The 60,948-nt window shown below is 37.5% G+C and overlaps 3 protein-coding genes across 7 annotated transcripts in view; 2 read left to right on the top strand and 1 right to left on the bottom strand.

Moving 5' to 3' along the window:
* The window catches only part of chst1 (carbohydrate (keratan sulfate Gal-6) sulfotransferase 1), a 14,949-nt gene extending 11,047 nt beyond the window's left edge, over nucleotides 1-3,902 (top strand). The window contains exons 1-2 of one of the 3 annotated variants that reach the window (XM_055193005.2): nucleotides 271-876; nucleotides 1,621-3,902. In XM_055193005.2, coding sequence (XP_055048980.1) covers nucleotides 1,678-2,940 — 1,263 coding nt within the window. In that variant the 5' untranslated portion in view covers nucleotides 271-876; nucleotides 1,621-1,677 and the 3' untranslated portion in view covers nucleotides 2,941-3,902. The other 2 variants (XM_055193006.2, XM_055193007.2) reach the window with 2 other exon arrangements.
* A 12,075-nt stretch (nucleotides 3,903-15,977) lies between these two features.
* LOC129433456 (transmembrane protein 263-B) lies at nucleotides 15,978-50,837 on the bottom strand. Its single transcript, XM_055192091.2, has 3 exons — nucleotides 50,685-50,837; nucleotides 50,209-50,308; nucleotides 15,978-17,067 (listed from the first exon to the last, which is right to left on the bottom strand). The coding sequence occupies exons 1-3, from the start codon at nucleotides 50,688-50,690 to the stop codon at nucleotides 16,787-16,789; spliced, it is 387 nt and encodes a 128-aa protein (XP_055048066.1). The 5' UTR covers nucleotides 50,691-50,837; the 3' UTR covers nucleotides 15,978-16,786.
* Nucleotides 50,838-51,055: 218 nt separating this feature from the next.
* guca1g (guanylate cyclase activator 1g) lies at nucleotides 51,056-60,444 on the top strand. Of its 3 annotated transcripts, none has more exons than XM_055192090.2 (5): nucleotides 51,056-51,806; nucleotides 53,499-53,711; nucleotides 53,857-54,006; nucleotides 54,683-54,773; nucleotides 57,926-60,444. In XM_055192090.2, exons 2-5 carry the CDS (start codon nucleotides 53,514-53,516, stop codon nucleotides 58,045-58,047), a joined length of 561 nt encoding a protein of 186 aa, XP_055048065.2. In that variant the 5' UTR covers nucleotides 51,056-51,806; nucleotides 53,499-53,513; the 3' UTR covers nucleotides 58,048-60,444. The 3 variants fall into 3 exon arrangements, with proteins under 3 accessions (XP_055048065.2, XP_055048064.2, XP_055048062.2); XM_055192089.2 differs by having other exon boundaries at nucleotides 51,057-51,806; nucleotides 53,465-53,711; XM_055192087.2 differs by lacking the exon at nucleotides 51,056-51,806 and having other exon boundaries at nucleotides 53,108-53,711.
* Nucleotides 60,445-60,948: the final 504 nt, after the last annotated feature.

Consider the following 60,948-nt stretch of genomic DNA (forward strand, 5'->3'; position numbering starts at 1 on the left):
ACTGATAAAATGTATAGCCTGAATGCAATGTAAGCCACTTTGGACTGACAAATGCATAACTGTAATGACAGGTTCATTCGAACTGAAAACAGAAGCCCTAATAGTTAAATGTGTACTAGTTGATCGTATGCGACAGTACATCATGAAATGTCTGAACACACTGTACCATTACATAAGTATTCTGCCTTTCAGTATTGAAATCCACTAGCCGGCCATGTCTGATGTATTTTTCCTCGCATACATTACCTGAACTACATTCCTTACATTCATCTCACGTTAAATATCATCAGCAAAATTCAAAACAAAACAAAAAACACGACATTTCTAGATCCGTTATTTTCCTCACCCAAACTAACTCCATGTTAAAGGCTTCATCATCGAGGACGCGCACACACATATATTCTCAATGTGAACCTAATCTGCCTCCCCCTCGTGCTGTTTTTTCCTCAGCCTTTGTCAGCTGTGGTTTTAAGGGAAGGGATGAATATTCGGGCAGGGTTTCGTCAGGGTATCTACGTTTTACTGAGCGGCACACCTCTCTTCAGTCTCCTCACGACAAAATATTCGTCCGGCGTTTCGCGTTTAGTCACACGGAGCTATCTGAGGATGCGCATCAATACCTTATTCATCCGTGTCTACCCACGAAGACTGACTTTCAGTGTTTTACCCCGAGCTTGAATGGAGCTGCTTGAGGATATACGACCTTTTTATCGCTGTTATTTATGGGAATGAGGCGCCTCGCGATGTTTGACGTAAACAAAAAAACGGTAAAGCGTCTATAACGGACACGGGACGAGTTACACAAAGCCATAGCGGCGCGTGATTTTTTTCCTTTTGTTATATTCTTTGGCATGTTCGCATACGGATAAATAAGAGGCAAGTACATCTAGCTGAAATGTTTTACAGTGTTTTATTACAGTATGCCTGGATGTCTGAGATTCACGCGCTGGAATATACGATACCAAGTTGCTCACCGTTTTTATGTAGGCAGATCGGATCTGGGTTTTTATTATTTCCAACTGAATATCGAGTTGTTGCACTGCGGTAAATCAGAAGTGGACGCGCTGTCGTCGACGGCTGCCGTTCAAATATATCATATGCATGCGTATAGCAAGCCAATTTGACTTTTAATCGTGCATGTGGTATAAGGAGAAAAAGCGATAAGTGCCGCTCTCTACAGGTGCTTGAAACGGTGCCAGTTTCTAAAAAGAACTGGTTTTGTTGCCCGTTTACATGCTAGAGGCTGGTTTGCTTTAAACCTATGCTGTTTTTTCGAAACAAAATACCCAAGGCTTGTATAAAAGGTTGCACTTTAGTTGGAAGAGTTTAAACGTATAGAGTAGCTAGTTCATCAAAGTGATGGATTTTAATATGACATGGATAAAGATTGCATTTTGGTGCATATTTTAAAATTTATGAGAACATGTTATGAGATATTGTATGCTTTTCAATGCTATAATATTAAAATCAGTTCATGAAGAACTTAAAGTATATTTTTAGATCATTTTAGATGTAAGTATAATAAGATACCGTAAATATTTTAAAAATATTTTTATTCATGTCTTACAGTTTTTATCTCTCACAAGACTCATTTTAAGCTCTATTATTTCTTTCCCCCAGCTGTGTCTGTCCATAGGATCAAATCAGACTGCATCTTCTAAATGAAGTTACCCAGCCATGCAATGTTCCTGGAAGGCTGTTGTTCTGCTTGCATTGGTGTCTGTAGCAATCCAATACACGGCAATCAGGACTTTTACAACCAAGCATTTTCATATTTGCCCGGTTCCCAACCCTTTGAACTGTGGTTTGGGACAGGACGTGGAGTCTTTTGATCGGATGTGCGATGAGTACCCGTATTTTAATTACAATTCCTCTAAGAGGACTCACATCCTTATCTTAGCGACCACACGTAGCGGCTCATCTTTCTTCGGCCAGTTGTTCAACCAGCACTCAGATGTGTTTTATCTTTACGAACCTCTCTTTCACGTTCAGAATACTTTAATTCCTCACGTTCCTCCTAGTAGATACAACACAGAGCGTAGAGTAACACTGGGAGCCAGCCGTGACCTTCTGCGAAGCTTGTACAACTGCGACTTGTATTTTTTGGAGAGCTACATTAAGCCGCAGCCGGCGAACCATACCACGGACAAAATTTTTCGACGTGGAGCTAGCAAAGCACTTTGCTCTGTGCCGGTCTGTGATGCTTTTAGCCCGAGCGAAGGCAATATAGAAGAGGGGGACTGCATTCGAAAGTGCGGCCCCCTCAACTTGACCCTAGCCACCGAATCATGCAGGGAAAGACACTACGTGGCCATCAAGACGGTACGTATACCAGAGGTCAACGATCTGAAGGCGCTAATCGAGGACCCCCGGCTTAACCTGAAAGTTATTCAGCTGGTAAGGGACCCACGTGGGATATTATCTTCCAGAATCGAAACCTTTTGGGAAACATACCGCCTGTGGCGCATCTGGAAAGCCACAGGCCGTAAACCTTACAACTTGGATTTGACCCTACTCACAACAGTGTGCGACGACTTTCTAAACTCGGTGTCCACGGGCTTGAGCAAACCGGCATGGCTTCGAGGACGATACATGCTGTTAAGGTACGAGGATTTGGCCAGGAACACCCTCGAAAAAACCAAAGAGGTTTATGAGTTCCTCGGTCTTACGATGGAAAAGAATGTGGTGGATTGGATAAATAACAACACGAGAGGCAATAATGACGCGTCAGCAAAGCATAAGTACAGCACGCTGAGAGACTCAGCGGCCAATGCGGAAAGCTGGAGGCTGAAATTGTCTTATGACATAGTTGATTACACACAAACTGTTTGTCAGCACTTTTTAGACGAGCTCGGGTACAAAGCTGTCAACTCCCCCGAGGAGCTGAAAAACATGTCAGTGTCTCTCGTTGAAGACAAAACCTTCATACCTTTTTTGTAACAAAGGTCAAAAATTCATGTGCACGCACAACTATTTTTCTACATTTATATCCTTGCCTTAATGTGATTGACATTTGCACTATGAACTTTTTTACATTTGGAGACTCCCTCATAATCACCCTATAATTTTTTCTGAACAGCACAAGAACCAAAATTTAACTGTAAAACGATCCAGACTTCACCTTGATTGCAGCGATTGCATCGAGATCATGTGATTAATGATCATGTTTATTATTTATATTTTAAAGCAGAGCACCACAATATTGACCAAGAAGTTTTGTATGCATTGCTTTGACAATGGTGAATGTGAATATCATGTCGGTCAAAGGACCCAAACTATTCTCCGGAAAAACAAACCATAATGTGGGACTAAAATGCTGTAATGTATACAAACAGCCGTGCAATAAAATTGTGAATGTCACCGTCAGACTCTTTCTCAGGTTGTTTCTCCGTGTAAATTTTCGTCCGCCAGTCTGGAGTGAGATTTAAGCTTGTGTATGGTTTGCATTTACAGAAATCGTTATGCATTGGTGCTGTATCTTGGTTAAAAGGGTCATTTTAAGAAATCTTATGCACTTATATCTGGTTGCTTTGGGTGGTTATGATTTATATTTACATTGTAATAATCAGTTACTGTTGTTACATCATCATTACTGCATATATGAGGTCTTTGTTTTTATCTTGCTAAATGTCATAATGCCACTGCAGAAAAACACAATGCAATCTGGTGTGTCAAGTTTTTAAGAGTGGAAAAATTGGTACAATGTAATTTCTATATAAAATGCATGAAAGTATTCTTTCTTTCATGGCTTTCATCCTCAAATCACTGAACTGTGTTTTCCATTAAATCAGTACATATTGTTTGTAGAGTTCATGGGAAAATGTTTGGCTTTGTGTATGTGAAAGAGATTTTTGCTATTTTTGAATTCCTAATAAACTTACAGAAGCAGAAACATCACACAATCACATGGGGAACTTTTTTAGTGAGCAGCATTTTCCACTTTTAAGGACAGTTTTGTACATGTTTTGTCTTAGTCGTCACTAGGAGTGTAAGAAAATATTGATACAAGTGCGTATCAGGATATTTTTTGTAGATACACTGCATCGATTCTCTTAACCCGCAATATCGATTTCTTTCATACAAGATTTATGGAAGTTGATTCGTTTTGAGTTTACATCCCGACCACTAGACAGCAGTCTTCTTATGTCTAAACTTAAGTCAAGAGTGACAGGAAGTATTTGCTAGGGTTTAATATGGTGGTGTGTTCTTGATGACAGCTTTCCTAAAATCATAGATATGTACACAAAATGTCGCCTTGGCTGCTGCAGTTCATTTTAATCGAATGCGTCAAATAGAGCCGCCATCTTGAAACAGGGGAATCCCGCATCAGCATCATTGTAGGCAATGGTGTTACGGAAATAAAATCACCATCGTCATGAATGCGATTGTATTTAGCACCGAGTCCAGAAAAAAATTAAAGTTTTGATATTTTGAAAATCTACTTTTTCTAACTACAATGCATAGTGCTATTAGCCCAACATTCATACGCAGCACAAAAGTCCGGCATCATCCATGAATTCGTAGTACAGGCGGAGATAGCAGCGTTAATTAGCTACTTCCAATGACAAGACTCCTGTTCCAAGATGGCGGCGGTTTTGACGCATGCTTAGAACCCCAAGGCGACATCTAGTGTATATATCTATGTCCTAAAATTATATCCTATTCTGTACCCAAAAGAAGAAATATCACAATATATCACCTTGCTTACAGTATCGCTGTAAGCAAGGTCCAACCACATGGATCGTGATACGTCGCGTATAGCCAGATTGTTGCCGATACCCTAGTTGTCACAATGGCCTTGATTTGTGTTAATCCTTCATGGATTTAAGATAATCCATATCATTTGCATTTATACATTTAGGTTAGTAAACCAGATACCAACATTTCTGATCCCATCATTGTTTCGGTTTGGTTTAAATGGGAGAAGGGATTTGTTTTCTAGTAATTTGTTTTATTATGTAATGCAAAAACAGAAAGTGACTCTATTTACATTTGATAAATAACAAGAGAATAATAATAATAAGCAAGCAACAAGCAAACACACATTTTCACTTCCCACGCTAATCCATTCTGACAACTTTTGTGTATTTGTGAAAGTGTGTGCGTGTGAAAAATGTGTTATTTAGTGTAATGCATACAGGTTTAGCAATGGATTATTCTATCACTAGTGACAACACTAATAGTGATAATAACAAAGTAAATTTATTATTAGGTTCGGAATTGAGTTGAAGGATGAGGGAGATAAAAAAGGTGGTTGTAATGGCAGAAAGAAAAAATAAGAGATACAATATTTTAATGCTGCCCCTTCATTGTGGGATGCAATGCATACGCCTGCCCCCAGCCCATGTCATAAAAGAGGTGTTAGGGACAGATGGGGCACTGCACCCAACCACCCCACAGGATAGTTCCCGCCCCAGACCGCCACTAGCACGCCAAACCAACCTTATTTGCCTTTTAGATGCTTAAGCGCACATGGTGTCAGTAGGAAAACAACTAGTGTGTGGTGCATTAAAAAAGCAGTAGAGAACCAGACCAGGGCAAAGACAAGGTCAACACACTTACCTTGTGTTATTTGAACTAATATAATGATATGGGTATGGAGAGTCTGCAGATATGGGTTATTGGTTATTCATATTTATTTGCCATATTTAACATTTTTCATGCATTCCTGTCATACAAACCTCATACCAGCGGCAGCCGGTTATTTCCTTTTCAAGGGCGCACGATGCCAAGCTCATCAAAACATGCATGTAACCCGTTGTGTGGCTCGTCATTTCAAAATTGTGTTCGCACGTCATGTAAACTTATGTGCACCACGCATGTTGTCAAAATGCGAGCCTGCTACAGGTTTTATGACAAAATAGACACTCGTGTTTGCCAGATACTCGCTTAATCTCATGTGTAATCAAGTTAAGTGTTAAGTTTGTGTCTTTTTCATGAACCTGAGCATCTCTTTTATGTTAAATCCTTTCAATGCGTGTGCAGCAGGCACGTATTTTGATAAGACGCATGACGCACATGGTTCACATGACGCAATGAACACATATTTTGACATGGCAAGCAACACACATGACACTCCAAACACATACTGTACAGTATTTTGAATTTGCGCCCCTCGGAAGAGAAGTCACCGGCCGCTACTGCCTCATATAAGGTTCTTTCTGGTCCTCTCATGATCTTGCAGGACATCCAGGAGAAATGACAGCCCCTTGTGGTCTGACAAATATATAATCATGTCTACTTTTGATTATTGGACTGAAATGGATCATATAGATGTATACAGCATGGGAACCACTGGAAATAATTTACAATGTTCCATTTACTTGTATTGTTATTGTGCTTTATTACACGGCTTGTTAGAATGCTTGATTCTGATTGGCCAGTCGCGACATTTGCAGGTTTGTTATTCCCAGATAACAACCCATTTAAAACTAATAACACACACACAGTAACCCCGATGCTGCCAATCATTTTGAGAGGTACAGCTTAATACTACATGAAAATTAAATATACATTTGTGTTTTAATAACACATGACATTATATTGAATGTTCATGACATTTGAACATCTTGTCTTATCTTAAAACTGAAAATAAACGGCTTTTCCGCAGAGGGTCTACATTCATCAAAATTGAGCTAATAAAATTTTTCAATATTTAATAAATAGCTGTGTAATAAGGGGTTGTTATATTAGAAATAAGCCCCGACAGGAGCCAACACGAAGCCGAACGTTAAATATTTATTTGAAATATTTTATTAGCTCAGTTTTAATGAATGCGAACCTTCTGCTACAAAAACTCACTTATTTTCAGTTTTAAGATAAAAGGAGACTTATTTCCTAAGGTGAAGCTATTTCAGTGAGTCAAAATTGTGCGTTAAGAGCATACTGTACACAAGTGCATACTGTACACTCTCAGAAAAAAAGGTACAAATGTTGTCACTAGGACAATACCTTTTAAAAGGTCCTAATATGTACCATTTTGGTACATAAAGTTGAAAGAAAAAGTATGTGAACCCTTTGGGCTTACTTAGATTTATTCATAAATTGGTCATAACATGTGTTCTGATCTTCATCTAAGTCACAACAATAGAGAAACACAGTCTGCTTAAACTAATACCGCACTAATACCGTTTTTATTGAACACAACATGTAAACATTCATAGTGCAGGGTGGAAAAAGTATGTGAACCTTTGGGTTTAATAACTGGGTCAACCACTTTGGCAGCAATAACCTCAACCAAACGTTTCCTATAGTTGCAGATCAGACCTGCACAATGGTCCGGAGAAATTTTGGACCATTCCTCCTAACAAAAGTGTTTCAGTTCAGCAATATTCTTGGGATGTCTGGTGTGAATCACTCTCTTGAGGTCATGCCACAGCATCTCAATCGGGTTGAGGTCAGGACTCTGACTGGGCCATTCCAGAAGGCGTATTTTCTTCTGTTGAAGCCATTCTGTTGTTGATTTACTTCTATGCTTTGGGTCGTTGTCCTGTTGCATCGTCCATCCTCTGTTATGCTTCAGTTTGCAAACAGATGGTCTTAAGTTTTCCTGCAAAATGTCTTGATAAACTTTGGAATTCATTTTTCCATCGATGACAGTAATCCGTGCAGGGCCTGAGGCAGCAAAGCAGCCCCAAACCATGATGCCCCCTCCACCATATTTCACAGTTGAGGTTTTGATGTTGGTGTGCTGTGCCTTTTGTTCTCCACACATAGCGTTGTGTGTTCTTTCCAAACAACTCAATTTTTGTTTCATCTGTCCACAGACTGTTTTGCCAGTAGTGCTGTGGAACATCCAGGTGCTCTTTTGCAAACTTCAAAAGTGCTGCAATGTTTTTTTTTGACAGCAGTGGCTTCCTCCGTGGTGTCCTCCCATGAAGTCCATTCTTGTTTAATGTTTTCCTTATTGTAGATTTGTCAACAAAAATGTTAGCATGTGCCAGAGATTTCTGTAAGTCTTTAGCTGACACTCTAGGATTCTTCTTCACCTCATTGAGCATTCTGCGCTGTGCTCTTGCAGTCATCTTTACAGGACGACCACGCCTAGGGAGTGTAGTAGCAACAGTGCTGAACTTTCTCCATTTGTAGACAATCTGTCTTACCGTGGACACATGGACATCAACGCTTTTAAATATGCTTTTGTAGCCCTTTCCAGCTTCATGTAAGTCAACAATTCTTGATCGTAGGTCTTCTGAGAGCTCTTTTGTGCGAGGCATAGTTCACATCAGAAAATGCTTCTTCAGAACAGCAAACTCAAAACTGGTGTGTGTTTTTTATTGGACAGGGCAGCTTTAATCAACACATCCAATCTCATCACATTGATTGGACCCCAGGTTGGCTGACTCCTGGCTCCAATTAGCTCTTGGAGAAGTCATTAGCGTAGGGTTTCACATACTTTTTCTACCCTGCACTATGAATGTTTACATGTTGTGTTCAATAAAAACATGAAAACAAATAATGTTTGTGCGGTATTAGTTTAAGCAGACTGTGTTTCTCTATTGTTGTGACTTAGATAAAGATCAGAACACATTTTATGACCAATTAATGAAGAAATCCAAGTAAGCCCAAAGGGTTCACATACTTTTTCTTTCAACTGTATATGTACCTGTGAGGTATTGGTATGTTCCTTTTAGGGACCAATGTGTACCTTTTAGGTACCAAAGTGTATATAAAGTGTATTTATAAACTTTTATACCTTCTTGAACCTTTTTTCTGAAAGTGTACCTTAAAAGGGTAGCAGTTCCAGTTGATTAACCTAATGGTGCCTTTCCATTACATAGTACCCCACGGTTTGGTTTGGGTCAGGTCAGGTTACGTTTGGGGTCTTTTCCTCTGGCACGAATGGCCACCCTAACTAGACGTGAAAACACTGTAGATCACTGATTGGTCTCAGAGAATCGTCACTACTAGCGTCATCGCTATAATGTAAAAGATTAGCTTTACCTTCATGCTAGCTTGCGCCATCTCGAGTAAACCTGTTGTCATTTGTGCTTTGCTGTAAGTTCTCAAACTCCCTTTTAGCAATGAAAAACATCCACCGGTTGAGAATCAGGAACACCATAATAGTTTTTTTCCAGATTTACAGTTTGTTGTGGCACATACACGTTGTGCACGTAGCATATATGCTGAAATGCAACTTAAATGAGGCTCAGCGGAGTGCGTCGACTGACGCCACGGGTGTTTGTAAAGTAACTGTCATGTGAGGCAGAGGTAGTGATAAACGCGATGTGCAAACATCTATTTGTGGTGGTCAATTTAACTTTGTGGTGGACTGAGCAATAAATAAATGTATGGGAATGTACAATGACCCTCTCACATGTATGAAGTCACAGCAGTAGGCAGCGCAAATATAACGACACGCCTATAAACCCTCCCACTCCGAAGTGTTACTAAACTTGATGGAAAAGCTAACCAAGCCAAAGTGAGATGAGCTGACCCGACCTGACCCAAACCGTGGGGTACTATGCAATGGAAAAGTGCCATAAATGTTTACTAAGCCCTTTAAAAGCGGGAAACATTCTTACCAGCTGTAATGCTTTTATCATGTGTGCAATCTTAATTTTTTTTATTAAACAATATGAAATCTAAATATTAATCATCCATGTTCACTGCACAATACATCGGCAAGAATACCTAGAAATATAGTCGAGGTACTAGTATGTTACCAGGTCTTTAAGTGATTTTTTACAGATTTGTGTTTAGTCGCTGTGTTTAGCTTATGCAACACTTTTAAAAATAAAGGTGGTAAAAGGGTTTTTTACAGCAGTGCCATTTCTTTTTTTTTAAGTCTAAAGAACCTTGTCTCAATACAAATGAGTTTTGTGCACCAAAACAAGATGTTAAAGGTTCTTTATGGAACCATAAAGCCAAAAATGGTTCTTCTATGGCATCATGTAGCACCTTTATTTTTAAGAACGAAGCCCAGAAACTGCTTTACTGATCTGAGAACGTAACATCTGATTTCTTAGATAGATAAAAAGACAGTTTGAGCATACAGGAATAAAAAAAAATCATGAATAGATTAGTAGGCAAAACACAATTTGAGTTTGACAATATTTTGGCCATTTCAAGGACGCTTGCAATATTATGTTTATAGAGCAAGATAGGGAATTAAATATTTTATATGAAATAATTCTGAATACGACTGCAGTGAATAAAGCTACACAAAACTGCAGTATGAAGGATATGCAGGCTTGTAAACAGAGACAGACTGCATATTCAGTGAGTTTGACATTTTTATGTCCTACCGCCTCTGCTCAGCCTGATCTCTTGGGTATTTGTGGCTTACACATGCGTAAGCAAGATGTTGATAACTGGTCTTGATAACCCTGTATCTTTCTGAAGGAGAATACACAGTGCCCTCCATAATTATTGGGACGATAAAGGCAAAACTGACTCTTGAATGTTAGGTATTTGTGAATTACAATATAAGCAAGATGTTTGCATTAAGTGAGAACTGCATGGCTTGATCTCTATCATGTATAAACGTAGGATTGATAGGAATGGCCAAAGAGGTTTTTTTGTGCATACATTCTTGGCAGGTGGCTGCACACAACAGGTATTTATCCACACTGATGGCATTCATTTGAGAACTTTAACTTTTTCTTCCATTAACCTCACAGGAGTGCATAAGTAATTGGGTCTTGGAGCCATCTCGCATATTCCTTTGCCAATAAAGGTACACACAATTTTTAATCACTCAAGCCTGCATAAAGATCAGACTGGTGTTTAAATCTGCTCTAAAGGTGCACAGCATATATTTTTGATGGAAACAGGATGGAAAAATGACCTCAGAGATGTCCAAAGGTCTGCTGTCCTCAGTTGTCTTAAGGAGTTTTATAAGGTTAGGTGTTTTGGGAATGTAGACATTAAATACGCCAAATGCCAAGTTTTGCTTCTACTGAACTTCCAGTGCTCTTTGGAGGATTGTGATTTATAATGCACCTCACTTCCCATCTCGACACGCTTGAGATCTTCTCAAAAGAGGTGTTGTTCATTTAAAGCACTTATTGTGATTAAGAAAACAATTTAAAGCACTTATTGTGATTAAGAGACTCCAGGATACAAACTATATTTGCAACATTGTGCATTTAATCACAGTCATTGCATTTTCTGTGCATCACCAGAAGGTCATTATGACTACAATGTGATCAATTTTGGGAGATCTGGGAAAATGCATTTTGCATTGTATTCTCCACACTGTCAGAAACAAAGGTACAAAAGTTGTCACTGGGACGTTACCTTTTCAAAAGGTTCTAATAGGTACATATTCAGGTAACACTTTACTTGAAGGGTTGTGCATGGACATGGCATGACACCTTCATAATCATGACGTGACACCTGTCATAAACATGAGGGCGATTTATGCACGTTTATGACAACTGTCATTAAGTATAATTCGTTCTATTATGACATTTTTAATGCAAAGATGACATTGTTTAAGATGTTGTTATGACAACTTGACATGAACCAGTACCTCATAACTTGTCATGACAACTTGGCATTACCATAACATAACGTGCATAATCTGTCATAAACAGATTTATTATCCAATTTAAGAAACGACCTAGCTTATGGGTTAACATTACATTAAACTGTCATGTGGTTGGTTTTGACATGAATACTGTGTCAAATATAGCCAAATATCAAAATAACTCCATGACTTACTCACCCTCAAGCAATTCGAGATGTCCGGCGTCGTGACTCATAACAGAGTTTTAGCGTAGTGCGCGTTTGTTGCCATGGGTACGTTGAGTCTCGTAAATTGCGTGAGTGACATCGTTACCAGATGCTAGTTATTATAGTTTATAAAGTTTGAAAATTTGATATTTTTACTACAAAATTGCATCGATTACCCACAGAAGACCTTTATAAACCCCTTGGAGCCGTTTGGATTAGGAGAGAACCGGGGCCAAAGTAACGCGAGACGAAAGTAACAAAGCGATTTTCTCCGAGCCCAGATTGCATTTGCATTCCAAACTATAGCTGGATTTTCATACAAACGTGAAGCGAATCTTTTCAAAATTCGCAAAAAAAAAAAAAGGAAAAAACTAAGAAATCCAAATTAGGTGCGTTTCCATCAAGTTGTTTGAGCACATAGATATATACACGGTTTGAGCGAATGACGGTGGTAACCTAGTAACCAGTAAACAATGCACGCTTCGAAAATTGAGACAGGACTGCATGGACTGAAATGTATGTTTTCCAAAGAAAAACACTTCTAAAACGATAGCTCCGAATTCTTGTTAATCTGTTAGTACAGTCTATCGAACAACAGGTTTTTCCCATTTCGACGCGTTTTCACCGTGTTTTCGCCGCTCTGTCTTTTGCCACTCAGTGGACGTAACCGCAGTCCCTCTCGCCGACGGTGACGTCATGTGCTGTGCATACACTCTACAGCATTTTTTCGTCACAGTTTTGCCGCGAAACGGTGACGAAATAATGTGATATTTGTCAGAAAAAAACACTTTTGCGCGTATAGGTCATTAAAGCTGTTTTTGACCATGATAAGTAAAAGTGCTTCTCGTTTCAAGGTCTACTGATCAAGCTACATGTTATTTAGTGCTCTAACTTGCTGAAGTTTGCATTTTAATTTTGTCCCAGCTGACAGGGTCAAAAGTAACATACTTATGTTCAAAGTGAAGTCATTTTACATTTGTTCAAAATTCGACCTGGTATTGATAGACCACACTTGTGAGTTATTGACCACAGCAAAAATATATCTCCTCCATTTATTTAAAATTAAGTTTTTATTAAAAAAAATGGTACTTTCGCCCCTGCTCTCCCCTACTTCTGTGAAGGACGCATACACTTTTTGGGGGTTTACAGTCAGAAGTTGTTCTGTGATCCCGGTTTTCTATCGTTATAAAGCTTGGAAATGCAAGTACATTTACTAAAATATCTCCAAATGTGTTCATATGTGGACATATATATCTCGGATTGCATGAGGGTGAGTAAATCATGGGGTAATTTTGATATTTGGGTGGCGGATCACTTTAAGGCAGCAAGAACACTTCTTTTTAAGTTGAAACAACTAATCATTTTTACCGTGTGTGGTGTAGAATAGTGCACTGTATTGTAATGAAGTGTTTTGTTTCTGTACTACTGTAAAAACTATTGTTTTACAGTAATGACTCATCCGCCAGAATAATGAAAAGGGCAAAAAATCTCAAATTTTGTGAAGCAAAATATGATGTCATCATGAGATTTAAGTTAGATGTGTACTGTACTCTGCATGCAAGTAATAAGTTATAGTGTCCTATCATTTACATCACCTTACAAGGGTAAAAAGCCACAAAATAACCTGCTCTTTCATGGCACGTTTACTGTACTCGACATTAAAATGTCTCAGGTTAATATTGTGGAACAGTGATGTTGTTGAGCCGTGCAATTGTTTTTGCAAATATAACACTCGACTGACTCCATAAATTTTTGTGCTGATTCAGTATGCCATGAAAAGAAAAAGTTTTATGAGCACCTGCCCATACTGGACAATGACCGTTCCACAGAGAGCTCCAAATGGCATAATAATGAACTCAGATGCTAATACAAATCCACTTTACCTTGTGAATCACTTTGTCAACCGCAGTGAATAATAAACCTTTCTCTCTCTCTCTTTTGCTTTCATTATTAAAAATAAATCTTATTCACTCTAAAAAAATGTAGGGTTATTTTCAACTCAGTGGTTGGGTTAAGTTAACCTAGATTAAAATATAATCGGGTTAAGTTTGTCCATTTTTGACCCAACATGTTGGGTTGAATACATCCCAGCATTTTTTGTTTAATGTGAAACATATCACTTGTTAAAAAGTGATTTTTGTTGCTTGCAAAAGAGTGAAGCATAAACAAATACCATGTGATCTAAGAGCACATTTACACCTAAGTAAGATGTGTTTTGGTCGATAGGATCACAAATGGATGAGAGAGACGCAATCCCATTCACACCTGGTGTTTTAAAGAGCACCTATTTAATTGCTAAAAACAATGTTATTTTGTATAATGCAATGTGTTTGTGTGGTTTATGGATCAAAAAACACATTATTTTCCACATACTGTACATTTTTGTAGCTCCAGATTTAAAAAGCTCTGTGTCCCTGATTGGCCAACTAATCTGTACGTTGTGATTGGCCTGAATACCTCTGACATCAGCAGGAAATGTGAAGCTCCTTACTATGTTTGAAAGATTTGTTTACAATGCAATGCTAACAGGAGTTAACTTACAGGCTGTGAGTCCAAGAGGGAGGATTATAATAATGTCGGTCTGGTCTACATCACTAATCCCAGGAAGTAAACGGTTGCCTACAATCCGTTTGTTTGTTGTAGTCCAAGAAAAGAGATTTACTTTGGAGACAATAACTCGTGTCATCGTTTACTTTGGGGTTTGTACCTTTTGCATATCATTAACATGTACTAACACACACTTACACACCAAAAGAAATTTAAAAACATGAATCAGACAATAGGTGCTCTTTAATCCCCCTCTTTTTTGTCCACTTTCGACCGATTTTGTCCCGATTATTTTGAGGGGATGGTCAAAGGGTGAGTAGTTAAAACCACCCTGATCTCATACGTATTTTACGAGTTGGCTAATTCGTATCAATGCATAGGAAGTTAATTGTGCAAAATCGTACGATACTCACGAAAAAACAACAACGAAACCGAACCCCTAACTCCAACTTCACAGGGGTCAAAACAAATCGTACTAAAACTTACGAATGTGGTCTTAAAATATGTAAGAATTCTCGTGAGATAGCGTTGTTAAAACACACTTGCAATATTAAACAAAAATATAAATTGGCGAAGAGCACCAAACACTGTGGGTTCATGCTAGACGTCAGGACTGATGTAGAAACATTGCGGTCGAACATTACACATTAGATCAATATGCGGAGGAAAGTGGTCTTTTGTGGCTATTCAAACACATTCGACCACATGAGCGTCTACACCACAAAAGTGTAGTTTAGTTTTTGACCACCTCTAAATGGGGTCGAAAAGTGGACGGGTACCAGACGTTTCACAACCCGTTTGTGATCTGATCGACCAAAATGTATCTTAAAACCAGGACAGGGCCTAAATATGTATCCACTCATTGATACTTTTTATAGACTGCTTATGTAATCCCGATCCAGTCTGCTAATGCATTCTACTGCATTTAATGTTACATAAATGATTAAAATGAAAAAATGAATAATGAATCAATGGCTTTGAAATATCTCCACCTGTATCGGTGCCAGATCACTGTGTGACATTCACATCTATTCTTGTCTTTGCTCATGTCGCTTTGAACGAAAACATGCGTTTCACATTAAACACTCCAACACCCGTTTAAAATACAGAATGCTTTATTTGTAGAATACAGCATCAATTTTGCAAAAATAGTTCTATTATAGACAAAATCTACTTGGTCTTTAAAGTCCAGTTTATAGTAACAGCATCTTCAAGACAAGAGTACCTACAAGAAAGTATGTAGACAGCAAAACAGGACAAAAAGAAAGGAAAAAAAACCCAGCGTGTTTTAAGTTACGCAGCATGTCGTACAGTGAAAGCTAGAGCTTTAAGCATGCATCGCAACAGTATAATAATATGCCATATGAGGTTTTTGCATAAATAAACACAAAGACTTGAAAAGCGGTGAAACCGGAAAGCGCATGAACAAATACTCAAGTTGCACGATTTCCAACTGTGATAGCTCTAATATGTAAACAGCAGTCAAAGTAAAGCAGAAAATACAACTGTGGTTATTTTGTACTGCTCTAAAACACTCAACGGTGACATCCAGGCACATATACGGCCAAAAAAACAACATCTCCAATGAGCTATACGTGATGATTTGAAGAGAATAAAGTACAGTTTTTAATAGCTGGATTTTATTGTCTGTCTGAAGCATACTTTTCAGACTCGAACCATTATTTTCCAAGCAGCACTTTTCCTGGATACAGTTTTAAACGTTGTCGTACAAAGTGTACCATACACACAGGAATGATGCATTTTGTTCAAGGTAACAATCTATACCATTTAAACGTTGTCTGAATCGCTGCCATTACAGTACATTGACCGTAATCTAAATGAGAGCGTGTGCTTTTCTGTGATTCAAATAATAGAAGCTGCACGGCTGCCCATACAAAGTGTTTTACACGGCCAAGAGCGAACATTATAAAAGTATGTAGTCTAAATCCCACATTATTAGATCAACCGGGTAACCTAGTTTCACATGTTTATTCAATTAAATAACAATAATACTTGCTCACATATTCCAGGAACTGTGAAGTGTGCTCGATCGATACTTCATATAGAAATATAATAACTGCGTGCACTTCACAAATAAGAGTGTTTGAAATTGTAACAAAGTATTGTGTTGATGATGGTGAATTTGGACTTAACATAGCAAATTAGCTTATAACAATTGATGGAGATGACATGAAACAAAATTATGGTTTTAAAGAATACGTCTGATATCACCATTTGATCCCTCTTCAACCTAAAAATAAATCATACTTATAATTCAGACAAAATATTAAATTACACAAAACACACACGCAAACAAACAAATACGCAAAGATCCATGTACCTGTACCCTAACATGGGATTTCTAATGTTGGTCAAAATGTGTTTGTGCTCATGTCGTCCAAACCTTTATAGTAACTAAAGAAGGATTTTTCAGAGACGGCATTTTTTCCCAGTGGGCTAAATGAATCTGCCATTGGCTTTCCAAACCTCTTGAACGTGAGAAGAACAAACCACTTAGACATCCATCGAATCAGACCGAGGGTGGGAGAGAGTAGACAATCTAATCCGACTTGTCTTTTTTCTTTGGTGTAACTTTACCGGCCACTGCAGACCCCACTGCCCCGACTCCTCCTGTTACCACGGAGACGCCGCCTTTGACCAATCCCACTCCAGCTGCGGGAACGCTCGTCACGGCCGTCTTGGTCAGCTCAAAGCTTTTGCAGCCTACCCAAGCCACTCCCCCGAGTGTGGCGCCCACCGCTCCTTTGGTAAAGTTGAACAGTCCGCCCGTAACTCTCCACACGACTCCGGCTTCGTTCTTGGGGTGATCCTTATCCAAGTCTGAAAAGATTTAATACATCAAAATTGTAAAAAATAAAATACTGTGTTACAAATGCTAATAATTTGCATATATTTGTTTAAAAGGGGACATTTCACAGGACTTTTTTTTTAAGATGTAAAATAAATCTTTTGTGTCTACACAGTACATATGTGAAGTTTTAACTCAAAATAGCATATAGATAATTTATTATAGCATGTTAAAATTGGCACTTTGTAGGTGTGGTCGTTTTTGGGTGTGTCCTTTAAAATGCAAATGAGCTGATCTCTGCACTATATGGCAGTGCCGTGGTTGTATAGTGCAGATTAAAAGGTGGTATTATCCCCTTCTGACATCACAAGGGGAGCCAGATTTCAATGACCTATTTTTTCACATGCGTGTGGAGAACGGTTTACCAAAACTAAGCTACTGGGTTGATCTTTTTCACATTTTCTAGGTTAATAGAAGCACTGGAGACCCAAATATAGCACTTAAACATTGAAAAAGTCAGATTTTTATGATATGTCTCCTTTAATAAATATGGCTATGGAAAAAATTATGATACATAGAGAAATGTGTGCTATCACTTTACTGGTAATTTTCACTTGGTGAACAATAAATCCATTGAAGTTACATTAAAATTAAGGCCTGAGCCTATGCAAGTGCTCCTCGTTTTCTGTTTACACTTATGGCCCTTGGGGTCTATATGACCCCAAAATTGAAAGCATAATTGTAAGAAAAGTACACATTTTCAATAATACAAATAATATATCTTTTTTTGTTTACTTCTCATCTATACAATAAAGCTGTGTTTTGAGAGATTTGAAGTACTTTTGTACCCGTTTACCACTAAATTCCTCAACTACACAATTTTCTTGCCTGAATAATATAGAATTTTATGAAAATTCACAAAAAAATTATCATCTAAATTTGATTTAAATTGTTTTTAGATATTGATCTAGGTGTTAGGTGTTGATTTCAGCCATTGATTTTTGAAAAAAGAATTACTGTTTAGGAATTAAATCATTTCGACCAGCAGATGCCCATAGAGACCCATTCATTTTATTGGATATGGACAACTGCTCAAATCACTACATTAGTAAAACATTTTGTGAATTTATGTTTATATAAACATTAGAAAGGACATTAAAAATAAATATTATTTCAAATAGTAATTTTTTATAGTTTTTGGTGCATTTTGAGTGAGAGAGAGAGAGAGAGTGTGTACATGTGCGTGCATTAGGTCACACCCCTTTATATCTTTTTTTTGCATTTGTGGCTGATATTATTTTACCAATATTCTATAAAAATGCTCTCTGTTGCAGTCATGCGCGTTTGTTTGTATGTGTGTGTTTGTGTGTGTGAGAAAGAGAATGTGCATGAGAAGGAGAGAGAAAGAGCATGAGTGTGTGTTTGTGAGTGTACATGTGTGTGCATTAGTTCACACCCCTTTATATGTTATTTTCTGCATTTGTGACTGATTTTATTTGCCAAATTCCATACAAATGCTCTGTGGCAGTCATACCTTTGTGTGTTTGTGTGTATTTGTATGCGTTTGTGTGGGCAACACCATTTGTTGACCCTGGAAAAACATTTCTGTCAAAGTCTTTATCTCTTCTTTAAACACCAACCATAACGTATCACTTAAATTAGAGGGAAATGATAGGTTGCCTAAATAACAATGCTGTAGAAGCACTATGGTTAGAAGCCTAAATGTAACCATGCTTGATTTGGTTGTTGTCCCGGGGTCTTCAATGACGAACATCTCTCACTTGGCCAAATCTGCAAGGCCTTTACATATCAATAATTATTTCCTCAGCCAGTGTAATTTTTATTTCCTAGGGCCATAATTTTAAAATCACACATTTCAGGACAGCGACCGAATAATAACAGTATTTACGTTGAGGATTGTTTTCCCCTCTCCCTGATATTAAGTGAACCTGAAAGCTTTTTGAATTTGAGCACACATCTACAGACACGACACACTGACTAATACACGAGCTGATATATTCACACGCGCGCACGCTCATGCACGCACAAGGCATCATCTTTCCTCTATTGTTGCTCGTCTCACAAAACACAAAAATAAAGACTCTCTATTCCCCTGGACAACGAGTGTTTACACAGCCCGCAATACTCTGTGGACCACGAGCAGAAATTATATCTTTTACATTCAATCAATACTGTCAAGGACCGCGTGGCTGGGTTGCGCGATGAGCTCCCACGTGAATCGATGCTCCGCTGAGGAGCAGCGTGAATGACAAGCAGCACATCTTCAGATGAGCTCTGCGAGGCCTCGGCGGGAAAACTTCAGCTCGCGAGGCAGTCAAGGTTGATCCACGCGCAGTTCATAGGCGCGCAAGGACGACAACAGAAGCGCGCGGAGATTAAGGTCAATGACATGACATGCATATTTTTGTGTATGGGGGCATTACTCACTATACAGATAACATGATGCATTTATGACGTGTCACTTTATTATATAAAACTTATTTAGTTAAATACATCGTATTGTTTTTTTAATAATAAATAAAAAAATTTGTTTTGGTATCTTAAACTTATAAAACGGCAGGTGGGGCAACCGCAAGGTTAAGACAGCTGTTAAAAATGTTGTTGAAAAAAATTCAAAATAAGACACTTTGGCATTATCTTATGAATATTATTATTATATCGAAATCTTTCCTAACTGTAGCACGTCCCATATACGAAACACCTAGAAATATTTTTTATGTAAATTTTAATCTATCACGACAAACTATATATATCGTTGGAAAGGTCTAAGCTTCTAGAATACACATTTTAACCGTGTTTTATAAAATAAATTATATAGGGAGAATAACTGATTCATTTACGAAGAGAATGTGCCTCAAAACATTTATATCCTGAGAAAAGAACTTTACTTCCGGTTTCGTTATTTTTAATATATTTAAAAATATATTTTTAATATATTTAATATATTTTAACTGACTAGTTGCTAAACTGATCTCTTAAACAAATGCCTCGTCGAAAAGAACAAATGTTTTGGTTTCCTAGGTAATCTATGTGTTGTTTTTTTACTTCTTATATAAATAAACTACATTTAAAGAACTTTGTTGTTATTTATTCTTAGCGGAGTTTACCGGAAGTTACGTCCAGACCACAACATACGCTTATTTATGTTGTTACTGCTGAAATGGTCTATAAATCTACAAAAATGTTGACAAACTATATCATTGGAAAGCTTTAAGAATGTATTTTTCAGTAATATTATTAGTAATAATAATGCAGTGACAGTAATTTATTAATTTGTGACAAGAGTATGCAGCAAAACGTTGACACCTAGTGGTCGTTGTTTGCAAAACCACTAAAAGTGTGACACAAACCTAATTTTTGGTGATTTTGACTTGAAATTTGGATCACAACTACTTGATTTATGTTTACATTATTTCTTTTGTGAAACATTTAAATTTTTATAAATTTTATTTATAAACAAGTAATTTACAAAAAACGCAATTAATTGAATTGGTTATTTTGACCAAATTTAGGAATTTTTAAAAAATCTTACCCATATTTGAGAGGTAATAAAAAGAAAAGAAATGAAGATTGGATAAAATGTTTTTTTTTTAAGCAGAGAGTCTGTTCTTTTATTTGATATATTGCATGTTTATATATTTAAACAGGAAAACTTTTCTGGAAGGTATTAAACTTAAAAAAAAATGCTGGCACTAGCTGGCAACTTTAAAATAAAATGCTGGGGGAAAGAGTTACTAAATATCTGTATCGGCACAGAAATTTTGTATTGATGCATCTCTTGCATTACATAAACTGTTGAAAAAAATGAACACAACTGGTTTATTAATGTCTAAATAACTCCCTCTATTGCACTTTAAAAATAAACCAATAAACATGGTTAATGACAGGCCTTTAAAATTTTAAGGCACAACGATTCATCTGCATAAAACCAAAGTGTCCAACATACTTGTCAGTTTGTGACTCCAATGAACTGTAAGTTCTTAATTAAATAAATTAAAAAGACATCAATATTACTTGATATTGTTAAATAATGATTACCTACGTACACTAGAAAGCAAATATTGGTTTACTGACATCTATAACACTGTGTGACAACAATGTCTTCTAAGAAATATCTTCTGGCGTAATGCCAACGCATATCAAACAGGATGTACTACAAATTAAAATGCAACCACACCTCCTAGCCAAATAATAATGCCAAATAATATAGTAAATCTAGTCTACCATAACATGCAAATAAAGTACACAAACAGTGTTGATCTTTTGAACAATCTTTATGCTATTTTTTAAAAATATATAAATTTGAGTAAATGGACAAGAGTTTTACCCTAATCTGTCTTAACTGATTACTGGCCTAAATTAAAAGAATAATACAGCTGGTGAGTCTAACCAGGGAGAGGAAACAGAAAGAAACCGAGCTGTGTTAAATTGGGACATACAGGGGACGGCCAACATATCAATGCAGGTCAGAACATTAAATGATAAAAAATGTTTCAGGTTCAATACAAGTAAAAAAAACTGCTGAAACGGTCTATAAATCTACAAAAATGTTGACAAACTATATCATTGGAAAGCTTTAAGAATGTATTTTTCAGTAATATTAGCAGGAATAATAATGCAGTGACAGTAATTTATTAATTTGTGACAAGAGTATGCAGCAAAATGTTGACACCTAGTGGCCGTTGTTTGCAAAACCACTAAAAGTGTGACACAAACCTATTTTTTTGTGATTTTAACTTGAAATTTGGATCACAACTACTTGAGACTTATGGATTTATGTTTACATTATTTCTTTTGTGAAACATTTAAATTTTTATAATTTTATTTATAAACAAGTAATTTACAAAAACTGACATCTTGGTTTACTGACATCTATAACACTGTGTGACAACAATGTCTTCTAAGAAATATCTTCTGGCGTAATGCCAACACATATCAAACAGGAGGTACTACAAATTAAAATGCAACCACACCTCCTAGACAAATAATAATGCCAAATAATGAAGTAAATCTACCATACTGTAACATGCAAATACAGTACACAGTGTTTGATCTTTTGAACAATCTTTATGCTACAGAAAGAAACCGAGCTGTGTTAAATTACGTGGGACATACAGGGGACGGCCAACATATCAATGCAGGTCAGAACATTAAATGATAAAAAATGTTTCAGGTTCAATACAAGTAAAAAAAACACATCTAAGAAATTACTTAGTTGGTAAAAAAAACATCACGTTTACAGCCAACATAGTGGGATCTGTGTTGAAAAGGAATTTTGTTAATGCACATACAGTACATATTTACACTACACTAAAGTTACAGCTGGCCTCTATGGATGGTGTACAGCTGGGTAAACTTGTCTTTCACATCATAGCCATTCATATATTATGTATTTTAGCTGAGCCGGAACTGTGTTTTGAATAATCAACAACCTGGACTAGGACGATTCTTTATCAACATAATTCCTGTGGGATCCATTTGCTCCATATACATACACACTAGCCTACTTTGCAGATCCACTTTTGTATATTTCTGCAAACCGTGCAAGATTAGATATAACTGCACAGACAAGGTGAAGACATTTTATCACACTAGTCACAAGTGAACTCTATACTTGGCCTACATATTTATATAGGATAATATTGGCTAATATTCGCAAAATAAATGGCAAACATTATGTACACTTTCAGAAATAAAGTTGCAAAAGGCGTGGTACCCTTTCGTAAAGGACACCTTTGTACATAAAGAGTGCATATTAGTACCTCAAAAGATACATATTGGTACTAGCATATCTGTATGTAAATGTTCTTTTAAAAGGTAGTGACAGCTTTTGGCTCCCCTTGTGATGTTAGAAGGGGATAATACCGCCCCTTAATCTGCACTATCCAACCACAGTACTGCCATTTAGTGCAGAGATCAGCTCATTTGCATTTAAAAGGACACACTCAAAAACGGCTCATTTTTCTTGCACCTACAAAGTGTCAATTTTAACATGTTATAATAAATTATCTATATGGCATTTTAAACAAAAACTTCATACTCTGGGGGCACCAATTTATTTGACATCTTAAAAAAGTTGAGAAATGTCCCCTTTAAAACATATTTTTAAAAAGTTAAAATAGTTTAAAAAAATTGTATATCACATCTTGCATTTCCTTCGATATTGTGCAGCCCTACAATTCACCCTATAAGCCACATAGCTTCCTACAGTAATTGGCCAGCATCTTGTGCCCAGTTAAAAAAATCATCCATCCCAGCATGCCACAAAAACAATACACCAACCCCACTTTCTTTATTTTTTTATTGTAGGAATGACCAATTTATGCTTTTTGACGGGAACCGTCGAATCAATCCAATTCTATAGGAAAGAGAAAATGTCAATTTGTCTTCAGTTGCAGGAAAGAGAATAGTGACATTTGAAGGCTTAGATGAAAAGGTTAAGATATTCTGGGGCGTGTTAGTCTTTCTCAGCTCTGTGGAGGGCTTGCATTAGTGGCTAAAAACCCACTCTACAAGCCCGGTACAAAGGTTACTGTGTTCACCTTGACAGTTTAATGAACATTCACAAAGACAAAGATGGAGTATTTCACATGTGTTTCTGGGCCTATTTAAAGAACGAAGTACTTGTTTAAGGCCGGAGTTTAGTTAATTTTTTACATGTATGCAAGGGTCCATGTACAGCAGGGATGGGCAACTTCGGTCCTGGAGGGCCGGTGTCCTGCAGAGTTTAGCTCCAACGTGCCTCGGCACACCTACCTAAAAGTTTCTAGTATGCCTAGAAAGACCTTAATTGTCTGCTTCAGGTGGGTTTAATTATGGTTGGAGCTAAACTCTGCAGGACACCGGCCCTCCAGGACCGAAGTTGCCCATCCCTGCAGTACAGTGTGCAAGATGCAATTTTCACCATGATACTGTACGCACACTGTCAGATTTTTGAAACCCCACGTACATTGTGCACGTTGGTCGCATATATAATGTAGCCCAGGAGAGGCATTGCATTTTGTCGCAATGCACATGCGTTGAACGTCTGCGTACACATACTAATAAACTATTCTTTGTTTTTGACAGTGTGCGTACATTTGTATACACATAAAAAAATTGACTATACTGGGTAGGGTTGCATAACGATAAATCACGATTAATCTATAGCAGAATAAAAGTTTTTGTTACATCATATATTTGTGGGATGCGCATCCAGGGCACAAAGCTCCCGTTCCACCACATCCCGAAAATTCTCTTTTGGGTTGAGATCTGGTGACTGTAGGGGCCATTTTAGTACAGTGAACTCATTGTCATGTTCAAGAAACCAATTTGAAATGATTCGAGCTTTGTGACATGGTGCATTATCCTGCTGGAAGTACCCATCAGAGGATGGGTACATGGTGGTCATAAAGGAATGGACATGGTCAGAAACAATGCTCAGGTAGGCCGTGGCATTTAAACGATGTGCCAAGAAAACATCCCCCACACCATTACACCACCAGCCTGCAGAGTGGTAACAAGGCATGATGGATCCATGTTCTCATTCTGTTTACGCCAAATTCTGACTCTACCATCTGAATGTCTCAACAGAAATCGAGACTCATCAGACCAGGCAACATTTTTCCAGTCTTCAACTGTCCAATTTTGGTGGGCTTGTAAAAAATTATAGCCTTTTTTTCCTATTTGTAGTGGAGATGAGTGGTACCCGGTGAGGTCTTCTGCTCTTGTAGCCCATCCGCCTCAAGGTTGTGCGTGTTGTGGCTTCACAAATGCTTTGCTGCATACCTTGATAGTAACGAGTGGTTATTTCGGTCAAAGTTGCTCTTCTATTAGCTTGAATCAGTCGGCCCATTCTCCTCTGACCTCTAGCATCAACAAGGCATTTTCGCCTACAGGACTGCCACATGCTGGATGTTTTTCTCTTTTTACACCATTCTTTATAATCCCTAGAAATGGCTGTGCATTAAAATCCCAGTTACTGAGCAGATTGTGAAATACTCAGACCGGCCTGTCTGGCACCAACAACCATGTCACGCTCAAAATAGCTTAAATCACCTTTCTTTCCAATTCTGACATTCAGTTTGGAGTTCAGGAGATTGTCTTGACCAGGACCACACCCCTAAATGCATTGAAGCAACTGCCATGTGATTGGTTGATTAGATAATTGCATTAATGAGAAATTGAACAAGTGTTCGTAATAATCCTTTAGGTGAGTATATAATACAAATTATACATAAATATACAAATGTATATACACATGTAAACATTTCTTAAATATAAACATACAAAGTTATTATACACAGTATACACACATATATGATGTAAACAAAAACCTTTATTTTGCAATAGATTAATCACGATTAATCGTTATGCATCTCTAATACTGGGGCTTTAGAGTTGTGCTGGTTCCTTTCCCGTAACGGATCATAAAATCTTGTGAAAGAGAATTGGCGAGCTAAATCTGTCTCTTCAGGGTTGCCATCATAAAAAAATCGACCATTGTTGTTTAATGGTCGTAGAACAGAATACAGAAACATTTTTACTCTTGTTGCTTGTCTCTTCTTTTCCTATATTGTTCACAAGGGACCGTGAAGGTTCGCCTAAATCTTTCTTCCTCATCACTTTGAGCAAGAAGCCTACAGCTATCCAAGATACATAAAGTTTAAGTTTGTGATAGGATCCATACAGACCCACCTGAAGTGAGATAAGTGGTCTCAACGGTGCGCTGACCGAGCTGAGAAAATTATCTAGGCGTACTTGAACGTTCACATGGGTTCCAAGGCCGTCTGCACTTTGTCCTCGGCACTATGTTATAATCCTGCCGATGACAGCCACAACAGACCTTTAGATAACACTGACAAAGCTGCATTCACAAACCAAAAGGCACTGAATAGAGATAAAGTTTATGAACGAAAAGATGAGACAGATAATGTATTTTGCTCCCAGGAACCCATTCTGGTCGGTATATAGACCCATTATGGAGAAAACACAAAGGCGGACAGATATGAATCTCTAAGCTATTGTGCGAAAATGTAATGCAAATATAAAGTCCAAACTTGTCGCCATGTTATGGCAAAGTGGTTACTTATTGGCCAACACAATTGAGCTTACCGTGAAGTCTCTACAATAATCTGCAGTTTGTTTTACCTGGCGTTGTACATCTATTAGTGTAGTATTGAGCTTACTATATGTACCAAACTGTCATTTCTTGTAATATAGTCGTCTTGATTTAGACCCGCCTGACCTAAGCTGAATTGGATAGCCGAGAATCCATTCCCAACCAATCAAATCCGAACATGTTCCTGAGCGGGAGGTGGTCTGCCAGCCTCTGGTGTAAATCTGTCGCCTCTGTATATTTATGTGCCTATATCAATACCCACATTATCTCTCTGTAGTGCCGAGAAATAATGTTGAAAATATTGTTCTCCTCACTTGGCAGCGAGATTTACAGCGGGCGAGAGAGCAAAAGAGAGAGACGGGAAGAAATAAGAAATAAAGAGTAAGAAAAGGGAGGGGGTAATCGGACCTTCCCCAGTGATAAAAACCCCCAGTGGGATTCGGCTCTCCGTCGCCCGACTCCCTTCGCCAACAAAACCATGTCAGCCCCTTCCCTGCTGAGGTCTCTATTTTTAATCCCTGTGCCTGAGTTGCCTGGGGTAAAACACAATGAAGGGTCAAGTTAAAATGAGGTTTTGAAAGAACGGGCTGGAAGGGAATGTACCGAATTACTGTTGGACCTTGTCGGACATGGTGTGAGCACAGGAGGTGTGCAAGTGACAACAACATTTAAAGGTGGGAGTGAATTTGCTAAATTGATATTTTTGGGAACGCAATCAATAAAATAAAAATACTTAACAAGCATAAAAATTATTCTGGAAATTACGAAACCCTGCTGAAATGCCACTTTCGTCCTGTTTCGATGATACATCTGCATTAAATAAATAAATAAATAACCACCGGTGAACCACTTATCGAAAAGGTCAATGCTTCCACCGGGTGCGCAAGCTGGCTTGACCTATTGTGAGCGAATTGCATGAAAGTTGAACCTTTATATATACTCATCCCAGTCCTCCCAATGTACGCTCGTTAACTTCAATAGCAAAAAAATTTTTTTTACCTAACCCAGATCCGATAACGTGTGCAAATGAGTCACTGGTGTCGGCCGCCTTAAATATTTATATTGACGGCAAGGTCTATTGTGTCATTTTAAATGCCACCGCAGTCGCTTCAAAAAACTGAAAAAGTCCACAGGTGTCGCCTTGAAAATCGTAACAAAGCTTTTAAAAATTCACAAGCATGGCCTTTATAAAAAGACAAAAGCTGCTGTTTATGAATAGATGCCTTGGACGAGCTTAAACAACACTGGCTCAATATTATCGTATGGTGGACATGTTATCTTTATCGGATATAAATCGGTTTAGTGGAATCTGTGCAGCCCTGCGAGGCGTCTAACGTGAAAATGTGGATGTAGCAGAAAGAAATCAGTATCTCTGTGGATGTGAGTCATCAGCTGAACTCAGGAAAACAGACTGTTATGTAAACACTTTCCATCAAAGTCAATCACGACTACGACTTTTGGGAGAGAATGCTTCCTAATGGAGCCAGAGCTTCAAGCGTTCAGAAACGGAGTCTGAAGAAATACAATACAGCCACCATCAAGATTCAGAATAGCTTGAAACAGTTTACCAAAATGACAATTCGGTTATGATTTACTCATCCTTGTGTTTTCCAACCAATATTTCGCTCTCCTATATAAAGAAAGTAGACGAATGGGGCTATCAAGTCCTAAAATTACATATAAAGTACCATCGACTTCATTATCAACTGTTTCTAGTAGGGGTGGGCGATATGACCAACATTTTATTTCACAATAGGATTAATTTTATATCGTGATAACGATATGCATCATGGTAGACTTTTTCATCTTTTAATAAGGTTTTTATGTTATTAAAATCTTTAATGCCATAGAATTTTCATAATTCTCACAAAAAAATGTATACAAGCATAAAAAACCTCAAGCTAACTGAAGATAAACAGTCAGAGATGAAAGAATGATAATAAATGATAATGTATATTATATATCTTATTAAAGTTAGAAAAGTGATTTAGTCAAGAGCAGTAAAAGATTTTCACAAAAACATAAGTGACAGACAGCAGCAAAATTAGGTAATTCCCCTTTAAGGCCAAAGTCTGGATCCAATATACTGTTACCGTGGGTTCACACCAGCAGCGTTTGAGGCGTCAAATCCGCGTGTACCGCGTCTAGTTTGTCGCTTGAACATTTTGAGTTTACTCGCTTCATTTGTGCGTGAAATTCTAGTCATTAAGACATTCACGTGCAAATTCGCGTCATATGAGGGCCTTCCATAGGCTTCTGTGAATCCGCTCGCTTCCTGTAATCACGTCACTACTTGAGCAAGCTCCTGATATGTTGACGTGGCACATTTTCCACCAGAGTTCACATTTTTCAACTCGCGCGTTTGCCGCAGCAATGCTCAATTTGCGGCATTCGCGCGAACTAGACGCACGAATGAGGCGGAATCGCGTCTACCGCGCTAACGCCTCATTCGCGTCTCCAGACCTCCAGACACGCGTCAACGCGTCTTCACATTGACTTAACATTGAAATCACTCGCGCTTGACGCTGGTGTGTGAACGCAGCATTACACGTGTGTTTTCTCTTTCAGCCGTTTATTTTCTCTTAAGGAAATGGTCGTGTAAGTGAGGATACTTGCAAAGATGGGAATTTTGATGCATATATGTATTTAAGGCAAATAAAGCAGCAACAATGCTCTCAAGGATGAGCGACTCGCGGACTCCTCTCACACAAAAACAATGCGCACATATAGCACTGTTGTTTGTTTCATATTGCTTACAATCACTTGTTTTAAAATTGCAGTGCTTAAATATGTGTACAAATGTTATGTTTTCGTAACCATGCGCACAGCAATGTGACGTGGCTGCGTAACCTCAATAGAGACGATAGTCCAAAATCTCTACCAGTTGACAAATTTCTACAAGTTTATCATATCTACCGGTTTATCGCCCACCCCTAGTTTCTAGCATAGTATATTACTGTATATACCCGAATATAAGATGAGGTTTTTGTCCTAAAAATAGGCCGAAAAATGGGGGGGGGTTGTCTTATATTCGCGATACAGACAAAATCACAAGGGAAAGGGAGAAAGCAGGGGGAAACAGTAGAGGACAGCTACACGATAGATGTGTTTGATTAAAAGCAGATGGTTATTTTCTATATATCTTCACAGTACCATAGTTACATACATAAATGGGCCTACATAATTATTGCCTTTTTGTGGAAAGGTTATTCATTTTTTTCACTCATTCATTCATTTTTGAACTTATTCATTGACAGAGTGCACTTTATTTTGTGACAAATTAATCAAAATATTTAATGAATGGTGTTTAAATGTTTTTTCAATGAATTATCACTGGAATTTTCAAATAAAATTATTTTCTGTTGAAAAACAAAATCTCTTTTTTCCCAAAAAAATAAGTCTTGAAAATGTTGGGTCGTTTTATAGGAGTGGTCGTCTTAAATTCGGGTATATATGGTAAATAAATATTGCTTTCTATAAACAGGTATAGCCTCTAAGCCTCTGTATGCTCCACATTAAATCAAAATTCAACAAATTGTGCGAGCAGATTACATACAAAGTCAATGCGAAGATGCGAATAAACGCAAACTCACGCGTTGCAATTTGAATGGCGAGAATTGGGTGGCGCAATTACCGAGAAAACATGCACCCTATTTGCCTTAAACGCATTTTCGTGCAAGTAAAAAATATTCAACTCAAGTGAAAAATTACCATGGCACGAAGTTAAATCTATGCGTTTGCTGTGTACGCAGCATAATGCTTTGCATTGACTTTGTATATAATCTACTTGCGCAAATAAGTAAATTCACTTCTGGTGTACAGCATAAACAATCTTGAAACTTTGTAATTTCCTTCCTCAGACAGATAATTATGTTGTTCTCCTCACTTTTGTAAGTCGCTTTGGACAAAAGCATCAGCTAAATACCCAAATATAAAAGTAATTGACTATTTCTATTTCTTTTATGTCTTTTGAGAGTTTGCGAACCCGCAAAAATGAGTTTTTGTGTTCCACCAGAGAAAAAAAGAATTAAGGCTTTAGATCGACATAGAAATCCAATGCGACAAAACAAGGTGTATTAGCGAAGATGCACACCAAAAAAGGACAAATCGATTACAAACACCCATTCATGTACTGCCAATGGAAGAGCAATTGTAGCTTTTTGTTTATTTCATCGACCTGTAAAGAGCAACTCCTCCACAAAACACCACCTTTTGTGTTCTACAAAAGGAGGAAACTAACAACATGAGGAAAATAACAAGGCTTTTTTTTGGTAAACTGTTCCTTTAAAATGTTCAATCTGTTCTCCAAGACAGCTTTCTGTAAGATACCCATCACTTCAGCTTCCTGCCGGGCAGTTTCCAGTTCACAGCACGCCAAACGGCAGGTTGAAATGAAACTGACGCTTATTCCTTCAAAGAGATAACTGATCAATCTTGCTTGTGTTACGAAAACTGCTGCTAAAACTCTACTTTCAGTTACCAAGAGCCCAAGATGTGACCGTGATTCCCAAGCCACGGCCTGCATTTTTATTAAGTCTCAAATCAGATCTCGGTGTAATACCGGATGTGCCAAAACGCTGCCAATCCGGATTAAGCATTCCAACACTAATAATTCAAAACAGCCTCTATTTTCCCCAATGGATTTTGTGGTTACACCTCGTGATTGACAGGGGGATGCCATACGCCTCCACCTCAGTAGTTACAGATGGAGATAAAACACATTTCCTGTTGCAGCTAAGCTCATTGGAGGAGAACCAAGCTTGCAGTGCCCTGTCCTGCTTTTGATGTTAGGCCCAGTGCTTTGGGGATTCAGAAAGACACGTCAATCCTCAGAAAAAAGCCATGGACAGAGGACTGTAATATCTGCCCATGCAACACAGAGAGCCTAGCATTCGAAATACAGAAAAATATATCAAAGGTTCAGGCTTTTAAAAGCAGAGATCTTGTATGCTGAGGTTTCTCATATCGCGCACATCAAAGTGTTCAGGCTACATAATGTTTGGACCCGTAACACACTGTGACCATTGAATGCTGAGTGCTCATTTAAGGCGTCCCACCCTTAAGCATGTCTGTTGAATAATACATCAAGCAGATGGTGTGCAGAATCGTCAAGGTAAGACCTTAAATAATTCAGTGCAGGCAAACACCCTCCCTCCAACACCCCCCCCCCCCCCTTTATTTTTTGTTTACTCTTGGTTTTGCCAAGCAGGGATTTGAAATGATAGCAGTGTGCAACAACCCGGCAATGAGAGGTTTGCTGACCGGGGCGAGGCGTGCATGAAATAACCTTATTATTTTTTCATTTTCGGAGGACAGATGTTTCTATGCGGTTTTCTTTATGCCTTGTGTAAGGACTCTCAATTTTTAAACCAGCTTTCACTGACCTGTGGAAAGGCATCTACATTGCAATAAACTAAATCATTATTTGCAGAGTAAACATTCATTTTGAAAGGAATTAAAGAATTACATTTCTTACAAAGCGTGTAAATAGTCACAGTTGGCACATCACCTGTGGACCCGATCTGAATAAACAGAGCAGATTAACACTGGGGAAGAGTTCAAATGACTTAAAGGGCACATATTATGCAAAATCCAGTTTTGGACATAAATGTGTGTTGGCAGTGTTTGCAAACATCCACCATCTACTTATTTTTTAATTCCCTTTAAACTCAAGCAGTCTCATTAGACAACAGACAGCTTTGATTGTCCTGTTAATGTGACGTCACACAAACAAAGCCCCGCCCACGACCACTGACTAACTGGTTAATTTAAACCAAGAGCTTTTCCAAATTTGTTTGTTAACACATTGTAATGCTAATGCGGCTAAAAATACTATTGTCTCAGACTAAATATCGCATACAGTTTAAAATGGCCTAGCACCTTCGTATCTTAGAGGCTGTTTACACTTGGCATTAACATACGTTTTCGTCGATCGGATCACAAGTGGACGACGTTAATACCAGGTGTAAACAGTGTTCAAAACGTTTTGAGCTCGTCCACTTTCGACCACTTTAAAACCACATCCAACGCACATGTGGTTGAATGTGTTCGAACAGCCACACCGCCTTCTCTCCGCCCATTTATCTAATCTGAGGTATTAAACACAAGTTTTACATCTTTTTTTACTTCTGGCGTGAACATACGGTGAACAGCGCTATTTTTAGCTTTTTATTGATAAACTTAAGCGGATGATCTCCGTAGTTTCGTTTTGAAAGCGTGTGAAAGTTGCGTGATCCCATTTCATCAATTGCGCTGAAAATTCAGAGACAGCTCTTACATACACACGTACAAAACTCTGTGCAGCATGTTTACTTGCTAAACAAGCAGTGGACTCCGACATAATATTAGTTTGCGTCCATATAAACTCATAATTACTCCCGCTCGGGTTTGAATGACAGCAGAGAGACTCGCCCACCGTCTCACAGACCACCCCTCACAGTTTTCAGGACATAAGCGGTCGAAAGTGGACAAAAGAGACGGATTTAAATACCAGGTGTAAACGTAATGTGTCTCTCTCGTCCACTTGTGATCCGGTCGATGAAAGCACATCTTAATACCAAGTGTAAACAGCCCCTTAGAGAAATACTATCAGAATATAATCCATCGCAAAATTCTGGTCACTTAATTATCCCTAGAATATCCAAAGTGTCTAAAGGTGGTCAATCCTTAATCCAATCCCATATATATATATGAAGAGTTTTGTTGCAAAACGAGATAAATCCATTTTTTAACATTTTTGTCAAAACATTTATTATTATGTTATCATGTTATTATTTTGTTTTATGGTGCTTCTTAGCTGTATTTTTTAAGTTATGAAGGTTTAAATCAAAACAAACCAACTGCAGTTGCATTGAAATTAATTGGAAGGCACAACCAAAAAACGAGATTTCTGAACAATTAAAAAAACGGTGATTATCTCGTTTTGCAACGAAACTCTTCATATATATATATATATATATATATGAAGAGTTTCATATATATATTATTTTAAATGTTTTAATTCCCATAAAATTGTATAAAATAGTACCCATTATATAATACTGTATATCCTCTATATCAGTGGTTCCCAATTCCAGTCCTCTTGCCCCCCTCCCAGAATGTTTTAGATGTCTCCTTATATAAAACACCTGATTTCACTCGCTCCTTAAATAACACACTACCGAGCTGATAAACTGAATCAGGTGTTTTTATATATGGAGCATAGACTGTATAAAAGATGGACGACGCCTGTTCGCTCTCTTCCATTGGTGAAAAGTGAAGCCGCCAGTGTCCCGATATGGTGCTGACATCTTGGGTCTTGAGTCTGCGCAATAGCGATTTCGGGACCAGTCATGCGCAGTAGTGAGCAGGAAGGGAAGGCGCGAAGTTAAAACCCCGCCCTTGCTCTCGTAGAATGCGCATATCACACGATATCACAGCTGTCAATCATGACGTGACACCACCGTTTTTATATCATTAAACACAAACCTATTTAAAAAACAAACATTTGAATTTACATCAGCGTGATAAAAACTACAGTAAATGACAGAAACCAGCTTCGGAAAAAAGATAATTGAAGTGTAATACATTTTTTTAGTTGGTCTCAAGTCCCATTGAATAACATGGGGAGGCGGGCTTTATGACCTATACTGGGACCGGTCACTGGGGGGCGATCGAGGCGTTTTGGCTTCACTTTTCAGGGCTTGTGCGGCACGCTTGATATGGAGACATCTAAAATGTTCTGGGAGGGGGGGCCCGAGGAATGGAATTGAGAACCACTGCTCTATATAATTAGCTATGTCTGGCTCTCTCTCAAGGTTTTTTCAGGGTTCCCACACCTTAGTTAACTTCAAATTCAAGGACAAATGAAAACACTTTCTAGGTCCAATAACCTCAAATTCAAGGACTAAATGTGGGGACCCATTTCAAGTGAGAGCAACAAGGTTACATTGTGTTACCTTTAAAGATATATTGTTACAGTTCCCTTTAGAGGGAACTCACGCTGCGACAATGCGGTGACACTTTGGGGACGCTTTTCCCGTCGTTAAATTAGCAAAAGTGGCATTGGACACGCCCATGTAGACGTTGCGCTGTGCGCTTTAGACAATGCGCTTAGATTGTTAAAATAGGGCCCAATATGTCCCCATTAAGGGCTATGACAGTATGTGACCTTGTCTGTAAAATCGATTTCAATCTTTGACATGACCTTACTTACTCAGTCAATGTTAAAGATATCATGGTTATATTTCACAGAATGTTCTTTACATTTATTGTAAAAAGCAGTAAAACTCACAAAAGTGACCTAACAACCACCAAGAGGACCATAGCAACCACAAAGCTATGTTCTGATAACCGCTACAGTACATAGCCCATAGCGAGCACTTAGCACTCCCTTGTCAACCTACCTCAACACTGTAGCATCTTTAAGACTGGCACCAAAGTACAGTAAAACATCTTGTTTATTTATAAACGCTGGCTCACTAACTCTCTTCTTTATTTTGTCATCCCAGCTAAAGCCATTTTTAGTAGTCCTCTTTCAAAGTAGCATCGATTCAACTGCATGAAATACATATTTATCAGAGAGAATATGAAAAATGTAAAAAATAAAAAAATAAGATCTCACTACTGGCAACCGAGTCAGCCTATGAGCCGATTTGTGGTGTCCCGAATTACCCCTTCACAGCAAGTGGCACAGAACCGAGTATTGGTGTCAGGGGAGAGAAAGAGCAAGAGAGGAAGGGTAGTTAGGAGGAAAAGAAGAGAGAGAGAGAGTAAAAAATGAACAAAGTGAGGCATAAAGAGAAAGAGGTAAGAAAGGAGACTGAGATTTAGTTGGGAGGAACAGAGCAAAAATAGAGAGAAAGAGAGAAAGAAAGAGCTGTAATAAAGTGTCATAATTGACTAGTCATACTACAGATGGTAAGTAGGCTCCTTGCTGTTTTTCATTGTTCTTTGCCAAGGAACCGGTGGAGAGCAACTGTCAGCCCTTTGAAAACAGTCGTGGAGAGCGATGCATTCACTCAAACTGTCATTTCACTCTCCATTATGCATCTTTCGCTTTCTGCAAAAATAAAAAAATCAGTTCTGCCCGTCACGGCAGAAGAAAATAATTGGACGTGAAAAGCGCGGTCACTATGCGGTCAGAGGCAGCCTCTGCTTTCCTTAACCAAAATGACATGTAACAAATACTGCTTTTCTTGTCTATCCTTAATTGTTTACCTGAATATTAATAGTCTAAATTATGCTTTTATTATCATTTTATTTTAGTCTATTCAGACTCCATTCTGAAATGTGACATTCAGGCTAAAGTCTTATAATATAAGATTCCGAGCATCAAAGTTTAATTTCAATCTTTGGCATGATCTTACTCAATATTAAAGATATCAAGGTTATATTCAGGGTTCCCACACCTTAGTTAACTTCAAATTCAAGGACCTTTCGAGGACTTTCCAGGTCCAATACCCTCAAACTCAAGGACTAAATGTGGGTACACATTTCAGGTCAGAGCAAGGTTACATTGTGTTACCTTTTAAGATACATTGTTATAGTTCACTTTTGATGGAACTCGCGCTGCGTCACTAAGGTGACACTTTGGAACACCTCCAGGGGTAAGTGTGTCTGAATGTGTATATTAAATTCAACCAATGGTGAGGCTTAACGACAAAGACAGGGTGACGCGGGAGCCAGGAAGTATATCACTATCTGAAATATTGCCAAAGACGGCGTTACAGGGACGCAGGAAGTATGGCAAGTGAGACGCAGCGTTTCGTTCCCTTCTCAGGGAACAACAGTTACATACGTAACCCGAGACTTTTTCATGTGTCAAACACAACTATGCAAAAAAGCATTTTGGTATGAATCAACAATCGCATACAGAAGACATAAGCATTTAAAGCGAGTTTAGCACGCAAACTAGAATTTTTATGATATTATCCTACACTACACAGGGAATAATAAAGCAATAAACCCCGCGAAGCAGTGGGGTTACAGTGCATTTTATAACAGCTAAGGGGGTTTTAGGCACTCGCTTCGCGCTGTGCCTAACAATGCCCCTTAGCTGTTATAAAATGCACTGTAACCCCACTGCTTCGCGGGGATTATTGCTTTTATAAAACGATTACTTCATATGCATAGCAGGATTTCATAAAATAAAACACAAATAAGGTGTAATTATATTAGTACAAACATAACTCTTCCGCCAAACAAAGTAGTTCCTCAGAATCAAGTGTGGCTGCAACAGAGCACAGTTACAACCAACACAGACGCAGCAAAGACAAAATGAAAATATGATTTAAGACTGTGGTGTTTATTTTCATAAATCAACATTGATCTTATTTATACATTAACATTTATATCGTGCAACTGTTTAATGGATCAAATATGCTTGGAAGCATGCTGAACTCTTTCCCGTCAGTGTTTTAAAAAAAGTTGCCACTCAGCTTTAGTTTAATGTCTTCCAGAAAAATTTTCTTCTTTAAATAAACATAAAATGAAAGAACAGACACTCCGTTTTCAAAAAAAAAAAAAAAAACGTTTCATCCTACCTTAATTTGTTCTCTTATCACCTCTCAAATTTTCAGCTAAAGCGGAGATAATTCCATTTTTGTGAAGAACTTTTGTAAGAAATCAGAATCCGAGCCGGTGTTTTTAGTGTTGAGTGGATGCGTCAGTGTTTAAGTTGGGTAAGATTGCCATCTAGTGGATAATAGCGGAAATATCAGTTTAAGATAGACACAACTCGGATAACGGTTTCTGTTTATTGACGAAATGACTCAACAATATTTATTGACATTTATCTGGATATCGCCAAAATTGTGCAAATGCAGAAAAAAAAAATTATTAAAGACTGTGGTATTTATTTTCATAAATCAGTATGCAGCAACAGTGGCGCAGTGATACTTATGTAATGCGGTCTGAACCGTGGGTTATCACGGCTTAGAACGCGTTTCAGAATGAAGAACCTGAACGAGCCGTTTTATAATATGGATTTTTTTCCAGATAACTTCTTGCATAAAATAAATTCAATCACTTTCAATGACCTGTATCTACAGTATGTATATTTTCAAAAACTTCCCAGGGCCTTAAATTTTTTCCCCTGATTCATAAACTTTCAAGGATTTCAAGGACCCGTGGGAACCTTTTTACTGAATGTTCTTTATATTATGTAGGATGATTTTATGCACAAAACAATAAAGCCTATTAAATGACTTCAGCTGGGTTTTCAGAAACTGGGTGTCACATATATGTTGGTTAAGTAAAATCATGCAATAGCAGGTCATTTGGACAAAGAAAAGTAAAAACAAACTTGTAACAAATATTTTAAAGTTGGCATGAAATTAAAGCACAGAATTTATTTTTTAACGCATGTTATTTAAAAAAAAAGTATATGTATATTTGTAATTGCCAACAATACATTGTATGGGTCCAAAAAAATAATAAATTAATACCAAAAAAATATTATGATAGTAATTAAAGATCATGTTACATGAAGATATTTTGTAAATGTCCTAGTGTAAATGTCAACAAATTATTTATCATTAGTAATATGTGTTGATAAGGACTTCATTTGGACAACTTTAAAGGCAATTTTCTCAATATTAAGATTTTTTTGCACCCTCAGATTCCACATTATCAAATAGTTAATCTTGGCCAAATATTGTCCTAACCAAACCGTACATCAATGGAAAGCTTATAAATTTGGCTTTGTAGATGACAAATAAATCTCAAGATGTTCAGGGTCACAAATGGTCTTTGTAATCTATGAAAATGCAACTTTGGTTCACTTTTAAAACTTTCTAGTTTCTTGTGCTTGCACAGTAAATTCAACACAACTTGCTCAAACAATTAACCTCAAACAATAAAAACTAAATATCCTTTTGTCCAAAACATTATAAGACTAACCTTCCCAGCCTAGCACACATAAAAGTCATGAACAGAAGTCATAAACAATGCAACAATTTTGAAAAATGTCTCCCTGAAGCGCACAGACCTTTCAAGACTAAAGCGAAAAAGTATTGTAGATTCAGTTTGGGCGGTGTTGTGACAGATAATAAACCGGACCATAAAGCCAGCTGATCCGCATCATTTCCGATAGTTTCAAAGTCTCTGTCCCGAGTCTGCGAGATGGCCCAGCATGACTGTGCATATAATGGCTAGAAAGCTACACATTTCCTTTGGTTTGTGACAAAGCATTCAAGTGACGAATCTCTCCCTGTGATCAGACAAGCATGGTAAGCCGACATTCACAGATGTTGCCCACAGCCACTGTCCAAAGTAAATTGACAATATCTATTTCTGTGTGTGCCTAGTTGGCATGCATTTGTTGTTTGGTACACTGGACAGGTTCCATTTATCTCTAACCATTAAACTCGGAGGGCTCGGGGGGCATCGGCTTTGAGAGCGACTCTGGTCAAGAAATATATAAATAAAACAACAAAGAAGGCCGCATGTTCTTAACTTAAGTCTGTGATGATGGATATGATTAGCAAGTGCACTTACATTTGTGGCCAATGAAATAGTGCACCATCTTGCCAAGTCTGTCCAACAGAAGTGGTTTGGACATTAACCAGATCCATTCTAAAATCTACACAAAATTACTCAGAATTTAATTTGCTTCTGCTCGGTATTATGGAGGTCTATAATACCTGAAGAGAGGTAAATTTCTTGTGCGGCACAGCGATGATAGTTCATATGTCATCTGTCTTTAATTAAACACATTAATTACGATGATAAACAATTCGGGGGACGAAAAACGTACCCGCAGGCTTCTATCCACACTGGAACCTATCCATCATCACGCTCGGGCCCTTTGATCAGCGCATATGTTGATCTGTGTCTTGGGCTCCGGGGACCTAATGAAAACGGCGAGGCAGAAGCGCAGGTGAACGTTGCACCAGGAGCCTCGTCCGGCTGACGGCCCATCCATCATGCTTTTACAGCACATCAGATTGAGGCTCGCACGCGCACTGGATCTGTCAGGATGATGGAACGGCCCGGGCGACTCCAAGCAAACAGCATAGAAGCGCAAGAACACTCAATAATACGCAATTTTTAACCATGATTAACTTGATTTCTAGTTTTCAACGTAATTTAATTTCGACAGCTTTTAAATCAAGAAGTTAATATATAACCTAACCAGTTTTATATATATTATTCGGTCAGGTAATTTGTATACAAAAATGAAATCATTTAGAAAGAATTTAAAGCATGTAACTGTGTGTTGCCAAGCAACGCACTTACTGGAAAGGAGTATTCAAGTCTACCTCCGATCCAAGAGAAATGTACCATTCAAGTAAAACATCCCACTGTTGCTTGGCCAATCAAATTAAAAACCTGGAATTAATTAATGTATAATGCATGTAAATATATCGGTAATATGTGAAGAGTTCAGATGCAAAGCTAAACGCCACCTTTATCAAAAATGAGATAATGATCATAACCAAATAACTCGACATATACTATACATTCATCAAATAATTTTGTGGCAAATCCACTTAAAGCCATTGAGAAATACTGGCTGTTAGAGAGAGAAAAAAAATGCTTATTAACAAGAAATCATGCTTTTTTAAAAATTTTTTTTATTCATGGTTTAATCCTACCAACGTACACATCAAATGCGAATAAATTACTCGCTCTAGATTACTCACAGGATTTAACTTAATGTCATGTAGAATTTTGCTCGAGTTGAATATTTTCAACTTGCGCAAAGACCTGCTTGTGCGAAGACACGTTTGAGGTGAAAAAGCACATGTTTTGTTTGAGTTAATGATTTTTAACTTGCACAAATACGCATTTGTACGAAGATGCGTTTGATGCGAAAAAGCACGTATTGCTTGAGTTGATGATTTCCAACTTGCGCAAAGACGCGTTTGAGGCAAAAAAGTGCATGTTTGGCTTAAGTTGATTATTTTCAACTTGCGCAAAGTATGTGCAAAGACGCGTTTGAGTCGAAAAAGCATGTTTTCCTTGAGTTGATTATTTTCAACTTGCACAAATACGCATATGTACAAAGATAGGTTTAATGTAAAAAAAAACATGTTTCGTTTGAGTTGAATATTTTCAACTTGCGCGAAGACGCGTTTGTGCGAAGACGCATTTGAGGTGGTTTAATCCTACCAACGTACACATCAAATGCAAAGAAATTCCTCGCTCTAAATTACTCAGAGGATTTAACTTAATGTCATGTAGATTTTTGCCCGAGTTGAATATTTTTAACTTGCGCAAAGACCTGCTTGTGCGAAGACACGTTTGAGGTGAAAAAGCACATGTTTCGTTTGAGTTAGTGATTTTTAACTTGCACAAATACGCATTTGTACGAAGACGCGTTTGAGGCGAAAAAGCACGTTTTGCTTGAGTTTATTATTTTCAACTTGCACAAATATGCATTTGTACAAATACGCGTTTGATGTGAAAAAGAGCATGTTTCGCTTGAGTTGAATATTTTCAACTTGCGCGAAGACGCGTTTGTGCAAAGACGCATTTGAGGTAAAAAAGTGCATGTTTCGCTTGAGTTAAATATTTTCCACTTGTGCGAAGACGCGTTTGTGCGAAGAAGCATTTGAGGCGAAAAAGCACATGTTTTGCTTGAGTTGAATATTTTCAACTTGCGCAAAGACGCCTTTGTGCGAAGAAGCATTTGAGGTGAAAAAGTGAATGTTTCGCTTAAGTTGATTATTTTCAACTTGCGCAAAGACGCGTTTGAGGCAAAAAAGTGCATGTTTGGCTTAAGTTGATTATTTTCAACTTGCGCAAAGTATGTGCGAAGACGCGTTTGAGGCGAAAAAGCACATGTTTTGTTTGAGTTGATTATTTTCAACTTGCACAAACACGCATATGTAAAAAGATAGGTTTGATGTAAAAAAGAACATGTTTCGTTCGAGTTGAATATTTTCAACTTGCGCGAAGATGCATTTGTGCAAAGACGCATTTGAGGTGGTTTAATCCTACCAACGTTCACATCAAATGCGAAGAAATTCCTCGCTCTAGATTACTCAGAGGATTTAACTTAATGTCATGTAGATTTTTGCTCGAGTTGAATATTTTTAACTTGCGCAAAGACCTGCTTGTGCGAAGACACGTTTGAGGTGAAAAAGCACATGTTTCGTTTGAGTTAATGATTTTTAACTTGCACAAATAGGCATTTGTACAAGGACGCGTTTGAGGCGAAAAAACACATGTTTTGATTGAGTTGATTATTTTCAACTTGCACAAATACGCATTTGTACAAAGATGCGTTTGATGTGAAAACTAGTATGTTTCGTTTGAGTTGAATATTTTCAACTTGCGCGAAGACGCGTTTGTGCAAAGACACATTTGAGGTAAAAAAGTGCATGTTTTGCTTGAGTTGAATGTTTTTAACTTGTGCAAAGACGCCTTTGTGCGAAGAAGCATTTGAGGTGAAAAAGTGAATGTTTCACTTGAGTTTTTTCAACTTGCGCGAAGACGCGTTTGTGCAAAGACGCATTTGAGGCGAAAAAGCACATGTTTTGCTTGAGTTGATTATTTTCAACTTGCACAAAAACTAATTTGTACAAAGATGCGTTTGATGTGAAAAAGAGCATGTTTCGTTTGAGTTGAATATTTTCAACTTGCGCGAAGAAGCGTTTGTGCAAAGACGCATTTGAGGTGAAAAAGTGCATGTTTCGCTTGAGTTGAATATTTTCAACTTGCGCGAAGACGCGTTTGTGCGAAGAAGCATTTGAGGTGAAAAAGTGAATGTTTCGCTTGAGTTAAATATTTTCAACTTGCACAAAAGCACATGTTTTTGGGCAATCGCACCGACCAATTCGCGTCATTCACACTGTCCTGTGCCTATTCGTATCTTTGCATTGACTTTGTATGTAATCTCCTAGGCAAATCGTCAAGTCGAGGTTGAGGATTTCGTTTTTTTCTCTTTATGTTTGTGATTATTTTTTAAATATTTTTAAAATCAAAATGTTCACCACTTTGGTCAACCCTTGGTTGTTAAACAATGTGCTATACAAATAAAGAGAAAGAAAGAAAAAAATCACTTCATTACTCGCACTTTGCAGGTTTTGCATCGGACCAATACATATTTATCACCGCTATATCTGTAACACCACAATAAGGTTGTATACTTCTACAGCATTTATTTACCTTAGTTCATATACATTTTAAAATTAACTACTACATTTTTAAATCAAAAGTTGTAACCGTTAACTTTAATTAATGCACTGAACTAACATGAACAATTTTATTGGCATTGAGTAACTATTATTTTTATAAATTGTTGATTAATAAATGTTGAAAAACTATATTGCTCACTGTTAGTTCATGTTAGCTAATGCATTTACTATGTTCACAAATACAAACTCACTCTAAACTGTTACCATCACTACTGAGTAACTATCTCAAACCACCCAGTATTTGTGTACTATTCGTGTACATCTTCCTTTCCTCAAACTGTCAGGTCCATCAAATAAGGTAGGCTACTGAAAAAGATAGAAATTCAGATTTTGATTAAAGTGACAATCATCATAAGCTATATATAATCTAGGGGAGTCTACGGTAACCATTGACTTCTGCAGTGAACACTTTCAAAACTGTAATTGCGTCTGTCACAAATGTCATGTATTTTTTCTGTATTGTAATCATCAGAAGTCATAAATAAAAAATGAAAAGGGTCCTGATAGCCAAATAAACACTTCTACAAGCTATCAGGGGTTTGCATAAGCTTCAGTTAAAGAAAAAAATCCACAAATTAGCCCACTGTCAGATATTACGGCATTGTGTTTCTCAGGTTTACGTCAGTTCTAGCCTGTTCCCTTAGAAAATAAAGTGCAATCATACTGACAGGGCTTGACAATTTAAACCTGATTGAATTTTGCTGCCGCTCTCCCGCACTAAAACACACAAAGAACATAATTGTGAAACCACTATGTTCTGCACCTGTAATTTGCTAAATAATACAACCCTGCCTTTCATTCGAAGTGTCCTCACATTTGACATTTGAAATGAGGTAACAGCATGAGCCTGCAAAGAAAATCACGTGCAAATGTTGCATCAACAGAAAAAAACAGTAGCGCAAACGCCTCGGGGAGGATAGCTCCACTTCGACTGTATTTTTCCACATGAATATTAGCATGTGGGCTAGGCTGTCTGGTTCAACTTCAAATCATTTGTGAGGAAGTCTGGCCTAAAACACAGCAAAGAGACTTCTTTATGTAAGAGACATATATTCTATATTTCTACAACCTTAAATACAGTAAATAAAGAAAACCGAAAATGGGCACTAAATAGGCCTTATTATGTTGGCTTGAGAAAACCAACATACTGTTGTTTGATTTAAAGGAGTCATATGATGCTTTTTCTTTGGAGGGTTAAAAGCTGTTTGTGCATATAGAACGAAAACCAGAAACTTCTGATGTTTTTCAAGAAACAGAAACGAAACCAGAAACTTTCCAAAAATATATGTTCCGGAACAGAACATAGTGATTTTCGTTTTTTTTTTTTGCAGAATCTGTTAGTTGAGATCAAGAAGAAGCCTCTGCATGTTTGAGATAGCAGTTTTTGTATATTTAAAAGCGTACATTTTGCGGTTGAAATCAGCTTGTTTTTACGGAGATTATAGCATGCAGCAGGGGGCGTCATTGTCTGTGTGTATTTACATACTGGAGAAGCGGCTTTCGTTTTTGCCCCCTGCCCCTAAAGGGAACAGCGTGGATACGTAATAGGGATAGTTCGCCCAAAAATGAAAATAATGCTTACCGTTATGTCATTCTAAACTCAGAAGACCTCCGTTCATCTTCGGAAAACACAGTTTAAGATGTTTAAACATTAGATTTAGTCAGAGAGCTGTAAAACGAAGCTCGGGTGCACAAAAAAAAGAAAAAAAAGCTGGGGAGCAACAGATAACAGTCAGCCGGGTTGTACATCAGCCGCATCACTGGCTTTTTTGACTTTATGCAGCACTGCAGTCGGATGAAGTCAAAGTACCGCGGGAGCTCTTCAAGTAATCTTACGGAGTAGTTTAATTTTGACTTGCTCTCGCGGTACTTTGATGTCATCTGTCTCTCAGTTCTTGCAGCGCAGCATGAAGTCAAACACACACAAAGAGTCACACAGAGATCGTTGAATTCGTTATTTAAATCGGGTTCATGTATTTACTGGAACGTAAAGTGTAATCTCATAGACCCTTACATGTTACGATGTAAATAGTCCTCCTCAGATTGTATATTATATTCTATTACCAGACGTTCATGCGAAATCGGATGTAAACAATAGACTGTATATCTATATTTCACGATTATACGCATTTGTGGAAAAAATCATTGGATGATTCACACATCTGAAACAGACTGGATTCGGCTTGTGATCAACACAAAGGTAAAAAGTCCTGTTTATTTTTGCATGTTGTCATCTGGACTTCTGTCACAAAATACTACATATATGATGCTTGAAATCTGTATCTTAAAACGGCTTTACATGGCTTAGCTAAATGAGATGTAAATGACCCCTAAAAAAAAAAATTCTCGGTTTGAGTTTTTCTGAGTTCCTAAATTCAAATGGCCACAACTTCTCAAAATTGTTTCAGATTTTTATGTGTTATACATCATTGGAAAGCTGAGAAACTGCACTTTCTGAATTTGTGAATAACTCAAAATACCCCAGATCCGACTTGTGTCAGTACTTTCTGTGACAGGTCACATATATGAAACGCACATTTGCGGACCATTTTAAACAATAAACTGACACAAAGACATTAATTAGTATCATTCCACATACAACAACATCGGAACGGTCCTCTTTCTCCACACGTGTAAATACTGGGGCATAGTTTCGCATACGTCATCCGTGACCTCGTGACGTGATGACATATTACGCGAGGTCGCGCTGGGGCGTCACATGACCAAAGGAAGATGAGAAGTTGTGGTTTAAAAGTGCATATTTTTATTTTTATTGTTAAAAATGACGATCGAAAGACCCTTATGCCTCGTCTGAGATCATTTAGAGTCCTTTGAAACTGCAATTTTAAACTGCATTAAAACTTAAGTTTTGGGACCCCAAAAGTCCATTAAAATGAGAAAAATCCTGGAATGTTTTCCTCAAAAAACATAATTTCTTCTCGACTGAACAAAGAAAGACATCAACATTTTGGATAACATGGTGGTGAGTAAATTATCTGGAAACTAAGCAAAAAAAAAATCTTAAACACTAAATTCAAGAAAAATTCAAGAAAAAAATTAGCTTAGCCCATTGCCATTTTTTTTGCTTGTTTTGTGCCCAAAATCACTTAAATTTGATATTTTTGGTCTTAAAACTAGACTTATTTTCTTGGGTCATTTTGCTCATCAAGAAAAAGCATCTTAATTTAAGATTTTTTTGATATTTTTACTGAAAACAAGACAAAAATATTAATAATTTTTTTTCTTGAAAATCATTTTTTGCAGTGCATCCACTGCAAATTTATCTTCATCCGAAAGCATGAGTTTTATAACGGGGGAGGCATGCCATGCAAATATATTTTTACAGACATCTTTATGAGAAACAATTACCATCTGAACAGGGCTTTAGTGTGCTATATATTTTCTAAGGGATTAGACTAATGGTTTTCTTCAAGGGGGGGAAGGTAAATCCCCCAAAATCCCAAAGACATAGACCTATGAAATAAGATTGATTTAACTAAAGTTTTGGAATTAAAGGTGCAGTGTGTAATTTTTAGAAGGATCTCTTGACAGAAATGCAAAATTATATACAAAACTATATTATCAGTGATGTAATGAACCGTTATGTTTTTATTACCTTAAAACGAGACATTTTTATCTACATACACCGAGGGTCCCCTTACATGAAAGTCGCCATTTTGTGCTGCCATTTTTCTACAGAAGCCCTTAATGGACAATTTTTTTTACAAAGTTGTATCCGAAAATGACATGTTTGTCCTGTGGCGGCTACCGTAGCTTCTCTATGCGTTTCAAAAGCGAGGGGTGAGCAGTGGGCTAAGCTGTTGGTTGCAATTCGCATCCTTACCACTAGATGCCGCTAAAATCTACACACTGCACCTTTAAAAAAATATGATACTTGATATTACATCTACATTTTACATTTACATGAATGCATCTGGTAAACGCTATTATCCAAAGTGGCCTTCATACTATGCATTTGTTTAACAGTATTCCCTGGGAATCAAACCCATGACCTTTTGCACAGCTCATGCAATGCTCTACCATCTGAGCTTCTGGAAAATATCTGGGTCACATTCCTGTTACGCAGTACATTTGTAAATCTCCTTCATATATGCGCATGTCTCACATCTTTATAGATCACATTGGTTAGGTTTCTTAAGTGACAATGTGGGTGAGTTTTAAGTAAACTACCAAACAGTCATACATATCAATCCTTCTCACTATTTGTACAGCAATAACAAGCCAGAATCAAAAATTTCTCCTCTGTGAACAGACTCGATACGGTTGTGTACCCAACCCCACAAACTCATATGCTATAACATGCCAGTCATTGTGACTGCCATTTTCACTGAAATCACCAAAACGGCTTTCATACATCTAAAAGAAATGCACATCTCGGAACAAAGCAATTTAATGTGCACAGCATGGGTCCACCGATTCTTTTATGTGCGTTCCCAGCAGCGAAGAAAGAGAGAATCTTAGTGATATAATAAACTGCTTCAGGATCTGCAATGAGCAGCAAAAACAAAACAGAGAACAGGCATCGCTATCACCTGCAATGGGCTGATGGGCGGCACAAGCCAGCAAGGATCCCAGAGCAATTCACTGCAACATAATGGGGTAGTTTAAACTAAAGCAATTGTTTCTTGCTGTGCAGCCTACACCTCCAAAAGAGTGTTTATAAAGAGTCAGGACAAGAAGACTTTGTTTTTTGTGGTGTCCCTGGACATTAAGATCAAATAGCGCAGAGAACAAAGGTAGGACACTGATCACAGCGCAGCCACGAAAAGCCTAGTTTAACGTACAGATGTTCAACTGCTGAAGGTTAATTAACTCCTAATAAAAGCCATTAAAATAGCTCACATACTAGTAATGAGAAGTATACATTTGCAAACCGTGTATACCAGGGGACTTCAACTACTCTTCTTCGAGGGCCAGATTTTAAAAATGTAAATATGATTGCTATTATTATTATAAATATTATTATAAATATTATTATAAATATTGTTTTATATATATATATATATATATATATATATATATATATATATATATATATATATATATATATATATATATATATATATATATATATATATATATATATATATATATATGAAGAGTTTCGTTGCAAAACGAGATAACCAGCGTTTTTTTAATTTTTCAGAAATTGCGTTTTTTGGTTGTGCATTCCAATTAATTTCAATGCAACTGCAGTTGGATTGTTTTCATTTAAAACTTTCAGAACTTTAAAAATACATCTAAGTAGCACCATAAAACAAAATAATAACATGATAACATAACAATAAACATGTTTTCACAAAAATGTTAAAAACGGAGTTATCTATATATTTATATATAGACAAATGTTAATAGTTCAACTATGAACAATGCACAAAAAATTGCAAGTGTAAATAATCAATACATGTATTTTTGTATAGCACGACCTGTAATGCAAGTTGAGCTCTTAAAGGGGTCATAGCGTGAAAATCTGACTTTTTCCATGTTTAAGTGGTATAATTGTCAGTAATCCCCAGTGCTTGTATGAACCTAGAAAAAGTGAAAAAGAACGACCCAGTAACTTTGTTTTGGTAAACCATTCTTTGCAAGCATGTTAAAAATTAGGTCGTTCAGATTTCGCCTGTTTTGTGATGTAGGCAGCAAAGCCAATTACAATATTACCGCCCCTTAATCTGCACTATCCAATCACGGCACTGCCATTTAGTGCAAAGCGAAAGAGAGTGAGGAAAAAAAATAATTGACAGCGTAATTGAGTTGAAAAAACACCATAATAGTGATCGATGTTTGCATTTCATCAGCTCATTTGCATTTAAAAGGACACCACAAAAATGACAAATTTTTGCTCACACCTACAAAGTGGCAATTTTATCATGTTATAATAAATTATCTGTGGGGTATTTTAAGCTTAAACTTTACATAAGCACTCTGGGGACACCAAAGATTTATTTTACATCTTTAAAAAAAAAATCTCACAATATGACCCCTTTAAACTTCTTTTGTTTATAACTGTTACCTTTCATAAATTGTTCAATTTCAAGTATTCACAACATATGGCTTCGTTTAATGACTAAAATTGCACTTCATGTTTTCTTTTTTAATATTTTAAAGATATATAGACTAAACCGCCTTTCCATTGTACACTACATTCGGTCGGAGTTCGCCCCCTAGTGGCAGTCGTAATTAAATTTCTGTATTTTTTACGATTTTAATAGTAAATCTGTGTCAACATGGGAAAGACGCCCATCCCAGCCCAAAAGCCTTTAATCTAAAAATATATTTATACTTAATCATTTACTTATCAGTAATCAATCGTTTTTAAAAGTGTTATTGATAAAGTTAAACAAAAAAGGATTTTTTTCACCTGTGTTTTGATTGGAAAACACTGAATTACACCACTTCCGGTCAGCGTGTCACGTGCGTTGTAGTCGCACAAGTTTATTTTTTTAATGCATTCGAAAATTACACACACCCATAGATGGTTGGCATCCTACGCAGCCCCTTTCCAACCCTCCTTCTGGTTTATCGGCCGTTATTTGTCATGTACAGTGTAATTTACAAGGTAAAAGTAATTTTAAAACATACAAAGATGACCAGCGGGATGGATATAGATGACTAGAGGGCCATATTTGGCCCGTGGGTCGCCACTTAACCAGCCCTGGTGAATACTAAAGGAACTGCAGGGTTCTCTGGGGGTGTTTTAGGGGATATGTCTGTGATCTGTCAATCATCTTCACACTCTTGACAAAGAGATTTGAAGTGATTTTTTTTAAAGATGAAAACTTTTGTGTTATGCAAGTTATGCTGCATTGCCCTCTGCAGACCACTAGTCTTTACTACAACAACAACATAAGAAACAGTCCCTTGTGTATTATTTAGCACCCATTGCAGTTTCTCTATATGCTAAAAATGTGAGCATCATGTCTTCATGGCAATTCTGAATTGCGAATTGATCTAGATCAGTGGTTCTTATGCTATACCAAACAACTTGGATTTAGGATTTTAACAACTCACACAAATGCACATGAAATATATTCTGTGATATTTTCAAAAAACTAACCTGATTGTCATTTTTGATACCTTAGGTATTTTAGGTTATTATTTGTGGATGTTTAAAGTCAGTTATACCACGGGTCTGTTGAATGCTGCATTCTGATTGGCTGAGAAATGTTCTATGGGTGTTGATTATTTTTCGGTAAACCGCACACCTAACTTGTCAAATGTCTTAAAAATAGGCACCAGAGCAATGTTTGTGGTAACCGTGGTATAAGCGGAATAATTGACTCCGTTCCTTTGAATTATTTGAAAATAATGCACACCTGCGCTTCGCGTCGTGCCGCAATACCACCTTGGTGTGCATTATTTTCTTATAATTCAATGGCCCGTCGTCAATTATTCCTTACTTAACCTCAGATTTACACTATTTTTCAAGCAGAGAAACTACAGGTGGGGTTTATCCTAAATTAAACTATACTACACTAACAACCAGGAAGTTAAAGGCAGGATGCATGATCTCTGAAAGCCAATGTTGACATTTGAAATCACCTAAAGAAACATTCCTCTACCCCAATAGAATCTGAACCTTCTTTTGATAGACCCGCCCCACACATACGCAACCCAGGCAACGATGTCGGTTAGTAGACACGCACCTTACTGCTGATTCGCTACAAGTGTGTTTTGGTAGTCGTCCCGACTCCCTTTCCAAAGTGTTTTTTCAAAAATCATGCACCCCGCCTTTAATACTCTTCGAGAAAGTCCTTTAAGGATGTTTCAACTCTTTCGTGCATGAACTAATGCATTCAAAAATGCATTTGATTAAAAATGCATTCAATTAAAGATGAATGCTTAATTCAAAAGGTGGTCTAAATACTTATGCAAGTAAATATGAAAGTTAACAAAGCAAGACATACCCTCAGGTGGTTCTTCACGCAGGTAAGGTGGGAGCTCTTCATTGTTTGAGTCAATAGGTGTTGAATCCTCTTCCATCACTTCACTTTCTTCACTGGGGCCCTTGATTTAAAAACATTATACAATGCAACAATAATTACAACAAATACTTTTATGATTAATTTAAGCCCAAACACTCTGCAAAACTTTTACAAATTCACTCATATATACAATGCTACTGTGTATTCTCCATTATGATGCACACGAAAGTCAATGTCAGCAACACTGTTCATAGCTTTATAACAGTCTGTTATCAGATTTAGATAAGACATTACCCATCTGAATTAACGCATCTTATACCAACTATCAAGACAATGACACAATAAAATAATTACTACTGATGATTTTAAATATATGTGTTGTGTTGCTGCAGTACAGTAATAACAGGTTTACCACAGTAGCGTCCCGACCAGCACAACAAACCCAATTCTCCGCTCACCTTCATACTGAGGCCGTGACACCTCTGCACTTCAGTATTGATGAAGATCAAACACACGATTAGGAGACAGAAATTAAGCTTGACGCAAAATGATCAAATTTAGCCTCCTTTGCTTTGTTTTTGCAGGCGAATATAGGCGGAAGTGACGTTGTGGATGTTTACGGAATGTTCGTGATGTTATGGAACCTTTGGTCGCTGGAGGGCAGTCGCGTGTCAGTTATACGCGCAGGCTGCCACAAGTTTACAGAAGATCGTCGCAAGCCAACGAATTGATACCGAATTGAGATTTCACACAATCAGGTTTGTCTGGTTGTCAATTTTAGTCATGCATAAGCTTGTAGATGGGTTAAGGAGGCAGTTGCTGGTTTAAGCAGAAGCTGGTCCTCCCGTCTGGCAAAGCTGGTGGGTCAGATTGTATTCCAGCCTACTAAGTCCAGCAGCTAGACCATCTTAAAAAGTGACCAAGCTTGTTACACGAGCAAAACCAGCTATTAACAAGCTAGGTTTTAGTATGAATATGTCTGTTTTAAGGATAACTAGTGCGCTCCAAAACACTGACAAAATCGTAGAAAATAATAGACTTCTAAAACTGTCTCTCTTTTCCACCAATTAACGATTTTTATGACGCCATTATGTACCGTCATTTTCTATTTTTCATTATTAATAAAATGTAACTCTCCAAAACAATAAAAATAAATGACAAACAATAAAGCATAAGTTAAAAAGATGATAAAAAATTTAATAAAGTATTGACAAAAAGATTCCAGGCTGCGGGGTGAACTAAACGTTATTGGCTAATTAAAAAAGGGGGCGGAGCCACTCAATATGTCGCGCCCTAACTTCCGGTTTTAATAGAAGCTACACGCAAAACTGCGAATTTTAAATTCACTTCAGTGAGTTGTTAAAGGTTAGAGACCTTCAATATCTCTACTGGTGGTAGTCCTGATAAACTGTCTCACATACTGTTGAATAATGGATCAGCTCATCAGAACAGGGCTAGAGGTGAAAGTGGGGTGAATTTGGGTTTTATTGGCCGGAAATTAAATCGATGTTATTGTGCATCTGGGTCAAAGTTCATAATGCTTATGCCTGGCTGATAAAACAGTGTTCGGCTATCTTGTGGTAAGCAATGCTTAACAAAAATGAATCTATTATCTAAAGCAGTCCTGTGGTATTATTATAACACAGATATTTTTCAGTGGTTTTGAGGAAATCTAACAACCAGAATTGTATTATTTGAAAGGATAGATAGACAGATGGGAACTGGTATAGCCTACTTAGTTTAACATGTTAAAGGGTTGAAAGGCCCTGTTAGGGGCTAATCACACCAAACGCACTTTAAACGCTTGGAAAACGCAAAGTGCAACACACTGCCTTTTTTTAAAAAAGAGCAGTGCGATGCAGCTTTTTATATTGCTAGGCAACCACCGAGTCAGCTGTCTTGTCATCAAATATTGAGGCGTGAGGTGCGCATAAACAGCACGCAAACGCTCCCTGCCCATAGACTATCATTCAAAAAAGGCGTCTGCAACTGCCATAAACGCGTTTGGTGTGATTGGCCCCTTAGATCAGGTTTTTGCGAGACAGGTACTGGTGAAAATGGTTTTGGTTTAAACGCCCCAGTAAAGCCATATACATAGAGGGATTCTGGAAGAGGTGGTCGATATCAGGTCAGAGCTTAAAGGTGTAGCGGAGGATTTTCTCGAATTTTAGAAAAGAACCGCCTTCTCCACTTTTTAAAAAATGCAATTGCGCAACACTCCTGATTGACAACTAGGAGGACCAATAGTCTTCCACCCGGAAAAAAAAAATCCTCCGCAATACCTTTAACTAATCACGTGTGAAATTTAGTGACACTGGTGTTACTAAGCTGGCACTCAGATCAAATCAGCAATGATTTCATGAATATTCAGTCACTGGAGAGAATACATGAATTATTTAGAAACTATACTCAGATGGTTGCTTAATTTTTGGCACACCATTTACACAGAAGTGCTGAAAAACAGTGTATTTAAGTAACAAGTTTAAGTTTATGAGAATTTTTAAAAACATGTATGTCATTGTGTAAAATGCAAATTGGACACCTGCATGTTTAAGAGACTCTGAATACGTTTTAAAGGGGACATATCATGAAAATCTGACTTTTTCAATGTTCAAGTGCTATATTGGGTCCCCAGTGCTTTTATCAACATAGAAAATATGAAAAAGATCAACCCAGTAACTTAGTTTTAGTAAACCATTCTCTGCAAACATGTATAAAAAATAGAAGGCATTGAAATTTGGCTCCCATTGTGATGTCAGAAGGGCATAATACGGCCCCTTAATCTGCACTATCCAACCACAGCACTGCCATTTAGTGCAGAGATCAGCTTATTTGCATTTTAAAGGACACACCTAAAAACGGAACATTTTTGCTCACAACTACAATTGTGGTATATTTTATATATAAAATTATCTATATGGTATTTTGAGCTAGAACTTCACATATGTACTCTGGGGACATCAAAGATTTATTTCACATCTTAAAAAAAGTCTTGTGAAATGTCCCCATTAAATGACAAATGAGTGTGTGTTATTTTCGTCTCTAAAAAAACTGATATCTTAAAGATCTGGCACGTAAGATCAAGGAGCAAATACTTTCTAAAAATACAAGCCTGCTTATAGTAGTTAGTCAACACAGCGAGTTGTAAGTAAAGAAGATTATGTCAGTTTACTCGTAAGCAAGATGCCAGTAAGAAGCAGCCTACCACATTCGGCTCAGATATAATGATCATTTTCAGATAATGGGTCATGTTTATTCCATATTGGACAAAGGAGCTGGACTTAAAAATGGGTCAGAGTCAAAGCGATGAGGATGAAGAAGTGAAACTAGCAGATATTCAGCCTCTTTATGCTCTTTATATGAAAGTGTGCCCGAGCGGAGCTTTGCATCTTCATGAATTTCGCAAAATCTTCGGGGTTCGAAGCACATCGGAGGATGAATCGCTGTTCATGGAAACAATATTCAAATCATTTGACACAAACAGGGTAAGAGCAGATTTAAATAGGCCAGTTTTGTCATACAGTACACTTTTGAATGCTGATTGCAAAGCAGCAATTTATATGCATAAGCTGTGATTATGTACATATGTTATGAGCTCATCATCTGAGAATTCTGCGTGTCCATTTCCAGGATGATGTCATTGACTTTATGGAATTCGTAGCAGCTGTCCATCTGGTACTGAGAGGAAATCTAGAGGACAGATTGAGGTGGTCCTTTAAAGTCTATGACAGAGATGAAAATGGAAAGTTGGATAGAGAAGAGGTCAAGCATATCATAAAGGTAAGATCAGAGGGTCTAAAAGGTACTGAGGAATTAGACTTAAAGAGACAGTAGTTCAAGTCAAATGGATACTGTCAAAAATCTGACTTGGTTAAAGGTGCAGTGTGTAACTTTTATAACAATCTCTTGACAGAAATGCAATATAAAATACACAACTATATTATCAGTGGAGTATAAAGACCTTTCATAATGAACTGTTATGTTTTTATTACTTTAGAATGAGACATTTTTATCTACATACACAGAGGGTCCCCTTACATGGAAGTCGCCATTTTGTTTCTACAGAAGCCCTTAACGGACAAACTTTTTTTACTAAGTTGTCTCCAACTATGACATTGTTGTACGGTGGCGGCTACCGTAGCTTGTCTATGCGTTTTGGTGAATGGTGGACTGAAACGTTGGTTGCAATTTGCAACCTTACCACTAGATGTACTAAAATTTACACACTGCACCTTTAAAGGTGTTGTACCAAAAACATACGAGTAAAAATCTAGTTTTTCTTAGCCTTTGAAATGTAATGAATGTGAAAATGAATGAATGTTAAAGTAACTTTAAAGCATAACACTATCAAATGCTTTCCATTATCAGTTAGTAAAAACTTAAAATTTACCCACAAATGATTTTAGAGTTGTTATCTTACTGTTACAGTTTGTATCATAACTGTTCTTCATTTCAGATCATATGCCAAATACGAAGAAAGGCCAATAACATGACACCCAAAGAAATTTGTGATAGGATATTTGATCTTTTGGATGAAAATAAAGATGGTAGGTGACTCTTAATTTTAAGTCCCTGTGAATAGGAAGTTGCAAACTGCTTTGCTTCCATGTTGTGACGTATTTCCGAGTTAAACATAATATCAGGTGAGTAAAATAGTGGGCGTGGCTTGTGTTTTCAACTGTGCTTTGATTGGATATAGAAAAGTAGGCGTTTCATTCAGAAATGGAACTGGCAGCTGACTGACAGATGGAGGGGCGTGGTTAAATGGATGCTCCCGCCCAAGCCGTCTAGCTGATAGAGACAGAGCGTAGTTATGCTAATTTGAAAACCACGCCCACCAGAGGGGAAAACAATCCAACCGTCTCCATTGACTTTGTATTGCGAGAGGCCGCCTCCTTGTCCTTTTTGGCTTATAACAAAAAACAGAATAATGTCTAAAAGCTGCAGGGTGTACAGCTAACAAGCCAAAAAACCCAGAAATAAGTTTTTATAAGCTGTTGAGCCGTAAAACCCACTATTTGGGGATAAAAGAGTGGATTGCCGACTACGTTTCCTTCTAGTGGGCGCAGTTCTACTATGAAAAGTTGCCTGTTTCCACTTTTGTGTCTTTGAATGCTTTGTTTGGGGTTGACAGCTTATAAAAACTTATCTCTGGGTTTTTTGGCTTGTAAGCTGTAAGCCCTGTCTCACAACAGCTTTTAGGCATTATTCTGTTTTTGTTATAAGCCAGAAATGACAAGGAGGCAGTCTCTCGCAATACAAAGTCAATGGAGACGGATGGATCCCCCCGGTGGGCGTGGTTTTCAGGTTATTATGACGCGTTGCGCTCTGTCTCTATGTCATCAGAGAATAATCGCCACAAGAGGGCGGAAGTACATTTTCAGATTTTCATTAAAGTTTATAAGCGCACATGAATAAACATTGATGAGTTATCTCGTCAATTACGAAAAAATGTTTCACTGCTAATGAAGAGTTTTTACGGCAATCCCTATTTCCGCTATTATCCACTAGATCAGTGGTTCTCAAACTTTTTCAGTGTGCGGGCCCCCCTTGTGTACAGTGCATTCCTTCGCAGCCCCCCCAAAGAAAATTTATGACAAATTTGTTCTAAAAGGTAACATCTTAATTAAACAAAACATATTAAACGACACAAAGTAGTGCTGTTGGTTAGTAGCCTTATTTTTTTAAGGTTTAATTACACATAAATTTATGTATTTTGTAAAATGTCATAAAACTGGGGCCCCCCTGGCACCATCTTGCGGGCCCTCTGGGGGCCCCGGACCCCAGTTTGAGAACCACTGCACTAGATGGCGCTCTTACCCAACTTATAAAACATTGAAGCATCCACTGATCCAAAAACAGTAAAAACTGTGTATGTTTTGATCATTGCTCCAAATCTGATTCCTAAAAATTCTCTTTTCTGGAAGGCATTAAACGTTTGGGAAAATGTCACTTTTCACTCAGTCGTCCAATCACAGTAGAGGTGGGATGGGACTACACCAACCAACCGACGCTTTGTACAACGACCAGTGAAACAAACAGAATTAAAATAAAATGCTCAGCCTAAAAGTTGGCGTTTTTAGCCACGTTTAAACTCTTTGGTGGACACGGTCTTTATTGCACAGGGCAATGTGATGCTGGCACAGTGAAAGGCCCTGCTCAAAGTGTTGCTACAACATTGAAGGCACACAATCTCAAATGTCACTATATGTTAAGGGATTAGGATTTGTCAACAAAGGAATTAGGAGACCTAGAATAAGAAGGGGTTGTCCACATACTTTGGCCATGTAGTGTGTCAAACAGAGTGAAAGATGAATCAACCAATCAACTTGCTGCTTATCGAACCATTTTACCGTATGTTTTAAAGTATGAAACCTTATTCTTTTATATTAACAGAACCTATAACATTGCCACTTTTTAAATACCTTTTATTTGTATATTGCTTTTACCTTTGTACTAGTCCCAGACGGTATTAAAATATGAAAAATATTTCTGCATTTTTAAAGTGAAATTATCTGTAAGTGATTGTTTTGTAAAAATTATTCATATACATTTTTACCCAAATTACTTCAAAATTGTACGTCACATTTTGCCCCTAATTTTTTCCAAAAGTGCATGATTCAGGGTTCCCACACCTTACTTAACTTCGAATTCAAGGACTTTCCAGGTCCAATACCCCAAATTTAAGAACTAAATGTGGGAACACATTTCAAGTGAGAGCAAGGTACACCGTGTTACCTTTTAAGATACATTGTTACAGTTTCCTTTTGAGGGAACTCGCGCTGCGTCACTGCATTGACACATTAGGGACGCCTCCAGGGGTATGTGTGTCTGAATGTGTATATCAAATTCAACCAATGGTGAGGCTTAACGACAAAGACAGGGTGACGCGGGAGCCAGGGAGTATATCGCTATCTGATATATTGCCAAAGATGGCATTACAGGGAAGTATGGCAAAGAAGACGCAGCGTCTCGTTCCATTCTCAGGGAATAACAGTTACATACGTAACCCGAGACGTTTTCATGTGTCAAACACAACTATGCAAAAAAGCATTTTGATAAGAATCAACATTCGCATACAGAAGATATAAGCATTTAAAGCGAACAGTTTAGCACGTGTGCTTAAAAAGTCTAGAATTTTTATGATATTATACACTACACAGGGAATAATATGTTTTTTTTCCCTGAAAACTTCTGGCATTCAAGCACTTTCTATTACCTGTATCTATGTATGTATATTTTCAAAAACTTCCCAGGGCCTTGAATCTTTTCCCCCAGATTCACAAACTTTCAAGGATTTCAAGGACCCGTGGGAACCCTGATTGGCAGCAAGCAATTTTTGAGATTAAATATGTGTAAAAAATGTAAAATCACATTAACAAATTATTTTATTATGTAATTTTTGTGGTAAGCTGCCAATGATATCATGCTAAATGTAAAAATATTAAATAATGGTGGAAATGGCAGATTTACAAAACAACAGACCCAAATTTTTAGTTCAGATAAAGTAAATAACAAAAATAATCAGACTGTGGTCCATATCCAAAAGCCTAAGATGCTTAGTTCAAATTTGCTCATAAATATATAAAAACATCAATATATTGAGTGTAGCAGCTCAAATATGTTTTATCTCAGGCTTTTAGTTAAAAAGGGATATTGAATTAATTGATTTAAAACATATATTTCTATTCTATTACAGGTCAAATATCCCTGTCAGAGTTCATGGAAGGTGCACAAAAAGATGCTTGGATCATGGACCAACTCAAACTGGACATCAATGCACGTGGTTGGTTCAATGAAAACTGGGGGAAAAAAACATGAGTCTCCTATCTAAGGTCAAGACCCAAGGGTCGTATGTTTGCCCTTTAACAATCTTTCAAATGCTGAGGTCTGCAAACTGGAAAGGAGGTCAGACAATATTTGCTGTGGGTCACAAGGGAGGATGTGTCTCGTTGCACATTGATCACACTGAACAACAGCCGGTCTGGATTTCTTCAAGTGGATTCCAACCCGATAGTTTCCTGGGTGTGTGTTGGAGCTGGTTTTGTTTATAGCTGTTGGATATACTGTAAAACTGCTGTTCCCAGAGGAGAACACAACTGCTATTACTGTCTGGTCTCCAGGGCTGTCAACTCATGGGGCCAATAGCCTCAAACCTAAAGCCCAAAATGGATGCACGTTCCTGTCATCGGGCCAAAAGCCATGCAGTGTTGCCAATAAACCCTTGCTTAATCTGCGGCTGCAGTCAAAATGTCACACGTCTCAACGCACAGCTAAAAGTCTGGTTTTCAGGTGTTCCTTAAACAGTGCCGGGCATAGGCAGAACAAGTTAGATATAGTTATTGTTATAAAGTTGTTATTATTATTATAGAGTCTCTATGCCAAATGTTCTCTTTAATATGGTCATATGTTATATTTGACTGTACATATTGCAGCTCATGGGATTAATTTGTGTTAAACTCTGTGTTTATATTTATGTGTTTTTATATTAAGCAAAAAGCGTGCTCTTAAAGGTGCTGCATATTCATTTTTTGCATTGTTAAAATGTTTTCTAGCATGCAGAGAGAAATGTAAGCAGGACTGTTGTAGGTTGACTTTCATCAAGGAGAGTAAACTAATAAAAGCAGCATAGAAACATTTCAGTCCCTCCAGAAAAACGTGATTATTCGATCGCATAATTCAATACAAAATTAGCCAAAGTCTGCTTTCTTATGCGGGGGCCGCATTTTTTGTAAATACGCCTCACTTTCACTGCATAAATTGCAGATTTCTGCTCGCAAAATATGCAAGCGGGGCTTGGATGATTTCATAAACATTTTCATAGTAAAAAGTTATATATATCTTAGCAGAAAGTCGCAAAATGTGGCATTTACTTCACACATGCGCAACCATTTCCCCTGTTGTCATGGGCAGTGTTGGGGGTAACGCGTTACTAAAGTAACGAGTAAAGTAACGCATTACTTATTAAATGTACACATTAATATTTAAGTTAATTTTTCAAAAAACTAATGCAAGTTACTTTTTTAGTTTAATTAATTTGATTAAAATTTTTTGTGATGAAATATGCAATTTCTCAATGCAGAACTTTTCAGTCATAAAAACACCTGCAAGGCCTGAAAGAGATCAAACCTCAGCCAAGAAAAAGTAACTAAAAAGTAACGTAAGAATTACTTTCAATGAAAAGTATCTAAGTAGCGCAATTAGTTACTTTTTTGGGAGTAACTTAATATTGTAATGCATTACTTTTAAAAGTAATTTTTCTCAACACTGGTCATGGGAATGTTAGGAAGTGACGTAATTACGCGGCGTGAACATCAATGAAAAGCTGCAAACAGTTTTTGCAAGTTCACACAGTTTTTGCAAGTTTTATAAAAATGCATAATTATAAAACGGCCCGTTCTGATTCTTCATTCTGATTGGTTGAAATGCGTTCTAAGCCGTGATAAAATACCCCGGTAAACACACAGTTCAGACCGCATTACATAAGTATCACTGCGCCACTGTTGCTGCGTACTGATTTATGAAAATAAACACCACAGTCTTTAATCATATTTTAAATTTTTTTACAATTGCACAATTAATGGCGATGTCCGAATAAATGTCAATAAATATTGCTGAGTCATCTCGTCGATAAAGAGAAAACGTTCTCTGAGGAGTTTCTAACTCAAATTCATACGTCCGCTATTATCCACTAGATGGCGATCTTACCCAACTTAAACACTGACGCATTCACTCAACACTGAAAACACAGTGTAGTACTGTTCATGGCTCTGAATCTGATCTTTTACAAAAGTTCTTCACAAAAATGTTAACGTTAAGCATGCTTCCACGCATATTTGATTATCACTTCAACAGTTGCACGATATAAATGTTAATGTATATTTTAGATGAATGTTGATTTATAAAAATAAACATCACAGTCTTTAATCATATTTTCATTGTGTCTTTGCTGCGTCTGTGTTGCTGGTGAACTGCGCTCTGTTGCAGCCACACTTGACTCTGAGGAACTACTTTGTTTGGCGGAAGAGTAATATGACTAATATAATTACAACTTATTTGTGTTTTATTTTATGAAATCCTGCTAACGTTATGCATGTGAAGTAACCGTTTTATAAAAGCAATAAACCCCGCAAAGCAGTGGGGTTACATTGCATTTTACAACAGCTAAGGGGCGTTATTAGGCACAACGCGAAGTGAAGCTGTTATAAAATGCACTGCTTCTTGGGGCTTATTGCTTTAATATCCCGCATATCCCATCGCAAGATCAAGGTTTTTTCACAAAAATCACAAAAAACTGTGTTTTTCTGGAAGGACTGACATTTTTTTCAACCAATGCTGCGAGTTCTAGCACGTTTGATTAACCTGTTTGATAATTTTTGCAATTCAGTTTGATTTTGCCTGGCCATTTTAGGTAAATTATATAGATTCCTCTCAAGAAAGTGTACATTTCGAAAGTATTTGATTAAAAGATGAATTCTGGAATGAACATTGTTAGCAGTTATTTAAACTGGCAGTGAAAAGTCAAATGATATGCAGAAGTCTGGCTATATAAAAGGTACAGTATTCATTATTGTAAAAATGCATTGCTTTTCTGTGCAGTTGCAGTGACTGAATACTACAAATTAAACTACAATAGATCTTAGGTTATACAGTACATTACTGTGCGTCTTTGCCTAAAAATGGCCCAAAGTTATTTATAATTGCTTGCCATGATCAAACAAA

This window comes from Misgurnus anguillicaudatus, chromosome 6, assembly GCF_027580225.2.
Source record: "Misgurnus anguillicaudatus chromosome 6, ASM2758022v2, whole genome shotgun sequence".
In the NCBI taxonomy this organism is placed as follows: Eukaryota; Metazoa; Chordata; class Actinopteri; order Cypriniformes; family Cobitidae; genus Misgurnus; species Misgurnus anguillicaudatus.

Bases quoted from the DNA above. Each gene is read 5' to 3' on its own strand.
- LOC129433456 (XM_055192091.2), bottom strand. The intron at 17,068-50,208 runs GTATGTCTTGCT...AAATCTTTTCAG, and splicing joins GCGTGAAGAACCACCTGAGG to ACTTGGATAAGGATCACCCC.
- guca1g (XM_055192089.2), top strand. From the start codon at position 53,475: ATGTTTATTCCATATTGGACAAAGGAGCTGGACTTAAAAATGGGTCAG. The intron at 53,712-53,856 runs GTAAGAGCAGAT...GTCCATTTCCAG, and splicing joins AATCATTTGACACAAACAGG to GATGATGTCATTGACTTTAT. The intron at 54,774-57,925 runs GTAGGTGACTCT...ATTCTATTACAG, and splicing joins TTTGGATGAAAATAAAGATG to GTCAAATATCCCTGTCAGAG.